Source organism: Eschscholzia californica, unplaced genomic scaffold (genome assembly GCF_041429995.1).
Source record: "Eschscholzia californica isolate CP2 unplaced genomic scaffold, dmEscCali1.0.p SCAF_3, whole genome shotgun sequence".
Lineage (NCBI taxonomy): Eukaryota > Viridiplantae > Streptophyta > Magnoliopsida > Ranunculales > Papaveraceae > Eschscholzia > Eschscholzia californica.
Genome location: NW_028238420.1, coordinates 27,876,646 through 27,947,839, shown reverse-complemented (window position 1 = coordinate 27,947,839; position 71,194 = coordinate 27,876,646). Strand labels below are relative to the sequence as shown.

At 37.4% G+C, this 71,194-nt stretch overlaps 5 protein-coding genes across 14 annotated transcripts; 3 read left to right on the top strand and 2 right to left on the bottom strand.

The window, feature by feature from the left end:
* Positions 1–6,599: 6,599 nt before the first annotated feature.
* On the top strand, positions 6,600–9,915 carry LOC147549327 (putative glycosyltransferase At5g03795). Of its 3 annotated transcripts, XM_086671328.1 has the most exons (5): positions 6,616–6,886; positions 8,122–8,327; positions 8,398–8,746; positions 9,051–9,180; positions 9,516–9,915. In XM_086671328.1, exons 1-5 carry the CDS (start codon positions 6,722–6,724, stop codon positions 9,536–9,538), a joined length of 873 nt encoding a protein of 290 aa, XP_086527454.1. In that variant the 5' UTR covers positions 6,616–6,721; the 3' UTR covers positions 9,539–9,915. The 3 variants fall into 3 exon arrangements, with proteins under 3 accessions (XP_086527451.1, XP_086527454.1, XP_086527452.1); XM_086671325.1 differs by having other exon boundaries at positions 6,600–6,886; positions 9,051–9,915; XM_086671326.1 differs by having other exon boundaries at positions 6,616–7,205; positions 7,488–8,327; positions 9,051–9,915.
* A 3,234-nt stretch (positions 9,916–13,149) lies between these two features.
* On the top strand, positions 13,150–16,192 carry LOC147549326 (uncharacterized protein At4g26485-like). Its single transcript, XM_086667744.1, has 4 exons — positions 13,150–13,320; positions 14,342–14,622; positions 14,721–14,919; positions 15,761–16,192. The coding sequence occupies exons 2-4, from the start codon at positions 14,391–14,393 to the stop codon at positions 16,053–16,055; spliced, it is 726 nt and encodes a 241-aa protein (XP_086523870.1). The 5' UTR covers positions 13,150–13,320; positions 14,342–14,390; the 3' UTR covers positions 16,056–16,192.
* Positions 16,193–22,393: 6,201 nt separating this feature from the next.
* On the top strand, positions 22,394–26,541 carry LOC147549325 (E3 ubiquitin-protein ligase RGLG1-like). Of its 7 annotated transcripts, none has more exons than XM_086667740.1 (11): positions 22,394–22,588; positions 23,751–24,016; positions 24,195–24,420; positions 24,518–24,631; positions 24,717–24,814; positions 24,976–25,055; positions 25,138–25,243; positions 25,327–25,454; positions 25,534–25,666; positions 26,143–26,199; positions 26,272–26,541. In XM_086667740.1, exons 2-11 carry the CDS (start codon positions 23,792–23,794, stop codon positions 26,350–26,352), a joined length of 1,248 nt encoding a protein of 415 aa, XP_086523866.1. In that variant the 5' UTR covers positions 22,394–22,588; positions 23,751–23,791; the 3' UTR covers positions 26,353–26,541. The 7 variants fall into 7 exon arrangements, with proteins under 7 accessions (XP_086523866.1, XP_086523868.1, XP_086523863.1 ...); XM_086667742.1 differs by having other exon boundaries at positions 22,481–22,588; positions 23,742–24,016; XM_086667741.1 differs by having other exon boundaries at positions 22,543–22,644.
* Positions 26,542–44,947: 18,406 nt separating this feature from the next.
* Positions 44,948–59,773, bottom strand: PFK2 (phosphofructokinase 2). The gene is made up of 2 exons (XM_086670403.1): positions 58,979–59,773; positions 44,948–46,143 (listed from the first exon to the last, which is right to left on the bottom strand). Exons 1-2 carry the CDS (start codon positions 59,591–59,593, stop codon positions 45,322–45,324), a joined length of 1,437 nt encoding a protein of 478 aa, XP_086526529.1. The 5' UTR covers positions 59,594–59,773; the 3' UTR covers positions 44,948–45,321.
* A 2,603-nt stretch (positions 59,774–62,376) lies between these two features.
* LOC147549323 (KH domain-containing protein At5g56140-like) lies at positions 62,377–67,368 on the bottom strand. Of its 2 annotated transcripts, none has more exons than XM_086665527.1 (7): positions 67,064–67,368; positions 66,333–66,418; positions 65,039–65,184; positions 64,135–64,254; positions 63,914–64,030; positions 63,044–63,187; positions 62,377–62,961 (listed from the first exon to the last, which is right to left on the bottom strand). In XM_086665527.1, the coding sequence occupies exons 1-7, from the start codon at positions 67,171–67,173 to the stop codon at positions 62,812–62,814; spliced, it is 873 nt and encodes a 290-aa protein (XP_086521653.1). In that variant the 5' UTR covers positions 67,174–67,368; the 3' UTR covers positions 62,377–62,811. The 2 variants fall into 2 exon arrangements, with proteins under 2 accessions (XP_086521653.1, XP_086521654.1); XM_086665528.1 differs by having other exon boundaries at positions 65,039–65,139; positions 67,064–67,328.
* Positions 67,369–71,194: the final 3,826 nt, after the last annotated feature.

Sequence of the window (71,194 nt, the reverse complement as noted above, 5' to 3'; positions counted from 1 at the left end):
TTTTATATAACTTATCGTATACGGATATTGGTGTATCTGATATCCGATAAGAAAATATCTGATAAGGAATATTCGAATTCGTATCCGATATCCGAAATTTCAGATATTTTCTTAAAATTCGGATACGGATCAGATGTCGAATATTCAGATATCCATTGACAGACTTACATAGGAATAGCAAATAATACGAGTCGGGTAAAATTACACAGAAGAAACATGTGAGTGAGAGATTTAGTTTTGTTTTTGCAGAGGGGACACGAAATGACGGAGACTTCAATAAATCGAGCATTAAGTCCATAAAAGGAAGTATGTTTAAACAAGCTTTCCAAAGGAGCAAACAAAATTTTGGGGGGTACACTTTAATTTCATGGTTTGTTTCCAAGAGTTCTGTAGGTGACTTTGTATTCAAGGTATTGTGTTAAGTGCTTATAAATGGAAGCTACATTTAGTGACCAATATTGTTGAGAGACCAATGTATATTGACCTCTTGGTATCGCAAAATTGGTTTTAATTTTTTGTACAATATATGCAGAAAACAAAAGTATTAAGGAATTGAAAGTTCCAAGTATTGCTAACATTGATGAGTTGAGACACCTTACTAAGGTCAGCGGATATCATGTTATCTGTTAAGGGAGGGGTTTAAGAGATCCGACTATTAGACCATATGTTAATGTTATTTCCATCCCCAACTATCATCACTACAAATTAAATTTCATACCTTTTTCATCTTCTTATATTTGTAGAAGTTTTAATACGGTAATGGATATCGTAGCAAAAGTGACTATATGGGAAGTCCTTATTGGCAACCATATCAATATATGGCCAGACTATGTGGATTCCTAATATCCCTCCCCCTCTTGATAACCAGCAAAACTCCACTCTTACTTGGGTTTTTAAGTTGATTCACAATTACAACTGGAACGAGTTAATTCTCAATGAGGCCTTTAACCAAAATATAAGTAACTTCATCAAAGCTATTGATATACCCTCAGAGGGTATATCAATAGCTTCTCCATTTGCTCGATGTATCACCACTTAACCAATGTTTCACTCTCTAACTATCCGCAAGAGGTAGAATGAAATTTTATATGGAAAATCAATACTATTCCCAAAATATCAATCAGTATTCATATGTAAGTGTTGTACAGGCACTCTGAGTTCGTCAAAGAATTGATAAATACATTTATAATCAGCTAGAACGTCCATATGTAACTTTAATGAAACCATTAAACATGCTCTTTGCACTGCACATTAGCTAAAAATATATGGTTTTACTTCAACATCATCTCGACAAATATAGTATCACTATCGTAATGGATAACGTCATGGAAAGAATCTATTTACGATAATAACAGTAATATAGTGACTAAATTGACTACCATTTTATGGTTCATTTGGAAATCTTGAGATGACAAGTGTTCCCACTGTACAATAACATCAACTGATTAGGTTATAGAACAAATATTTGCATTTCTGCCATTAATAGACAAAGTTCTCTGAGCCTGTACCAAAGACAACCAAAGTAAATTGTCACTTCCTTCTAGTTTGTATCTCAAATTGATACAGACGCCTCAATCACTTACAGTAATGAGAAACTAAGAATAAGTTTATTATCCATAATGATTACCATGTTTACTATTGCAGCGAGAACAGTTAACCTCAGGGCAAGAACCAACGAAGAAAGTGAAGCCAGAGAAACATTACGGGGAATCAGATGGGCAGCAAACAAAACATATAATTCATTAACATAAAGAGCGACAACCTGAATATCATCAATCATATGAAGGATCCCAAAAATGTCATTCAATGGCAACCTATATCGACAACCAAAAAGAAAAAAAAAAACTAAGTGAGCATTTCAGCGACATTCAGTTCTCCATATCAAAAAGACAAGCAACGTTCAAGCAGATAGATTAGCAAAATGAACAAGAATTCATCATGAAGACAAGATACAGAAGTCGGTTCCGATTGTTATTTCTAAGACGTATTGTAATAGTACTTTACGTTGTTAAAGTTAGGCTTCACTTTCACAAGAAAAAAACTTAATAGGGTAAAACTGTATAGTCAAAGTTAGGCTGCACTTTCAATAGTAATGACCACTTTAGTATTAATGCGCGACTTGAAGAACTGCACAGATAACAGGAGAGCTTGTGGAAAGAAAAGTCACGCAATAACTTCATCTTCTTGGGAGATAAGAATACTAAATACTTTCACTCCCAAGCGATTCATCATAACCGCAACAATCGCATCCTCGCCATCAAGGACAGCAATGGAGAGTGGCATGAAGATAGTAAAGACATTTTCAACATTTTCACCTCCCATCTTCAAAACATCAATACTACAACCAATAGTAATACCTCCCCTACCATCTCCAACCTCTTCAACCCTACCATCACTCTCTCTCAGAATTCTGATCTTACAGCCATCCTTGACAAAATAGAGATTGACCTCGCTATACATTGGCTGAAAAAGGACGCGGCCCCAAGGCCAGATGGTTACCCCCCCTTTTTTCTTTCAATCCAACTGGACAACGGTCAACCAAGACATCTACAACCTAGTCCAAAACTTCTTCCACACGGCTATCCTTCCCCCGACACTAATCACACTCACATCTGCCTAATCCCGAAAACAGCATTTTCGCAGACCCCTACTGACTAGCGTCCAATCAGTCTCCTTAATACGACCTACAAAATACTAACAAAAATTCTTGCTGAGAGACTAAAAATCTATCTACACTCAATCATTTCCCCCTTCCAAGCGACCTTCATTTCAGGTAGACGGATTTCTGACAACATCATAATCGGGCAGGAAATTATTCACTCCTTCAAGAAGATGAAAGGAGAGAAAGGTTACTCTGGCCTTAAACTTGATATGTCTAAAGCATATGGCAAGATCGAATGGCCCTTCCTGGTTGACATCATGAGGAAACTAGAGGAAACTAGGCTTCTCGGAACATTGGATTAACATGATAATTAACTGCATTCCTACTTCTTCCATGGTTGTCCTCATTAACGGTCGTCCATGTCCTAAGTTCTACCCACGAGAGGCATTAGGCAAGGTGACCCTCTATCGCCTTTCTTATTCACTATTGCTATGGAAGGACTTAGTAGACTTCTCGCCACTAACCCTGAAAATGGAAAATTCATTGGCTTCCCACCATCAATCCCAATCTCACCATCTCTCATCTCCTTTTCGCTGATGACTGCATCATTTTTGTAACAACTCACTCGAAAACATCCATAATCTTAAAACAATTTTAAATCTCTTCTGCTCCGCTTCTGGTCAAACTATCAACTACGCCAAATCCAATATTTTCTACTCCAAAACTTCTCATCCTAAGTTTAAACGGATTGTCGTGAGAACCCTCAAAGTCAAATATGCGTCCACTTGCGAGAAATACTTAGGGGCTCAACTTTTTATCAGCGTGCAGAAAACTAAGGTGTTTAATAATATTCTGGATCAAATTAAGTTTAAACTTTCCAAATGGAACCACTCATTCCTGTCCTAAGCTGGTCGTACAGTAGTGATCTTTGTTGTAGCCTCGACCGTTCCCCGCTATTAGATGCAATGCTTTCCCATTCCTATGGTATAAGCAAAAGCATTGTGACTTTACAAAAGTCATTCTGGTAACAAAAGTCCAAAGGTACATGCACTAAAGCATGGTCATATGTATGTCTTCCCAAAAAGTTAGGAGGGCTGGGTATTCATCACCCATATCTTGACAACACAACTCTCCTCAGCAAGCTAGCATGGAAACTCAAGTCAGATCCATCTGCTACCTTGGTCCAATTCCTCAAAGCTAAATATTTTCAGCATTCTAATACCCCGGACCCAACGAAATCTCACCACTCTTGAAATTGGAAAGTTATCAGAAAGCATTATGACCTTATTGAGAATCTGATTACTTGGGAAGTACATACAGGGCAAAACATCAATATCTGGAAGGATCATTGGATCCCCAGTATTAGTAGTCCAGTTCATAACATTCACCACTCGACGCTCGTCAAAGTTTCTCAGCTTATCACTAACATTAAATGGAATGACTCCATTCTAAGTGCAAACTTTGATGACCACACATGCAACCTCATTAAAGCGATTCCCCTCCAAAGTGAAGGCCCCGACCAAATGAAGTGGACTCTTTCTCAATCAGGTTATTTCTCGGTTCAATCCATGTACCAACACCTCAGCATGACCCATAATCAGCTGTGTATTTGGAAAATATGCACGAAAGCACTCCCGGTACGTGATCGTGTAGGTAAGTTTATAGGAAACATTTATACCTGCTCGAATTGTATGGAAATCGAAAGTATTGAGCATGCATTATTACATTGTCCCTTAGCGAAAAGTATATGGTTTCACTTTAATATTCTATCTACTAATATTCAACCGGTATCAGGATGGATTCTATCTTGGCAAGATCCTACTCAAACCAATTACACCGCAAATCACATACATTTTGCTACCATACCTTAGCACATATGAAAAGTCAGATGTGATCACTGCTTTCAGCATACGATAAATACTACGCAATCTATTATAAAAATCATTATGGCCTTTCCAAAGATTAAAGAAACCCCAAAAGAAGTTTAACAACCTCCCTGGCAAAATGGCAACCCCCTATATCACCTTTTATCAAAATTAATATTGATGCATCGCATTGGAACCAATCTAACAGTGCATGATTTTCAATCTAAATTTGTGAAAGCTAAAGTTAACACGGATCAAACTATAAACACCGAAGAAAGTGAGGCTATTGCAATATTTCAAGGTCTCTTATCGGCAGAAGAAAATCAATATAAAGAAGTCATAGTGGAAAGCGATAACATGAACCTAGTCCAACATCTGGAAAACCCAAGACACAAGATTTAATGGTAATCAATGATTCATATCAGGAAAATCAAGGTCAAGGAAATCAGACATAGACTTAACAGCGTCAAATTCAACCGCAATCTCAACACTCAGGCGGATAAGCTGGCCAAATGTTCACGAAAAAAGAATAGATCGAAAATGTGAAAAAATGTTCCTTATCTTTTGTCTCATATGTATTGTAATGCTCCTCTTGTGACGTAATTTTAATATGTCTTTCACAAAAAAAAAATGGTAAAACTGTACACGTTTATACAATAATAACTTTTAAAGTAACTTGGGGGAACTTGTCACTGGGTATGTGCCCTACCAACCCAACAACACACAACTCTCCCTCATGTGTCACAAATGAATTCAGACACTACAAAGTCGCCAATAATTAATTGGGAGAATTACTGAAACCCCCGACTTTTGATAATGCGTTTACTGAAACCCCCGACTTTTATTAGTAATTACTGAAACCCCCGACTTCCGTTAGATTTAACTTTCATATTTTCAATATTACTTCCTTACCCTCTTACTGAAATCCCCGACTTTTGATAATCTGATTACTGAAACCCCCGACTTTTCTAACAGACTTGCCCCCTTACTAAAACCTCCATCTTTACTAATTGAGATTACTGAAACCCCCCGACTTCTGATAATGAGTGGACAGTATCAAAATGGAGGGTCAAGATGGCATAAAAATGTAGTTGTTATGTTTTAGTATTTGTAATTTCATTTTATGTCTTTAGTAGTTGTAGTTCTTATGTGTACGTGTGTTCTAATTAAAAAAAAAAAAAAGATATTTCTTCACCAAACTCTACATACCATTCCGAACATTAAAGTAACATCCATTTCATTAAAAACTAACATCCGTTTCACAAAAACTAACATCCATCCGACAAAAAACTAACACCAAGTTCAACAAAAAACTACCATCAATTCCACAAAAAACTAAAAGTGAAGAGAACGAATAAAATATGATTTCTTGATGCAATTGTCATCTTAAAACATTGTCTTATTTGTTAATGGTACAAATACAATTGATTGAAAACCTTTTTCTTCTTTATTTTTATCAAGAAATAGAACAAACAGGAAGGATGGCTAATAGATTGAGTTTCCTTAGTGATCATGTTTATAAAGTTTGCAAACCTTTTTCTTCTTTATTTCTATCCAGGGTTTAATAGAAGAAACAGGAAGGATGGTTAATGGATTCTCAAACCTTTCTCTTCTTTATTTCTATCTAGGGTTTAATTTACTTAATCAGAAATATGACTCTAGGTATTCTATCTAGGGTTTAATAGAACAAACAAGAAGGAGGGTTAATGGATTCTCACACCTTTTTCTTCTTTATCTCTATCTAGGGTTTAATTTACTTAATTAAAAAGATGATTCTAGGTTTTTAAATATATCTAATTACTTGCAGAACAATCTGAGTTTCGTTAGTGATCATGTTTATAAAGTTTTAATAACGAGAGAGAGAGGGAGAATACCTGGTTTCGATGGCGACGCCGGCAAGAGAGAAGAAAGACTTTTGATATAAGCGCCCTGGTATTGTGTGTAAGGCGCCCGCGTTTTATGATCCCTCCACATGTCCGATTTTAGTAAATGGCCTTTTGGTCATTTCTCTCCCTCTAACAGCATCACACCGTTAAATCTAACGGAAGTCGGGGGTTTCAGTAATTACTAATAAAAGTCGGGGGTTTCAGTAAACACATTATCAAAAGTCGGGGGTTTCAGTAATTCTCCCTAATTAATTAGGTATATATCTCACTCCAACCTAGGATTGATCTAAACAGAGATAGAGAGAGAGAGAGAGAAATTGAGCACTCTTACTATCACAATTCCTCTTTGGAGGGAGAGAGAGAGAGAGATGGGTGTTTCTTTCCATCCTTCATATATAACTGCAAGAATGATTTTATTTGCTGTAATTCTTCCATTATTAGTGGGATCTGTGTTTATATATGTTGTTAGGAGAGAGAACTCTTCAAATTGGTTCTCTATTTCTTTATCCTCATCATCATTAATTCAAAAACCTGTAAGATTTCTACCATACCCTCTGTTTTATATGTTCCGATTTCTTCCATCTGTCTCAATTTGGTGTGTTATTATTGCTCTCTATTAACATTTTATACTGTTCACTTAAGATTTTGATTTGAGTTCTATCAGAATTTAATGAGCTTATACTAATTATACCCATTACCCTCTATCACTTAGAATTAGGTTAAGGTTTTTCTATTCAATTACTATAAATAAAATAATAGAAGTTATTTAATCTTGTCAATAGAAAAAAAGAAATTTTTGTTCACTGATAATTTTCAAGGCAATTGGACATGGTCCATTAGAATGCTTAGTTAGTGATCATTAGTCGTTAAGTTTAATTTTTATGATGATATCATATGAATTTAGAGTAGTGCTAGAAAAAATAGAGTTGGTAGTGATATACATTTAGGTGTTAGTTTCTAAAAACACTTTGAAGAATCGTAAACATCGGAAATTCTTTATCGTAGTTTCAGAGAGGTATAATCAACTCATGATTTTCGTTTAGTTAATGCTTGTCTCGAAGCTACATAAAAAATTTAAGAAGACAATCAAATTGAATAAAAAGAACACTCTCCAAATGAAATGAGTTTCTATAGTTATTAATGTCCGGACGAAAAAAGCTTTCAGTCGCCCATCGCTAACTCAAACTTAGGTCTCTTCGTTACTGCATTCATTTCTGGAGCTTTTGAAGACAATTAACAAGAAGATGTGAAGTAGGAAGAAGAAACATACATTGAAATGTGGTGTTGCAATGTGCAACCAGAGGTCAAAACGTATGCAACACCAATGTGCCAAATCTATTTAAAAATTTACAAACATATAAATGACATATGATTGAAAAGTATAAACATATATATTGTTCTGCGAACATTTACACTATATAAGAGATATACCAGTAGAAAGTACTGAAAGATTATTCAAATTTTGAAATGTCGTGAAAATTTTGTTAGGGATTTACTCATTGTTATGAAAGGTTTTTGTTATATCTAGAAGTATGAACCTTCTTCTTGTACTGGCTTGTTCATGTTTGGTGGTGATTGTGAACCACTTTAACCAATACTAGTTGAGTAATTTTCACACAAAAACTTAATTGAAGATGAATTCACTGGTTAGTTGGGATGGGCAGCGATAGTTGAATCCATTCTATAATAAATCAGCTTCTTTTTTTCCATTTTTCGTGCCGAACACCCAAAGCACGCTAGCAACTCATTTCTTTTATTTTGGGTGCAGGGCAAGTTAATAAGATCAGAAAAGACTTCCCGTTCAGTTTTGTTATCTAGACCAAAGAAACTCAGTAACTTAAAAAGGCTTGAAGCAGGTCTTGCACGTTCTCGAGCAAGAATAAGAAATGCAGCTCGAGACCAAAAATTCTACGAAGAAGATCTAGATTTGGATCCCCAAGCAACAATTTATAATAACGGTTACGAATTTTTTCAGTAAGTATTTCCAAGCTTCTTAAGGTACCTTGAAATGCACCTCATCCTAAATTTTGACTATAACATGTAGGAGTTACATAGAAATGGAGAAATTGTTTAAGATCTTTGTTTATGAAGAGGGAAACCCACCGTTATTTCATGATGGTCCTTACAAGGGTATCTACTCAACAGAAGGAATGTTCATCCAAGGGATAGAGTTCAGTAATCATTTCCGAACACTTGATCCTGATCAGGCCCATGTATACTTCCTCCCTTTTACTGTCACCAAGATGGTTCGTCTCCTTTATGTTCGTGATTCTCAAGATATTAGTCCCTTAAAGCATGTCTTGGTCGACTATCTCGATCTCATTTCAAGTAAATATCCCTTTTGGAACAAAACCCTTGGAGCCGATCATTGCATGCTTTCTTGCCATGACTGGGTAAGTTGCTTTAAGTCTTGATTTAAAGAGTTCGGGTGCTTGTATTTCTTTGTACCCTAGAGCAAATAGTGGCAGGATTGCTTGACTGCAAGCCCGTTAGGGCTTGTCCTGCACGCCCGTTAAGGAGTGAACACACCGAGGGTACATAATGAAACTCTATCAATATTACCACAACTATTTGCTCTAGTACACAAGTGAAAGAGGTTCATTCTCTAGCACGTAGAAACTATATTTCTAGTTTCATTTTTGGTTAAAGTTGTTGTATTTGTCTCTAAGCTTTTTCATTCATGGATTTGTATTACAGGGCCCAAGAATGTCATCGTACATTCCCAATTTATTCAAAAATTCAATACGGGTTTTATGCAATGCGAACATCTCCGAAGGATTTAAACCTTCAAAAGATGCATCACTTCCAGATGTCAATCTTCGAAAAGGTAATTTACCCATTTTAATAGATGGTATGCCGCTTTCTAGTCGTTCCATATTCGCATTTTTTGCTGGACAACTACACGGGGATGTCAGAATGAAACTATTAAACTATTGGAAAGAAAAAGATGATGAAATACTCGTCTATCAACGCCTTCCCGAAGGAAAATCATATAGTGGCATGATGAGGAGGAGCAAGTTTTGTCTTTGCCCAAGCGGGTATCAAGTAGCAAGTCCAAGAATCGTCGAATCAATCTACTATGAGTGTGTTCCAGTTCTTATTTCTGGTAATTACGTGCCTCCTTTCAGTGATGTTCTTAATTGGAACTCGTTTTCGGTTCAGGTTCCAGTGATAGATATCCCTAAACTTAAGATAATTTTGAAGGGTATATCTGAGACAAAGTATGTGGAGATGATGAAGAATTTGAAGTTGGTTCAAAGGCATTTTATGGTAAACGACCCTCCAGTCCGATTCGACTTCTTTCATATGACCCTTCATTCTATTTGGCTTAGAAGATTAAACTTTGGAGTATACGAATAAAAATTGTACTTGTATAAAATTTTGTTAACTTCATGCTACACAGCGGAAAAAAAAAAATCACACGCCTTCTTTAGACATTTTTTTTGTAACATCAACTGTACATCTAATTAGAAAAGAAATCTAGAGCATTGATCATAACCTTCAATGTATTCTTTATAATATAAGCTGTCATTTACAACCGGGAAAGAAATGCTATTTTTACGAGAGAAATACTTATTTAGAGTTTGAATATGCTTAATTGAATTTCGCTCTAGAGTTTTGAACTAGAGTTTGGAACTATAGAAAAGTGTTTGTAAAATAGCTTGCAAACCATTGCAAAGCATTTGAAAATGGTTGGCAAACCATTAGAAACTATTTGCAAACCTCTGCAAGTTGTTTGCAAACGATTGCATACCATTACAAACTGTCATGAAAAATCACAGCGAACCGAACTCATCGAGGCATTTTATCAAACACATCTTTACCAAAATGCCGAAAGAACGTTTGGAATTGAATTTGAACTTTTCATCCTCCCTTTCAATAAGAAAAAGAAAGATTTGAGAATGAAGGTGCAGGAAGAAGAGAAGCTTGAAGAACAAACATGGATAGGATTTTTTTATTCCCTAAATCAGAACAAGTAAAGAGATAAGGAGATATTTATCGAAGTGTCAATGATACAAGGAGTTTTGGACAAAGAAAATTTGATTGAGTCTTTTTTACCGAAGAAAACTTTGGAGAAAGAGTTTTTGTTGGGATATGGAGTCTCCTAATGTTCCAAGAGGAAGCTAAGACGTCTATACGTCTACACGTCTACACTAGGTTGCTTACGATCTCATGCATAAACTAATAATGAACTAGTTTGGATAGAAATATACCTGATATAGCTTTCCCACAGACTAAGTTGATCGTTTTTTCCGAAAATCAAGATCTCCTAATTGCAGTTCATCTAATTAAAACACCCGAGCAATTGACTTGATCTCCTGTCTTTTAGGTCAGCCAGGATCTTCATCAACAGTTAAGACAAAGAACCGCTTCTTTAAACTAAATAGATAGCTGGGAGCAATTCTCCATTTGTGTCTTCTGCTTAATGTAGCCAGAGACAGAAATCCTCTTGAGAATTTCCCACTCAATTTTGTTCTAATGAGGTCCTTATATAGAGACTCATAAAGTCAGAAACACAATCAAATTAAGATACAATAATGGCTACAGTAAAGAATAGACTCAATGTCCCACTTTGAGAAGATTTCCGAGATGGAATTTTGTCTTATTTGGGACTCCTGAAGTCTGTTCGGCAAGGGCACTTCACGGGTCGACCATGCTCTGGCCTAGGCCATTGTGAGCTCGGCCTTAGCATGACCAGGCCATGGCCCCGACCAACTTTTTCCTATCTTTTTCGATCTTTCTCCAGGCTTTTCCATAACCATTTTATGCACTTTTAGGCGGGTTTTATCAAAGCCCTTTTTCACTCCCATTCCCTCTAGTCATATCTTCCAACCGATGTGGCACTCTTTGGGGTAACCCGTTGTAGGATCTGATCGTAGTTACCAACGAATCATCCGACTAAGTAATCGATCATAGTTGGTTTCTAGCTAAATATCACGTCCTTAAAACGATTGGATTTGTTGATATTCTTCATCATTTGTCCTATCCAACAAATTGAGCGCTTTGTCATCTTTGTCGAAGGACATCTCCTTCAGTTTGGATCAAATTTTTCGTCTTGTTATACACACATGAAATCTTCTAGCGTTATAACTATTAAAGTTAGTCCCGTGTCATCCTATGTGTGGAGTCTCAATTGAGTTTCTCTTTCATAAATGACACTATTAAGATCGTATAATCAAAAGAAATCTCCACTGAAACACTTTATAAAATTAAAAATTACTTTGGTGATATTTACTAAAAGGTAGTTTTCATTTTAATATAGAAAATATTATTGTGGATAATTGAGGTCTTCAGAATGAATCTTTATATATTAAGTTTCTTTTTAAAAAATCTTATAATTAATGGAAAAATGGGTTGGAGGCCAAAGTTTGAGGGGTTAACGAGAACCCAACCCAGCAAATAACCATGAATACAAACCAGGTCCAAATGTCAGAGAAAGTACATTGTTTCCTCTTTTTTTTGTTCCTCAATAGCCCTTGGACGAGATTTATCTCCCTCAACTAAGGTGAAAACCATTAATCTTCACTTCTCTTTACTTCTCTTTTGTATCTTCTTTTACTTTCTCTCTCTAAGAATTTTTGAACAATAGATGAATCTTAGAAGAAGAGAAAAATAAATCTGGGGTTTTCTAATATAGTGAATATATTGAAGAATAAAGATTTAATAAAAAAAAATTTAATGGCGAAGAAATTAGATCCGGGATTATTGATTTTGGAAGAGTTTGATAAAGATTTAATGGTGAAGAAATATTTAGAAGAAATCTAATGGTAAAGAAATTTGGAGAAGTTAGATTCAGTGAAAAGTTAATGGTGAATTCTTTTTTTCTTAAACAGAGATTTACGAATTTTGGAGAAATTTCGGATTCATGGATCTTAAAACTCTAAAATCATGATCTAGGGTTTCTTAAAATTTAAATCGAATAACAAAATATCTGGTAACTTTAACCCAGATCGAATAACAACAAATGTCCAGTACATAAAAAAAACTTCTAGTACAAAATAAAATGTCCAATACGTAACAAGATGTCTTATAAATTTTCGGTGAAATAATTTACCTTTTTGAAGGAATGTATAGTAAACTTTATTATGTATTGTACATAACAAAATATCCTATGAATTTTCATTAAAATAATTTACGTTTTAGAAGGAATGTATAATTTTATTATGTACTTTAAATAGAGAAGTGTCCATGACATTACATGATCTTTGAAAAAAATTTGTTATTAAATAAGGAGAAAAAGTTTAAGAGATGGAGAGTAGTTAAGATTGGAGAGAGAAAACATGTTTAAAAGAAAAAAAATATGGAGAGAAAACAAGAGACTGAAATTCGAAATTGGTTAAAAATAGATAGAAAACAGGATTTGGAGGGAGAAAAAAACAGAAAAGTAATTTTAAAGAGAGATATTTCAATTTTAAGAAAGAAAAAAAAATGACATTATCTTAGTGGATGACACATATGTAATTTACCAGAAAAGATGTCATGTACGTCATTTCTTTGATCTGCACGAGATTTTATTAAATGGGTAAATATCATGTAAAGTACATCCAATTTTGTAATTTTCATTTTCTAGCTGACATGACACAGATGTTTTGGACCTGCAACGAATTTATGTAGTAGACCGAGCAGATTAGGTCCCCATCCCCCACATGATTTTGGGGCTTTTGCTCAACCCCTAGTAACTAATCGGTGTCACTATCATTTGTGTTCAACTAAAGAGAAATGGGCGTATGTTTAATAAGCATTAGAGTGGAGTGCTATATAGTGAAGGTCTGAAGGATCCATGGGACTCTTATTTGAATGGCAAGGGCTCTTAGGGTTGGAACTTGGAAGGTTGAACAACGCTTGAGCTACCAAAGGTTAATGTATATCCCCGATGCCATATCGTCGTATACGAAGTCAAAATAGAAGAGTAAAAAAGCTGAAATTTGTGTCATAATTAATGAAGTGTCAGTGGGTAATATCAGTAGTGATGCTTAAAAGGCCGGGTCGGCCCGGCCCGGCCCGGGCCTGTCCAGGCCGGGCCAGTAACCGGGTCGGGCCTAGCCAACCCGGATTGAAAATTTTCCGGGCCGGGCTCAACCCGGGTTGGTTATACAAGGGCCCAGCCCGGGACTGGGTATAGACCCAGGCCTGGCCGGGCCGGGCCAGCCCGGATTCTCTATAATATATTTTTTTTTAAAATATTTGAAAAATCAAAATTTAAATTAAAAAAAATACAAATCTATTGTTTATTTTGAATATAAAAAATTAAAACTTTAGAGACGATTTTCTATAAATAATGACATGATTTAGAAATGACTTTTGGAAAGATTTTAGGAATAGTTAATAGGATATAATTTTCATAAATAAGTATAGAAAAGATTTTTAGAAAGAGTTTTTTGAATTGATTTTAGAAATTACTTTGTGGAAATAATAAATAGAGGGTGACTTACATAAATAAATTAATAAGTTTAGGAAAGATTCTATGAAAAGATTTTTGGGAAATGATTTTAAAAATTATATTTTGAAACTAATTAGTAGAGGATGATTTATATAAATAGAAGATGATTTAAGGTTAACAAGTTTAAGAAAGATTTTTGAAAAGATTTCGTGAGAGTGATTTCAGAAGTTACGTTTTGGAAATAATATAGAGGATGATTTAAACAGATAAATTAACAAGTTAGGAAAGATTTTTCAAAAATATTTTATGGAAATGAATATTTTAGGAACGATTTTGTTGGATAGATCTTTTCGAAAATGAATGTTTTTAAATTATCTATGAAAATTTTAAAATAAGGAATGAAATAAAAAAAAGAAAAAAAAAGTTTTGACGGGCCGGGCCTGGCCCTTCGGGCCCAAACCATAGGCCCAGCCCGGGCCCGGAATAGAACCCGGGTTGGCCAGGCCCGTTTTCCGTACGGGCCAGGCCGGGCCGGGCCTGTACGGAACGGCCCGGTCCCGGGCCCAACCCGGGCCGGCCTGGCCTTTATAACAACACTAAATATCAGAGACCAATTTTGTCACATCAAATAAAACTTTCCTCTCTTCAAGTTGTTCATGGAAGAAACATACTTTTGGAAAACAATTCATCAATCTGGAGATGAGAAAATGGAAGATGAAGAAACAGAAGAAGAAGAAGAAGAAGAAAGAGAGATATGGATAAGCCATTATTCAACATCTCAGAGAATACTATTAGTGGGTGAAGGAGATTTTTCATTTTCCCTTTGTTTAGCTACAGCTTTTGGATCAGCAGCAACCAACATGGTCTCAACTACTATAGATACCCAAGGTATTTGGTACTCTCCCTCTCTCTCTCTAAACTTCTCTCTCTCTCTATATATATATCTAAACTTGTTATCTGTGTGCTGAATGTGGGTTGTTTTATAGAGGAGTTAGTAAAGAAGTACAGTTGTGGAATTGGGAATGTTAGGAAGCTGGAAGAGATGGGTTGTTTGGTGTTGCTTGGGGTGAATGCAAATCAAATGAGTCAACACTTTTTTCTCAAAACTCAGAGGTTTGATAGGATTGTTTATAATTTCCCTCATGTGGGTTTTCTTTATCCAGAAGGTAGCTACTGTCAAATCCAGTAAGTATCTCATATACTTCAAAATCACCACTCTCTTCTTTCTCTCTCAACACCCTTGATTCTAAGGAATATGATAATAGCAAGAATTGCAATCTTGTAACTTGATACTAAGTAGGAGTTGTAGAGATTGATTTTGTCCCTACATTATTGATTTGTGATATCAATGAAAAGGGAATCGCAAACCCCCCAAGCTCTTTTGGGTTTGGGATTCTCGCCATTCTACAGTTGGTCTGCTGGGTGTCAAGTTTGTGGTCATCTAACTTAAAATCAAATTATTTCAACAAAACAAAAACTTAAAATCAAATTGGCTATAAGTAGAAAGGACCTACACTTTTTTTTTTTTTGAAAATTGAATAGATCTACAATAGTCATTACAATGACGTTGATACATAGAGATGTGATAAGCAAGATAACCGCCCAATTCAAACTCTTACAAGAATGGACCTACAACACGATAACCTGAGACCTCTTATTGGTTACCAGATCACATTTTCCCTATGTTGTTAAATATGTGGTCATCTAATTCAAAACCAATTGGCAGTGAGTGGAGAAGACCTAGACAATACATTCTTGATTGCTAGATACCCTTTCTCCCATGTGGGCCAATTCTCACATACATATGACTGACTAATCTCACACTATGAGTCTCCTGTGAAGGTTTATGAGCTGAACTAGAGATTTATGTTAAAAGTTTCGTAATGTAAGAAGTACCTATCCGTCAAATAATATTTCCAACTTTGCATGTTTTTCGATCTAAATGAAAAATAACCCAAGTGGTAGGAATGTGAAGAAATATGCGAAAAAAGAGCTAAATGTCTTGTGGTAATTGATTATATTGCAGATTGAACAAATCATTAGTAAAGGGATTTCTGAAGAATGCGAAAGAGTTGATAAAACAGAATGGGGAGATACATATAACTCACAAGACTGGTGAACCATATAATAAGTGGAAGATAGAGAAGAAGGCAGAGAAGATAGGGTTGCTATTAATCGATTGTTTACCATTCCGGAAACAAGATTATCCTGGTTATGTTAACAAAAGGGCACACGGTAACAAATCTGACATATCGTTTTATTTGGGAGACTCTGTTACATTGAAGTTCAAGCTAACTACTAATCCAAGTTTTGTCTCTTAAGTTATGAATCAATAGTTAGTGGGCTTGGATCATAATCAGAAGCAAAGATATTAGAAATTTGATTAACTCAACAGTCTGACTTTATCGAACGATATATGTAACCGAACATATAGTAATGAAATTGAGAAATTTGCTTATTTCGTTTTATTTAGAATTGACAAAACCAAGTCTTGTATTGAAAAAGTTCACTCCTTATAAATGTGTCATCATGGTCATGCTTGGTCCTGCTCTAGGTTGGTGCTCAATTGACTCCTCTGAGACTCTAACTATAAGGTTACTGGATCAACATGGAGCAACCATTCACAACTATATTCTATTTCACCAACCAAAGAGCTAGACTCCCAATCTCCCAAGGGACTTTAAGAAAAGGTTAATTCTTGGTTGGTGTTACAAATGTGATCAATAATCAATTCATCTGTTTATCGAATAGAACGTTTCTCTTTTTCTAACAGTTTAGTGTTTGTGTCTGAGATAAGTGTTAGATTTGTGGTCATTCAACTCAAAACCAATTAGCAATGAGTGGGGGATGTAAAACTAGGGTTTCAGAGAGAAAAGGAACTAGGGTTTCAGAGAGAAAAGGAACTAGGGTTTCGAAGAGATGAAGAGAAAGTGAAGAATCTGATTTAGGGCAAAATGATCTCCTTTTATATACTCGGGTCAATCTTGACCAAAGTCTTCGGTCAAGTCTATGAAGTTGTCTTGACCAGGTCCATCTTGACTTCAGGTCCATCTCTGGTCAGTCAATACATATTGACTCCACTTTGACTATTAATCTGAAATCAAGAAACATAACAATAAAGTTAGTTACAACTAATCATGAATTAGTTGCCTAACTAACTATTTTCCTATTTTCTGTTTTAGTTCTCTTCTTCTTCTTTTATTCACAAATTGTATAAATACTAGCTTGTAAGAAGAAGATGATTGATTGAATAAAAAATAAACATTAGAGTTCTTAGAGATTTCTTACATGGTATCAGTCTAGGTCTTGTGATCCAAAAGCTAGGGTTTTCTCTTCGAACTCAGGAACATTCATTATCTCGCAATCAACAAAAGCATTTAACATTCAGAAAATCAAACATTTCTCATCAAAATTTAGAAGATTTCACAAAATTCAGAAGATTTCATCAAAATTCAGAAGATTTCACAAAATTCAGAATATTTCATCAAAATTCAGAAGCTAATTGACAAATTAGCAAAGGTTACAAGATTACTTACTGTTTTTTCAGGCAGTTCTTCAAAACTTTCTTCAAATGGCTTCAAATCCAGGTACTTTGCCTCCAATTTCGTCTGTTACTAGTTTCATAACTGAGAAACTAGATGATTCTAATTATCTCATGTGGAAAGATCAAATTGAAACACTTCTAAGCACATATGAGTTGTTAGGGTTTGTAACTGGTACTATTGAGGAACCTCCACCTCTTAAATTCATTCATGGAGTAGAACAAGTGAATCCAGACTATCAACAATGGAGGAGTAAAGAGAATTTTGTAAAATCATACCTCAAAAGTACTCTTTCTAAGTCTGTGTATTATGATACCTATGGTCTTCAAACAGCTAAAGAGATTTGGAACTATCTCTTTCTAACAAATAATGAAGGCTTAGAGTCTCAAAAAAGATCAATTGAGAAGAAAACTTCAAACAATTAAAAAAGGGAATTCTACTATTTCTACTTATCTTAGAGAATTAAAACAAATCTCTGACTCATTATTGTCTGTCAATGATAGAGTGTCTGAGTCTGAATTAGTTAGAATAGCCATTCATGGTTTAAGTGTTGACTATGATCAATTCACAATTGCTATAAGAGCTAATAATGAGCATCTTTCTCTTGCTCAACTCAAATCAAGACTCATTCAGCATGAACAGTGGTTACTTTCTAGAGAAGTTGACCAAGAGGCATACTATGTTAGAAGATATAATCAACAACAGCATTCAAAACAACAATCAAAACAGGGTTTCAAACCATCTCCATCCTACTATAAACATCAGCCCTTAATAAAAAAAATGAAAATGTTTCATCTTCTTTAGTGTCTGCAAATTCACAATCCAAAGGAAAGAGAGCTGATGATTTTGATTTTACAAAAGTTCCTTGTGGAATTTGTAAAAGATGGGGTCACTCAGCTGGTGTATGTTTTTTCAGATATCAACCAAATAAAACCCATATGGGTTATCACTCTGAGTCTCAAGATAACCAAGATTCATCATTAGTCAATACTGAAAATGCACCAGATTCACAATCATATCTATATGCAGATGAAGCACTATTGGAATGTAATACTGCTGAAACATATGATACAATTCAGGGTTATATTAGTGCAAATGATGATGATATCTTCCAAGAGTGTCTTACAGCAATTGTTTGTGACATAACAGATGATATATCAGATGATGTCTTTTATGACAGTGAGTCAAATTTTCATATAGATGAGGAATGTTATGTTGCTACTGAATCTAATTCTACTCAAAATACAGCCTGGTTGGCTGACACAGGGGCCAGTAGTCATATGACACATAGTTCTTCTATTCTAAACTCAAGTCAGACCTATAAAGGTTCAGAAGCTGTTATGGTAGGTAGTGGGAAATTTCTACCTATCACTGAAACAGGGTCCTCTATACTCTCTACTGCTACTCATAAATTTGAACTAAACAAGGTATTGTGTGTGCCAAATCTTAAAAGAAATCTTTTATCTATATTAAAGTTTACTAAAGAAAACTCTTGCTCAGTTGAGTTTCTGCCTTGGGGTTATAGCATCAAGGATCTATGGTCTAAAAAGGTTTTGGCAGAAGGTCCTATGAAGCAAAACCTATACCCTATTGAAGTTCACAATAGTATATTACAAGATAGAATGGTCTCAGCACACCTAGCTCTAACTGCAGTACATTATGATATATGGCATGCTAGGTTGGGACATTCAAACAGTGGTATTATTAAACAATTACATCATGAAAATAAGATTTCTCTATCATCTACAAGTGATAAAATATTCTGCAATTCTTGTGTCATGGGTAAGAGTAAATGTCTTCCTTTTGAGGATTCTACTACTACTACAAATACACCACTATACTTGGTACATTGTGATGTCTGGGGTCCAGCACCTATTGCTACTCCAAATGGTGCTAAGTACTACATTTTATTTCTTGATGACTTTAGCAGACATAGCTGGATATATGCTATGAAAGCTAGGTCTGACAGTACAAAGTGTTTCATTCACTTCAAAGCTACTGTTGAAAATCTATTGAAGGAAAAGATAGTATATTTTCAATCTGATGGAGCTCCAGAACTGAAACAGGGGGATTTCAGAAAGTATCTAGACACAAATGGGATCATTTTCAGGTGTTCTTGCCCATATACACCACAGCAAAATGGGAAAGCAGAAAGGAAACACAGACATATTACTGAATTAGGTAACGCTATGTCTTTCCATTGCAATTTACCAAAATTTCTATGGTATGATGCTTTTAATACTGCAGTATATAATCAATAGGATACCCACAAAACAACTTCAGGGAATCTCTCCACATGAGGTTCTCTTTCAAGTATCCCCTGATTATTCTCAATTCAAAGTCTTTGGCTGTGCTTGTTTTCCACACCTAGGAGTACTTAGGCATGATAAACTTAGCCCAAAGAGTATTTCATGTGTGTTCTTGGGATATAGCAGTGAGCACAAAGGATATAGATGTTATGAACCATCTAGTAAAAGACTCTACATATCTAGACATGTCATTTTTTATGAGGGCACTTTTCCTTTTGCCAACATCTCTAAGACACAATCTAGTGGTGATCAGCAAATACACCCACATATTTCATTGCCTCTTCCTCATTTGCTTCCTAACCAACCTACTCCTACTGAATTAGGGACACCTAGTCACTTTACTAGTTCACCAACTAATTCAGTCCCTAGAAACATTGATTCAAGTTCATTGGGCATTTCTAGTTCTAGAACTAGTACACCAGCAACTCATCTTGATTCAGTTCAAATTCAGCAGACTAGTCAGGTCACTACTAGAGGAAGAAATGGCATAATCAAGAGTAAACAACTACCCTCTGATTTTGTGGCTCATTTTACATCCCCTCACACTTTAAATGTTGCATACTTGTCCATTTTAAATCTACCCACTGAACCCACAACATACAAAGAAGCAGCCAAACACATAGAATGGACAAAGGCTATGCAGGAAGAATATCAAGCACTCTTAGACAATAAAACTTGGTCTTTAGTTCCATATAACAAGACCATGAATGTTTTAGGCTGCAAATGGGTCTTCAAACTTAAACAGAAAAGTGATGGCAGCATTGAAAGGTACAAGGCTAGACTTGTAACCAAAGGATTTCACCAACAGGAAGGTATTGACTATGCAGAGACTTTCAGTCCAGTTGTTAAGTCAAATACTATCAGAATAGTGCTTACTATAGCTGTTACCAAGTCATGGTTCATCAAACAGTTAGATGTGTCAAATGCTTTTCTGCATGGCACACTGGATGAACCTGTCTTTATGGTTCAATCCTCAGGATTTGTTCAACAAGGAAAAGAATCTTATGTCTGCCATCTTCATAAAGCTCTATATGGGCTCAAACAAGCACCCAGAGCATGGTTCACAAAGTTTGCCACATTTTTGTATTCATATGGTTTTCATAAAAGCAAGACAGACCATTCCATGTTTGTATTTCAGTCACACACAGGTACAATGGTGCTACTTTTGTATGTAGATGATATCATTCTTACAGGAAGCTCTGACAGCCAACTAAATGGGTTAATAGCTGATTTGAGTACTGTATTCAAGATGAAAGATTTGGCTAGTCTCTCATATTTTTTTGGGTATTGAAGTGGCTTATCATCATCAACAAAAATATATGATACTCACACAAAACAAGTATGCACTTCAATTACTAAAGAAAGCAGAACTATTGGATTCCAAACCCTCAAAGTTACCAGTATCAATTGGGCAAAGGGTCTCACTTACAGATGGAGCTGAGCTCTCAAATCCAACAGAATATAGGAGTCTGGTAGGAGCCTTGCAATACTTGACTTTAACTCGACCAGATCTCTCCTTTGCCGTCAATTATGCAGCTCAGTTCATGCACAAACCAACATCAAGTCATTTAGTATTAGTAAAAAAGATTCTAAGGTACATTAAAGGCTCAATGGAATCTGGAATCAAAATTTCTCATGGCGATTTATCATCGTTAACAGGCTATTCTGACTCGGATTGGGCTGGTTGCCCTGACTCTCGAAAGTCCACAGGAGGGTACTGTGTGTTTCTTGGTACTACACTTGTTTCATGGTGTTCTAAGAAGCAAGCTATTGTCGCTAAATCCTCGACAGAGGCTGAGTACAAGGCACTTTCAAATACAGCAACAGAAATGGTCTGGGTATCATACCTGATGGACGAGCTTGGCTGTTCTTTGAAGAAGCCGATGAATCTCTACTGTGATAACATCAGTGCGAAGTATTTGGCCTCGAATCCGGTATTTCATGCCAGGACGAAGCATATTGAAGTGGATTTCCATTACGTTCGAGATTTGGTTGCGAATGGGACACTGGTGGTTCATCATCTTCCCACGAAAGAACAGATCGCTGATATTTTCACTAAGGGTGTCTCTTATGATCTCTTCGATTCCTTTAGAAACAAACTCATGATTCATAAGACCTCGTGATCATTCGTTTGAGGGGGGCTGTAAAACTAGGGTTTCAGAGAGAAAATGAACTAGGGTTTCGAAGAGATGAAGAGAAAGTGAAGAATCTGATTTAGGGCAAAATGATCTCCTTTTATATACTCGGGTCAATCTTGACCAAAGTCTTCGGTCAAGTCTATGAAGTTGTCTTGACCAGGTCCATCTTGACTTCAGGTCCATCTCTGGTCAGTCAATACATATTGACTCCACTTTGACTATTAATCTGAAATCAAGAAACATAACAATAAAGTTAGTTACAACTAATCATGAATTAGTTGCCTAACTAACTATTTTCCTATTTTCTGTTTTAGTTCTCTTCTTCTTCTTTTATTCACAAATTGTATAAATACTAGCTTGTAAGAAGAAGATGATTGATTGAATAAAAAATAAACATTAGAGTTCTTAGAGATTTCTTACAGGGGACCTATACATTATATGTTTGGTTGCTGGATACCCCTTCTCCTATGTGAGACTGTTCTCACAATAAGTTCTCCTATCTTGTAGATCAAAGACGAAACAACTTTATCTTTTATATCAATATTTTTTTTATGCCAAAGTAAATTTATAGCTACAAATCCTAAATTTGTATGAACATATAAACTTATGTGGCTCATCTCTCATGTTCACAAAAATCTTCTTTAACTAAAAAGTCCAATCATTTGCAAATGAGCAATTTTTAGACACAAAATAACATGTGTTTCTTAGTTGATTTGGTCAAGTAGAAGGGAACAAACCCTTACTAGCATCCAAAAACAATGATAAGGCATTTGGCAGTTGAGACTTGTTCAAGTAGTACCCGCCAAAGAAGACAATCCCAATCCTCAATTCTGTAATGTTTCTTGAGAGAGAAACTAGAAAGAAGGTAATACAACTGCAAACAAAAGATCTCAACCCTATTTTGTCATCTCCATCAAAATTGTAAGAGATTGGCAAAATTTTCTTAACATTTCTCCAATGATTAATTTAATCCAATTCTTCTTGTCAAAAGATTATCAAGAATTCACATTACCCACTATGTCTCATTCACTTTTTTTCTTGTTGGTGTTTCTTAGTGGAATTATACAAACAAAAAATGTAGGTAAAGAGTAGTACCCCACAAACAATATACTAGAATTTCTAATTGACTTCATTCAAGACTTACAAAATGCAACTTAGTGATTCACTCATTCTTATTTTCCTAGGAAATTTCACATTTTGAAATCTAGGGTTTTATGGTTGATGGTTGTTTCTTTACATATTTTATTTTGATTCTTATCATCATGACATGATTATTTTAGTACATATGTTGCTATCAGATTATATTAATCTATTTAGGGTTTTTCATTTTGAACTTGTCTTCTTTTTGACCATCTTCAATCATAATCTTCTTATTTAGTTCCATAGCACAAAGACATATTTTTAGTAGTACTATCTTGTTTCTTCGTCTAAGATTTAATCTGGGTTTCTCCTTTTCTGATTCGGTGAGTTCATTTGAAGTTATCTGTGGATGTTATTATTGTTGAATTACAAAATATGAACTATAATTCGGTTTCGTTCCAATTAGATCTTTCCTTATTTTCATGAGTATTATTTCTTGTTTTACTTATCGTTTAATTTTATCAATTGATTTTACTTGAAGTTTTATCTTAATTTGATAACTATTGAGCAATTTCAAATTCATGGACTTGATAGTAAGGCAAGGTTTTGCTAATTGGACCACTCGAAAATCTATAAAACTTCATCACATCTAAGAATGACTTGTCGATTACTACTCTATTGAAACATATTCTCTTTGTTAGGATTTTAGGTTTTTCGTTTTGTAATCATCTCCTGCTATAAGCTTTAACTTCCCAAGTTATTTGCTTTCGAGGATTTACCAGTTATGAATTATATCATGTAGTTCTAGTTTTATATTCAGTTATGTTCCTAAGGATCCTTGTTTTTGTATCTATATATCAGTATCAGCCTAAAAACACCATCCCTGTCGACTCTCGAGAAAGTGTTTTGTTATGAAATCGATAGTGAATCTTTGTCAGGCCTTGCAGTGAAAAAGATTTTTTAAGTGTTTGGGAGACACGAACCAACTATGGGAGGGAAACAATCGAGAAGTGGACGCTACCACACGCAATCATCGTTTCAATCGAGGACACAGAGTTACCACCCTCAATCATCATTCAATGATAGACCAACATCTTCACACGGCTCCCCACATTACTCGTCTACCCCTTCCAATAATGTACGGTCAGATGGTCGAGGCAGACCAAATTCAAGATATGCTAGAATCGACGATAACTATCACTCGTTAGATCAGGTATCATATTACTTCTCTGTCCAAATGAAGAAATATTAATTGAAAGAGTTGATGAAATTAGGCTTGTTTCTTTACCGAGATAGTAAATCAAAGTATTTATCTCTCTCTGTTGCATTTCATGTTAGTTCATTTTACCAGTTGGTGGTAGGGTAATTGTTCTCACTTTTGTGCATCTTAGGTGACAAGAGCACTTGCTCAAGCTGGATTGGAGTCTTCGAATCTGATCGTTGGTATTGATTTTACGAAGAGTAACGAATGGACAGGAGCTAGATCATTCAACCATAAGTCTTTACATCATATTGGAACCACTCCTAATCCATATGAACAAGCAATATCTATTATTGGAAGAACACTATCAGCTTTCGACGAGGATAACCTTATACCTTGTTTTGGATTTGGGGATGGTTAGTCTAATGACTCTAATCAATTCGATAGAATCTTCTGCGGAAAACATTTTATATCTTATCAAATACTTTTTATTTTTATTCTTTTTTCGTGTAGCATCTACGCATGATAAAGATGTGTTTAGCTTTTATCCGGATCAAAGATCATGTGATGGTTTCGAAGAAGCATTGTCACGTTATAGGGAATTAGTTCCACAACTTCGCCTTGCAGGTACTTGTGTAGGTTTTGTTAAGTTCTTAACCTTAATTTCGTTCAAATTTTTATTTGAAAACACCAATTTTTTACCACATGACAGGCCCGACATCCTTTGCTCCAATCATTGAAATGGCTGTTGGAATTGTCGAGAATAGTGGCGGCCAATATCATGTCCTCCTCATAATTGCAGATGGTCAAGTTAGTCATAATTTTTTCTATGTATTTTTCTTATGATGTCTCTGATGGTTGTCGAGCCCACTAATTTTTCACTCCTCCGCCCCCACCCTGCCTTTCGCCACACCCTGACTTTCACCCCTGACAACATTATACATGATCTTTTTATTACGATGGTGCTAAAGGTGACTAGAAGCGTCGATACAGAACACGGACGATTAAGCCCTCAAGAACAAGACACAGTCGATGCTATTGTTAAAGCAAGGTAACCCCTAACTATCCCAAAAATACACGATATAATCATTATTTAGCATTTCGACTAATGATTTCAATCCTTGTTATTCTAGTGAGTATCCATTGTCAATTGTCTTGGTTGGTGTTGGTGATGGACCTTGGGACATGATGCACGAGTTTGATGATAACATTCCTTCTCGCTCCTTCGATAACTTTCAGGTTTTTAATTTGAACTAGTATAAGTTTATGAGCTGAAAAATAGACACTCAGAATTGATTCTGTGATGAATTTTTTCCTTGCAGTTTGTGAATTCGACGGAGATTATGAGCCGAAATGTTCCTACCGCCAAGAAGGAAACCGATTTTGCTCTAGCAGCGCTAATGGAAATACCTTCACAGTACAAAGCAACCTTGGAGCTTCAGCTCTTGGGGTATGTTAAAAAATCATTTTACTGTTTCGCCGTTTTCGCATTAACAAACAAGTTTCATATCTAGGTTAACTTCTTACAGGCGTAGAAGAGGGACTAGATGGAGGACTGCACTACCAACTCCCTCTAAGACTTACCGACAGTCGAACAGCTTCAATTGTGCCGATTTTCATTACAGTACACCAACACCCCCTGTAGAAGATGTACAAAAAGAGGTATTTTAAGTTAACTGTACGTATATATCCAGTTTCATCTGATAATATTAGTCTGTCCTAAATAGGCGGTGAATATTTCTTATCATGATCGGACCTAATATTTGAGAAAAATTGCTAGTGACGACTGTATTTTTGACGTGATGTCCTTATTCATGTTTAAATAACACTATTATGATGGAAATAACACTAGTTCTCCCATTTCTTTCATTATCTGAAAAACCCCGATATTTGCCACACCCAATATAACCGATATACGGTAGTTTGCTTTATAACCACCTTTGGATTTTACGGTTCTTCTATTTTTGTCTAATATTTGTTTAGTCAATGTCAGTTTATATGGTAATTTTTCCAATGAAAATGATAACAATCTGTAGCCGTAAGAGTCTCATTTGATGTAATTTAAATATTGGTTCATACTCCTGCTACTGCTAAACCTTTTTGCATCCGTAAATGATGTATTTTTGTTTGCGAAACAGCACTGTCCAGTTTGTTTCGTGAGCTCGAAGGATCTTGCATTTGGATGTGGGCATCAGGTATTTTTCAAAGCATTTCAGTTTTTGAACTTCAGTTTCAACTTTGATGGATATTTGTATGTTCTTACGCAGACGTGTTATGAATGTGGAAAGGACTTAACTGTCTGCCCGATCTGCCGAAGTTATATACAAACAAGGATAAGACTCTTCTAAGCAACTATTCAGATGGCTTAAATGGTTTTTGCTTTTACTTTCGAGACAATAGAGTTTCTTAGTTAATTTACAATTTCTCTGCGTTTTCAGATTTGATTTTTGTTTCTATTGATGTCTCTTGTAAATAAAAGAAATATATGTATTCGTCTAATAATTCACAAAGGCTCGTATGGGCAACTTAAATACTAACCTTATTAGTTTTTTTTTTGTTGAAAGGAGAGATAATATAAAGACACAAGAGTACCATAACAATTACACAACCAAATCCTTCTGAAGCTCGCCTACGGAGTTCCAAGTCCTATTTCTATTATTTTTCCTTCCCCACTTTGCCAGTTTGTCAGCCCATTTGTTGAGTTCTCTAGGTATGTGGGTGAATCTGATGGAGACGAATTGGTGTTTGAGCTCCCGAATGTTGTCCATGATTGTCTCTGTTTGCCAATCTATTGCCTTGCCACCATTGTTGAGGTACCGAATGATGTTTTGATTGTCACTTTCCATATGGAGATGAGTAATCTGAAGTTCCTTAGCCCATTTTATAGCTCTCAGTATGGCTTGACCTTCACATTCTTCCGCCGTTTGGCCTCTGATCGCACCTGCCTTAGCGATGATAAATTCCGCCTTTTCGTCATGTATGATTCCGCCATAACCGGCGGGGTCTAGAAGTGTCTTAAAAGAAGCATCCACGTTGCATTTCAGAAAAGGAGGTTCTGGAGGCACCCAATGGAGTGAAGTTTGTTGGAGCGTTTCTTTTTTATTTCTATTCTGGATAACAACTGAACCTTGTATATTGTTGATCACTTGTACCGGGGATTGGGTTCTCGAAGAAAAACATTGGTCACACCTAGCTTTCCAGATGAACCATAAGATTTTGGCGTAAAGAGACTGCTGCTCTGGTTCAAAGTTTTTCCACTCCATGATCCATTCCTGCACATTGTTTACGCTGTCTACCCTGATATTAAAGTGAAACCAAATAGTGCGGGTAAAACTGCAATGAAGCGTAATATGAGTCAAAGTTTCCACATTTTCACAAAAAACACAGTTAACTACATTTCCAATATATTGTCCGATTTGCCCACGTACAGGTAGGCAGTTTTGGGATTTACACCCTTCTACTAGTGTTTATAGCGGAAATATGACATCTAATGTCTACACTAGTATTCCCAGGATCACATGCAAAACTAGTAATTAATCTAATGGAGATAGTAGATTACCTTAATCGCTTTTCCCTCGAACTAGTTGAATTGATTGAAGAAGACCAAGAGCTTCAAGTGTAGCTCCTCTACTTGGGACACGAGCAATCAATTTGATCTCCCACCTTGTTGTATAGCTAGCACACCAATGGTGGTTGGATAATAAGAAGACCTTCTTCTTGCTTGACTAGAAGATAGTAATGGGAATTAGCTCACTTTCTCCTCTCTACTTGATGTGGTAGAGTAAGAAAGCTTAGAGAGAAATTCCACACCTTATTCTCTGCCCTAAGAGTGTTTATATAGAACCCTAATAAGAATCCACCTCCTTTTAGGTTTCCTAAAACACCCTTTAGAATAAGATTTAGGGAAATAGTCGAAAATAGCAACTATTGGTATTTTCTCAATTCCCTAAGGAGGAGGTGCCCAAACACTACGAAAATTGGCAGATATAATGTTTATTATATCAGCAACTAATCCTCCAAAATTCAGCCCAATCCGAGTCCTAGAAGTACCCGAACCGGTCTAGGCCCAAAAAACCCTGTTTTTGGCCTTTTTGTACTATCTTTGCCTAATTCCTTTTTAGGCCTATGAGATATGTTTATGGGACACTCCCATGATTATATCTCACTCCCACTAGTCATATCCTAGATCAATTTGTCACTCTTATGTGTAACCCGTTGTAGGATCCGATCGAAGTTAGCAGCGAATTACTTCGTAATTCGACGATCGTAGTTGGTCTCTAGCTACAACTCTACGATCCCTAAATCAATCGGACTTGATGATCTTCCACATCAATTGTCCTATCCGACAAATTGTTCGCATTGTCACCTTGGTCGAAGGTCATCTCCTTCAACTCCTTCAGACTCCCACTTGGACTTAGAACAAGTGCAATGCCTCGATTCCCGTGTCAATTTAGTATCCCATCTGATACGTCACATCATTCAGACTTTCTTGATATCCGAGTACAACTGTAAAAGACAAACGATTAACTTTAATCCGTTTGAGCGCGGCCACGCATTTTCAGTTGCTACTCATCAAGTGGCCTTGAGACACTTTGTACCTAATGTGATTAGGGTGACACAATCCATTCTTGCGCTCCCACTTAACTTCATGTCTATCCTGTCCTTCCCAGTATCCGTCTTTATAACCTCCTTTTACGGCGCGGCATTTAACGGAACCAAAGTCGGGCATTCCTTACATAAGATGAGTGGAGCACTCATGTTTTGAGGAATCTCTCCAATTGTCTTTATGAGAAGTATTGACGTTCATCACGAGTGATGTACTTCTCATTTGAGAGTTATCCAGTGTATAAACCTTTTACACACCCACGTAGTCGAATAGAATATACTATTCATATAGCCCATGAAAATGCGCTATCCCATCGACTCCCGTGCTAGTCTTCGTGAGTCATTGTTGTCCATGCAATGACCTGGACCAGGGATTTTTGATAATAAATATTCCAAGTTCACTTAATAGGGTTTCATTCATCAGATCACGTATCTGACAAACCTATTCGGAACGTTTTATTATCGATGGACTGTCGTTTAAACACTAAACCAAATTTAGACGACTGGTGAAATAATTCTTATTATTTCTGATAACGAGAGTTGTAAATCTGAGCCTCTTCCGTAAAACTCCTTTTACCCACTCAGTTTTACTTGTCGAGGTTTAAAATTATACCTCATGCCTTAGACTGTGTATGAATCTCATACTATGTCTTAGGTGACAGTTTAGTTTGACTACCGTGGTAGTCGGTTTTAAACTTTGCTTATTATCAATTAACTTGAAGATTACTATCTTCAACCTTGATAATATCTAGTAATCTTTACTAGAGTTAAGGCCTTTAATTCTTTGTGTAGTATTTGCAACAGTTCCCGGCTTAAAACACTTTTAGCCTACTTTCCTTCCATGTCTGGAAGTTTGCTACGATGACATGTTCAACTTTGTACTACTTCATCCTTTGGCCTTCTAGGATGTACTAAGTAGTGTTTCGGTTTTCCAATCCGAATTCGGATGTTTAAATGCTAATCATGTCCAACATGATTGACTTTATGTTTTCGAACATAAATGTCTCTCTCATGCGTGCTAGCTCATCGGTGTCTTTTAGACTCCGAGTTTTGCAACGCCCTCTGTCATGAGTTTTTGGGTCGAAATTCTTTTAGACTTTCCGAGTCTTAGATTTTCTGTTTCGGATCTCAAGCATCTCAGCGTACTGAGTCTCTCTAATCCTATCATCCTTTTGATCTATGCTTATAGATCTTCAGATGCCCAAAATGGCATTTTATCCTTTTGTGTGTGGTCCTTTATTGAGTCAGTTCGTTACTGTTATACAACACCTTATGTCGTACTCAATCTTTTGTATGTACTATGCATATGGACCCGGAAGGTTTGTTTACTCCCACTTACCTTCTTGAAACTCGTGATTCAAGATTTTCTTCATTCTCCAAGAATCAAATTTCTCTGATTGCCTTTTGAATCGAAGATTCTAACTCTTGCGTGCTTTTAATCCGTCGTTAGATTTCTGAAGCATGCTTGTGGACATAACTTGATTGAAAGAATCTTATTCTTCTTGTCTAGTTTCGGGAAACATGAATGTTTCCATCCTTCTCAGTTTTCTACTTTGGAAAACCAATTTAGGTCTTCTGTTGACTTAAATTATCAAGCTTCATGTCTTGACGAGATATGGATTCCACAATGATTTTGGCTTCTAGCCAAAATCTAGAGTCAGTTTCCGTTTCTGCGCAGGTCTTTTATCTCTTCAGAAAAAACCTTTATTTTCTGTGTCTTTGAGATTTGACCTTTTAGGGCTTTTGAACAACAATTTGGAATTTTCTCAACTACTTTGAGATATTCCTTTAGAGACACTTTCACTTGTTTTGAGAGTTCTCCGGCGAATGACATTCGCTTTTGTGCGGTGGGTTTATAAGATTATATCTTTAACCTTTCCTTTTCCAAGGAGTCGCAGTTTGTTGCTCTTGGTCGAATTTAATCGATTTGTAAAGTTTCATGATTGTTCTTCATGACCCTCCATGATTTTTCTAATGATCGAATTAAATCGACTTGTACTTTTCTCCCACTTATTCTTTTAATAATTAGTGTTTTCTCCCAGACTACTAGGTGTGCTAATTATTAGAAGAATACTATCATGAGCAACAAACACTTTGTTCTCTTGATTAGTTATGGAAGAAGCCCAAATTTCTTTTAAAAGAAATTGCGTCAGATATTAGCTAGTTTTGTAATGCTTTTACAAATTTAGCTTTAGACGGAATTTTGGTAAGTGTGAAAACAATCGTTTATAGAATATGTCCCAAAATATTCGGAAGACTGGCTTAAACCCATCTTTGATCGAATTATGCATAGCAATGTTCGATTGCTCCCACTGAATCCACCATCCGTCGGATGTGTTCCATGGAGCAGAGTTGGGAAACTGTTTCTCAACTCCTTTGATGGTTATCAAGTGTTTGACTCAAGTTTTCACTATCTTGTCAAAGTGATTCTTTACTTCGGTTTGTACTTTGTTTGAACCTTTCAAACATTCTGACTTATACTTTATGATTTGTACGTTTCCATACTTCATGAAGTTGTCAGAGTACGTATTTGAAGTTTCTCTCGTTAGCTTCTGCAAGTAAACTTATAGGTCTGCATAACACCGTATGAGTCCTAATAGATTACTAGTCTTTATGCCTTTTGAAAAGGGTGACTTTGTCAATTAGTCCTTAAGACCCAATTGACAATGCTGAAGTTTAATGAGTTTGAATCTCTTGATCTTAGCCATTATCAATGTTAACCTTCAGTTAATTTTATCACTGGTTTAAAACATCAGACGTTTCTAGAAGAACAAAATAATCACTATTAAGTTCTAAGCTAGATCAGTGTCTAAAAGAAGACTTTGATCCCTTTCAGCATCCCTAGCATTACTGCTTCTGCTCCCTCTTGGATCTTTACTTCTTTTAGTCAAGTATGTGATTTCCTTGAGCTCCCACTGAGCCGCTCATCTGGTCTTAAATACCTGATGAAGGAATTTTACGATACTTGTTTTTAACTTTGTTAACAAGGATACGGAATCTGGAGAGGTGTAGTCAAGATTTTTGGTTCTCAAATGATAGTACATGGATTTAATTGTGAAATTACCTGATTTGGTGAGGAGCCATTTCATTAAGTCATCCTTATCATTTTGTAGATTGATGCTGCAGATCGCCCTGCCTACCTCGTTATAAAAAAAACGATGAATCAAGTCCATGTTCCAATGGTTATTAGTGATCAGCTGATCCACCGTCTGTAAGCTGCAATTATAAACATTAGCAATCGGAGGTTTATGATTCGGAATCTAGAAATCCTCCCAAATGTTGTTCACATCCCAAGAGATCATGAACTTGTTTATAACGATGCATCAGAGATTTCCAAATCCAGGAGTGGTGTGTTTTAGCCGTCGTCGGCTTGGTTTCCTTTGGGTAGTATTTTGCTTTGAGAACCTTCGTCCAAGGAGCGTCGGGGTTTTTAAGAGCACGCCAAATGAGTTTACTGAGGAACGCTTCGTTATCCAGAGAGGGTAAATCTAATGCCAAGACCGCCCAGTTTGCGGGGCCTACAAATCTGGAGCCAGTTGATGTTGTGGATGGTTTTCGATTTTCCTCACCAGAAAGACCTCTGAATGGTCTCAATGCGGTTACTTATGCCTTTAGGAATGGCAAAGCATTGCATTTGGTATCGGGGAACGGCCGCTGCGATTGTGGAGATAACAACCGAGCGGCCAGCTTGGGAGAGGAGATTGATATGCCATTTTGAGAGTTTATTTTGAATTTGCTCCAGCAAGGAGAAGAAAGCTTGCTTTTTATTGGCTCCGATGAAGAGATGGGTACCCAGGTATTTATCGAGGGAGGAAGCTTGATGTACTTTCATATTACGGGTAATCATCCGCTTGAATTTCGGGTGAGTGTTTTTTGAAAAGAAAATGGTAGATTTGGAGTAGTTAATCATCTGACCCGAAGCCGCGCTGAAAGTCTCCAGAATGCCCTTGAGGTTGCTAATATTATCGTGAGAGTTAAGACCAAAGATAAGGCAGTCGTCAGCGAAGAGCAGGTGAGAGATAGTGAAATCCGTATTAGGAAATTTGAAGCCGATTAAATGGTTTTGGTTGCTCTTGGATTCAAGGAGACGGCTGAGACCTTCCATCGCTAGGGCGAAGAGGAAAGGGGGCAGGGGGTCACCCTGCCTAATTCCCCTGGAGACATTAAAATTATTCCCGGGGCGACCATTAATCAGAACAGCTATCGAAGAAGTAGAGATGCAGGTATGTATCATATTAATCCAGTGCTCCGCAAAGCCCATCTTAGCCATGATACTCTCTAAGATGGACCACTCTACTCGATCGAAGGCTTTCGACATATCTAGCTTCAAACCAAAATAGCTTTTAGCCCCTTTTTTTCCTCTTGAAGGAATGCGACAATTCCTGACTAATAATGATATTATCGGTAATCTGACGACCAGGAACAAAAGCAGCCTGGAAAGGAGAAATGATCTCAGGGAGAATGTGTTTAAGCCGGTTGGCCAGGATTTTAGTAATCATTTTGTAGGTGGTATTAAGAAGACTAATGGGTTTGTAGTCCGAAGTAGTCTGAGGAGATTTGGTTTTAGGGATCAAACAGATATGGGTGTGATTTGCAGCTGGCGGAAGGTAGGAGTGGGAGAAAAAGTTTGTAACCATGTTAATGACATCAGACTTGACTGTATCCCAGTTGGAGTGGTAGAAGAAAGACGGGTAACCATCCGGGCCAGGGGCGGCATCAGTTTTCAGAGAGAATACAGCCGCACGAATTTCTTCTTCCTTCGGGGGTTGATGAGGTTGTTGTTTTGGGTGCTCCCTATCTGAGAGGGGAAGAGATTGATTAACTCCTCTGAAATAGTGGAGCCCACCGTGGTGGAAATCGACTGAACATGAGTGGAAAAGATGTTAGCAACTTCCTCAAGGTCGTTCGTCCAGGAGTTGTCATTTCTCTTGATAGAGGTGATGTGGTTCTTACGATTACGCTGGATAGCTTTGGCGTGGAAGAATTTCGTATTACGATCGCCAAGAAGAATATGCGCTATTTTAGATTTCTCTTTCCAAAGGCTTTCCTGTTGGTTGTAGGCTTCCTCCAAATTCTGATTAAGATGATGAATATTTTCTAAGTTAGAAACCGATTGAAGAGCTTTAGTTAGGTGGTTGATTTTGGTTTCGAGATGACCGAAAACAGTTTTATTCCAGTGGGAAAGATTGATAGCCAGAGAGTTAAGTTTATTTTGGATTGAGTTGTAGGAAGAGGGCCAGTTATTGCTAATATAGCTGCTACAATCAGGGTGAGTCATCCAGGTACGAATAAATTTGAAAGGCTTCCGGCCAATAGGCCTTTGGATGGTGGTAGTGAGCAGGAAGGGGACGTGGTCCGAGCCAACCCCAGAAAGGTGATGGAGGATGGAGGCAGGATAATCCGTAAGCCATTGATGGTTGGAAAGAGCCCTATCCAGACGTTCTCTAATGAAATTACCCGAGAATTGTCTATTGGACCAAGTGTAAGGATCTCCATTGAAGCCCAGATCATGAAGGCCCAACATATTAACCTGATTGCGAATTTTTCGAGCATGAGAAGGGAACTCAGTTTTTCCCCCGATCTTATCCTCCGGGTGGAAAATAGAATTGAGGTCGCCTATAACCAGCCAGGGGGTAGTGGAGTCTGGAACAAGATCGGAAAGTTGAGCCCAAGGTCTCATCTGATTAGAACTATAAGGGCACCCATAAAAACAGGAGATATATAAATGATCCTTATTATTGACGTGGGTGCCTTTAAGATGGATAATGTTGTTATCCGCATAAAGAGGTTGAATATCCATGTTAAGCGTCCAGATAACCGCCAGACCACCCGCTCTGTTCACGGGCTCGACCGTGTAGTGATTGTAATTAGCATGCAAATTAAGCAGTTTACCAATATTTGCATTAAGGCATTTTGTTTCCGAAATGAAGATGATGTCAGGCTTATGGTTTCGGACGAGAGACCAGAGGTGTTTTCTGTTCAGAAAATTCCCACAGCCTCTCATATTCCAGGCCAGAACAGCTAAGTCCTTGTAGGGTTGGTCCATCTGGGCCCAGGTCACCGAGGCCCCAAAGTGCCGCTATACCACAGAAAACTAAAGGCCACCCGGGAGGTGAATACCTAAGGGGCGCCTCTAGCAGGGAGACCAAAAGGAGGGCAGAAGGTATAAAGGAACAAAAAAACAAACAGACAGTGGAACAAAAAACAAACAACCAAAATTCCAAACAACAAAATTAAAAGGCTAAGTATAATACAATTGAAATTAAAGATAATTAAACATATTGGAACTGCATACAAGATCAAACGACTAATAACCTAAAGGCTAATGAAAGTCCCACGGTGACAAAAGAAATATAAAACCACCCCCACGGGGTACAGTTTGCCAGGAAGAACAAAAAGGAGAGATAAACTCTCTACTCCCAGCCCTTGGAAGAGCTAGGACTGACACTCTCTTGCTACTGTACCTACAGGAAGGACTAACAAAGACCAAAACCACCAAGCCACCCAAAGGGAACTAAACAAACAACAAGAGACAGAAACAAAACACCCAAAAAACTAAAAAGGAAACTACGAGTAGATCATTCCGGTGGAGTTACGACACTCCCACTTCCTTGATTTGCAAGAGCCCTTATACTGTGATTGACCAATCTTGCTTCGGCTAACCTCCTCCTAGCCTCTTGATTATCCAACAGAATGGACTGAAACTCATTGGAATCGTTTGAATGCTCATCAGAGCTGATAGAATGGTGGGAAGGACTATCTCTAGTTCTCTTACCCGAAGGAGTAAAGAGCAGGTGGGGAGGGGTGTGCTGATAAACTGGGGATGGTGGGGGGCTATTAGTAATGGTTCTTCTGGGCTACGAATCTGGGTGGGTATCACATTGGTATCCATCGGGTCACTTTCATCTTCAGAGGGGTCCTCCAGCTCAGGGCAGTGACCTAGGGGATGATCGATGATCCTGGAAGTTTGACAGATTGCCCCTGGAAATTTTTGGTAGCTGAAGTTGATATCAACTTCTCTGTCCACAAAGACAGTGTTGATGGTGGCTAACAGAGGAGAGCGGACATCATAGAGAAAGTGAACTCGGATGACTTTGTTGTTCACGAAACTGAGATTTCGAGGCCTGATCTGGATGATCTTACCCATTTGCTCAAAAATAACATTGAGATCCTCCTTGTTTTGAATGGCCATAGGCAGGTTATAAATGTTGCACCACATGGGCTCGAAAAATAGGTCATCGACACTTTCTGATAGGGGGAAATCGACTTGTTTAAGAACAAGAAGCATGCCCCTCAAAATCCAGGGACGACCAAAATTGAGGGCATTCAAGATGAATAAGCTCTTGGGTTTAATGAGGAAGGTGTTTAGAGGACCTTCAACAGAGGAGTAATGGCAGTCACGGAAGAAAATGGATTGGGAAAACAGCATACGTTTAATATGAGCCAGGTTTGCCTCTTGAGGACAGCACCACCTAGCCACATAACTCTGATTGATAGTTTGAAGGTCTTGGTTAGTTGAGGGCTTTTGGTATTTCAAAGAGAGACGACCCCGAGGGGCGAGAGCAAAGTGGGTTGCCATGGGATTAGGGTAGAAGAAAGGAAGATGAAAGTCCAGTGCCAAAAGGAAACCGAAGAACTGGAAATATATAGAGGCTTGGCTAACCAGAGAGGAGAAGATAGAGCAAGAGCCATTGAGTGCCATGCATGCACAGGGATTGGTGAGAGTGTCACCCACCAGAAATGTCTACTCGCTGGAAATGACTAATGACATACTAGAGAGAGAGAAAAGACCAAAAGAAAAGAGAAAAAACAAAACAAGAAACCCAGGGCGAAAACCAAAGAAACCAATAAGACCTAGAGCGAGAAAGGAAGGGGAGAAGGTCGAGGCAAGAAAAAACAAAATAGAAAGAGAGAAGTAGAAGAGTCTTACCCACCGAGTCGCTGATGGCGTGTCTGTTGTTCTTCTCGAGACAAAGCACTCCACCAGTCGGATTAACGTTTGAGATGATTAGTGGCCAATGCTTAGAGTGGCTTCTGGAGTAATTTTGACTCGCATGCAGGAGGAGAAGGAAATTTAATGCTGGATCACGCTGGAAGCTGGTGATTACGAGATGGATTTGATGCGTGATGAAGGGAAAATTAAGTGGGAGGGTTGGTGTGACTCAGATTCTCAATTAATGCACTCTAAGGGTATTGATGATGGTGAAGGCGGTAGCTATTAGGGTTTCTCAAGGTAGAAAGGGGAGAGGTTGCTGATGTCACAGCAGAGCATCTCTCTCCTCAAAAAACCTCGATCAACCTTATTTGTTAAATTATAACTATTTATATACAAAAATTCCAACGTATGTTATATGTATCAATCAGTCGGGCTTTATCGGTCGGACTCGAATGGAATGCTAGTTAGAGCTTCTTATCTGTGTCATCCACTTAAAGTTGGCGGTCTGGACGGGTATTGCCCGTCTCGGACAGCGACTGCGAACATATCGGGCTCAGGCGATCCGCAGGTGGATCCGGGTCGTAGGTTTCTTTCCCACTCGCCCCTAGGCCCTATCTAAGGAATCAAATTATTTTGAGGATAAGAAAAATCAAATTTATTTTATTTTTGTCATCATATGACTTGAATCACAACTAGTGTTACATCAAGTGTCAGAAAATTTTGTCTTCAAAAATGGATTAAGAGGGATGGAGATTTAAAGACTTGAAATGTGTATCATATACATTTTCTTTAAAACATTATTTTTGTTAGTCAATTAGTGTTTCTCAATGAACGAGACCCAATTTAAAAGACGGGAGAAGAGGAATATTTCAATTAGGATCGAGAAAGAGAGAAAGAGAGAGAGAGAGAGAGAGAGAGAGAGAGAGTTGCAGTCTAAAGAAAAACCAGGGTTTAGAGTTTTAGAGGTCTGGACATTACGTGAGTTCTGAAGGGGTAAAGCATCTTTCCTTAATTGTCGTGAGATGAAGCAGAAATCATGAGAGATAGAGAGAAAAAGGTTCTTTGTTTCGCCTCCGTTAACATTAGAGAGAGAGCGGGTTTTAGTATACTGAGAAACATAGTTTGTCCATTGAAGAGCAGGGGCGGCCCTAGGTCGTGGTAGGCCTAAAGCGAACTCTGAAATTGGGGCCCTTTAAAGAATTTTAAAAAGAATTATATAATTTTGTTACCTTATTCCTATCATTAAGGTGTACTTACTTTTAGGTTATATTGTTTGGATGTATAAACAAAGTTTTTGTAGAAATTTTGAACAACTTAAAAACAATGTTTTGTTTAATAAAAATATAAATTTGGTGTCAAGTTTAATATGAAATCCATATTAATTTCAAATACTTGTAAAAATTATATATCTTACTTATCATCACTTTATTTCAAATTAAAAAAAGCGAGAGATCATTACATTACTTTAGTTTGATATCATGTTAATATCATGTGTACGATAAAATTAGGTTGAAAAGAACAAATATCCTTCGTAGAAAGTTAATTTTGTTAATATCATGTATACGATAAAATGTAATTGTCACCAAAAAAAGGTTCACATAAAATAACTACAAAATTTGTACAACTTTATTTGCAATTATGCAACGAATCACCATTGCAAATATTTTGATCACATAAAATGTTCAGAAATGATGCGCATGACAAAAACTTAAAATATGACTTGCCAACGTTGATATACATATAACAGATAAAGAAAATAGCATATATATACAACAAAAACTACTTACTAAAAGTAAAATTCAATTTGTATTGATGATCAAGATTTTAACTAAAAAACGTGATCAAGAAAATTTATTAAAATAAGCAATTTAATTAGAGATTTATGAAATAAATGAGTTGATATAGAAAATGAGCAAAATTATGTTAGCAATAGGGATTGAACTCATGACCTTTTGGGTTTTGAATGAAAGCTTTACCAACTGAGCGAAGCATGCACAAAGTAAATTTCACCTTCAATTACTATATAGTAAAATCTCTTGGGGCCTTCGTTTTTCCATCCCTTGTTGGGGGCCCAAAGCCACCGCTTTGGTGGCTTTGGGCCTAGGCCGCCCTTGTTGGAGAGAACAGTATTGAATCACAGCACTCTACGTTTTCCGACGAAGACTCCAGGGACTTCCATTGTTCATGTGGCTGATGTCCGATCAGGGTTTAGTTTCTTCCAGGAAAGTTATCTACCATGATCAAACGAGTTCGATAGCTACGGAACCAAAAATTTAGAGAGATGCTAGACAGAGAAGAAGAAAAAGGAGGAGAGGAAGAAGAAAAAGAAGAAAAATCTCATTAAGGTCGCCGGTCGGTCGACTGCTAGCGACCACTTGTTAAGGTATTTCACCAGGCCAAGCCCAACCGACATCACTAGGCTAAGCCCAACCGACCCCAACCGACATCATGCAAAGCATGCAAGGCCCAACCGACTCAAGCAAGCCACATCACCATCTTCTCCGATAGGTCGCTGACTGGGAAAAAATTCTGGCGACCGGCAGACGTCCTTCATACTTAAAAAGAAAAGATATCTCTCTCTCCACCTCACATCTCTCTTCTTCGACGAAGGTCGCTGGCCAGAAAATTTTTCGGCCGCCGATCTTCAAACATATAAAAAAAATAATGTCTCTCATCTCTCTCTCTCTCTCTCCAAAAAAAATAATGTCTATAAAAAAAATAATGTCTCTCATCTGTTCTTGAACAGACCTTGACAGATCTGTTCATAGACCTTCAAGGTCTGTTCGAACAGACCACCGGCGAAGGGTTTCCCTTCGTCGGATTGTTTAGAGAGAGAGAAGAGAATTTTTTTCTTTTTTTTAAAGTATGAAGGTCGCCGGAATTTTTGATCGGTCGGCGACCCTATCATAGTAGATAATGATGTGGCGAAGAGGTTGACGTGGCAAATATAGGTGATGAGATGGAGGAGAGAGAATAACGGACACTTAACGGTAACGGAAGAAAAGGGGTCTTCTCGGTATTATTAATAAAATAGGGGGCTACGCGAGAAGCTGACCACAAAGTAGGGGGGCTCTCGGGAAATAACCTATATTTGTATTTTGTTTAGTTCAGAGCGCAATATTTTTTACGAAGGTGTTGCAAAACATTGCAGAGGTGTTGCAGGGCATTACAAAGTTGTTGTGAGGTATTGCAAGGCGCTCCAAAGTTATTCCAAAATAGTTGTAAAATTGTCGGAAGGCGTTGCAAAACGCTGCAAACCTGTCGCAAGGCGTTGCAAAGCTATCGCAAAGTACTGCAAATTAAAAAAATACTCAACGAGCTGAAAGACAAAAAAAAAATTGACTAGTCTATTTTTAGCAAAGTCCAAATGTTTAGAGAGTTTTGGCTAAATTATATAGGAAAGGTCACGAATCAGAAGCGGGAGATTTTATAGGGACCCCCCTCCCCATTTTTGTTAAAGGGCCCCTCTTTTAAAAGCGTTCCCCAAAAATTTGACTAGTCCTTTTTAACCAAATGTCGCAAGGCGTTGCAAAGCTATCGCAAAATGTTGCAAATTAAAAAAAAATACTCAGAGAGCTGAAGACAAAAAAATTTTGACTAGTCCTTTTTAACCAAAGTCCAAATGTTTAGACAGTTTTGGCTAAATTATATAGGTAAGGTCACGAATCAGAAGCGGGAGACTTTATAGGGACTCCCCATTTTTGTTAAAGGGCCCCTTCTTTAAAAGAGTTCCCCAAATCTCTCATTTTCGTTAGAAGGGCCCCTATAGAAAAACGTACTCTCCCTTCTCTAGTTTGACCTAATGGTAAAGTTAATGTTGTTAGGACAAAATTATTCAAACCAAGAAAAAATCCCTTCACTGATCAAAAACCCACCCTCTTTCATCTTCCTCATAACCTCGGTTTCATCTTCTTCTTCTTCTTATTCAGTTTACCTTCTCTCTCTATAAAATCTATCACCTCTATCACTACCGCCATTTTCATCTTCATCTCTCCTTCACTCTCTCTCGGTTCCTCTCCCGTTCTCTCACTTGTTTTCTCTTTCTTTGACCTTCTTTTCATCTTCATCTCTTCCTTTTTCATCTTCCTCATAACCCTAGGTTTAATTTTTTTCGATTTTTTGAAACTATAATGTTGAATACTTGAATCTACTGGTTAGCAACACAAGGAAGAAGATTTGCGAAACTTATTTGGAAGCATTTCGTTTGGAAGCGAGTGAAATACAAGAGAGGAAGAACACCCCCAAGTGAGTTTTCCAGCCGCACCAGACCGAAAAGTTGCTGGTGGCAAATACAGTGGGATCAAGCCGTAAATGTTGCATAATTCGGCCCACCGAAAATTGGGTCAGTAACTTCAGCAACTACTAGACCAATTTTTGGTGGGTTCGACCAAATTATGTAACATTTTACGGTGGGCTCGAGCCGAATTATGCAACATTTTACGCTGGGCTCGATCCGTAAATATTGCACGATTTGGCCTTAGCCAACCGAAAATCAGGACAGTAGCTCTGTTTCATCTTCTTCTTCAGATTATCTTTCTCGCTCTCTGTAAAATCTATCACCTCTATCACTACCGCCATTTTCATCTTCACTCTCCCTCATTCTCTCTCGGTTTTTCTCTCTTTCTCTCCCCTCCCCCCCTTTTCATCTTCATCTCTTCCTCTTTCATCTTCCTCAAACCCTGGGTTTAATTTTTTGATAGTTTATTCATCACCAAAGTGAAATAAGATGAACGTTTAGGGATTTGAATTTTGGTGAGATTTAAGATCGAAATATATAAATTGCTAATGTGGGTGATATACATCCTTAAATTGCGTTTTTTTTAAACCATTGCATGGGGCTCTTTAACCAAACAAGGTCAATGACTATTTACGAAGTCAATAAATTCATGGGGAGACCTTTTGACAAAAATAACAGGGCCGTATAAAACTTCCCATACATGAAAAATTATAGATAATAGGTGGCAAATACACAAGTGATTAGAAGTTAGAGTTTAATTTAGAGTAGCATCTTGGTCATAAATGTTTTATTAAGTTAATCTCCTTAAATGGAACTTCTCTTTCTTCCTCTATATGCAAGATTGTCTAAGGTTGTGTTTGATACCATCTTGGGGAAAGGAAAAAAATAATAGAAAAAATTTTATTCCGAGGAAGTTTTTTACCAAGAAACACTTTCTTCATGATATTTTCCGCATTTTCTATTTTTTGGTTCGGTAAGAGAAAAAAAAAATTTCCACTATCTTCTATTTACTTCGTCTAAATAGGTAACCAAAGAAAAGATAAAGAGAGCTTATAGAGTGAAAGTACATAGACAATGAGATTACATCTATCAATTAATTAATTACTTATTGTTACTTAGCTCAAATCACTATTACTTCATCATCAATCACTATCTAGAGCTCACCATGGATCCATATCTAGGGCTTCTTCTCTTGTTGTACTTCTCAAGAGTAATGCAATCAATATTTTTTAGGTTCTGTGATCATTTTGTTCTTACAATTTGAGAATACAGTTTGTGTTTTTATTTCCGTTCATCCGGAAAGAGAATGAAATAATCCCAATAGGAACTCTAGTTTTATAGTTTAGTTTTTCTTTTAGAGGGAGAAAACCTTCAGTTACTCATAAAACTTCATTTCATTTCATTTCATATGTATATATATATATATAGACCAATGAAAAAAGAAAGAACAAATTCAGAGCCTGCTGCTTTTATCCAAGAGAGAGAGATCATACACAACTATTTTAGGAAAAGAAACATTAGTTCTCATAACTGTGGTCTTTGCTTTGGGAGGCATGAATGAAACAAATTAATGATTGTCATTGATTCAAACTCAATTTATCACCCATAAACATGATTTTCTTCCCTTTCCATTTCATAAAGAAATCTACCCATTAAACCTTCGAACTCAGATTTTAAGACACATAATCAACAATCACCCCATAATGTTAGAGAGAGAGTGAGATTGGGCTAACGTAAAGGTTTTAGAGAGAGAGGGAAAGTCAGTAAGTGAGATGATTGTTAAATTGTTAATGTCGTCCGGCACCACTTGTCGTGCAATTTTTTTATCTGTTAAAGGGGTTAAAGACAGTAGAAACTTTTTCTCTCATAAAACATGGGTAAGAAGATTCTCTACTTTTGAGGAATGTAGAGGAAAAGTGAGTCACGTGCCCTTTCATTTTCTTTCCCCAAAAAACCTACCAAACATAAGAAAAAATGACATTTTTGGGAAAAAATTTCCCTTTTCTAAGAAAAGTGTCTATCAAACACAACCTAAGTTCTAGTAAAAATTAGAGAAGGGTATTTAGCGATACCCCCTCATCCCTGATGTCCAATTAGGGATTCCCCCCTTTTTTAATTGGATATTAGGAATACCCATTTTTTTGTACTTAAAAGTACAAAAATACCCTTGTTCTTATTGTTTCTTTTTTTCTTCGATATCTTATATCTCTTCGATGTTACGTTTATCAACTTATTTTCGTTTCTCATAATTTTTTTTCTCGTATCTATATTTTTTAATTTACTAACAAAATTGATCAAAAATTTAAAAAATTGATAAATCACAACAATTCGAAATAAAAATCGTAAATTCTAAGAAAAAAATATAACTTTCCATTTGTTTTTTCTTTTACGGTAAAATTGATGTACGTTACCCATTTGAAGAAGACCTCTTGAAATTTATTGTTCCTTTTATTAATTATAACTCTTATTATCATTCAAAAAAATACAAATGAAATTTGAGATTGTGAATCGAACAAAAAATAAAAATAAAAATGAAATTACTCAATGAACTTGCAAATAAGATTTAAAAATTCTTAGAACGGGCAAAATTAGAGTGTTATGTTAGTCGTGAATTTACAAACTAGATAGAAAAATTCACGAGAAGACCAAAGTTAGAATGTTATGTCGTCGTAATGATAAAGGGAAGAAAATAAAATACAATATGACGGCCGGATCAATTTTAAATTTTCGATAAATGTTGTTGGTAAATTAAAAAAAGATGGATAAGAGAAAAAAAATATGAGAAACGAAAATAAGTTGATAAGCTTAACTTCGAAGAGGTATAAGATATCAAACAGAAAAAGAAACAATAAGAACAAGGGTAGTTTTGTACTTTTAAGTACAACAAGAGGGCATCCCTTATATCCAATTAAAAAACAGGACATCCCTAATTAGACATTAGAGATGACAGGGTATCGCTAAATACCCCAATTAGAGATATAAATTTGACAAAGTCCTATATTACAAACATTAATTTAAAGAACTAAATATATTATATTTGTTCAAGTAGTAATAATGTACATAAAACAAAAAAAAAAACATAGTCAAATAGAAAATAAAATTAAAAAGATATACACCTTCGTAAACGCTACATTCTTTGAAAAAAAATTCTGTTTTGTTCATCTTGCAAAATAAATTTGAACAGTTTATTTTATAGACTTCATATCTCCTTACGAAAGATATACACCTCGATCAAACCTTGAAAAACGGAAGAAGAAAAACGAGAAGGCTAGTTTTAAAGGGCCCCCTATAAGTGTTATAGGGGCCTTCCTCAAGGCAAATTTGAGGGGAGGGAGGAGGCGCCTATAACACTTACGGGAGGCCCCTATAAAACTTCCCAAACGAGAATTATGTTACCGACATAAATAGGACGTGCTCTTTGTTCCACAAAAATTTAGGTCGCTTTGCCCCACCAAAAACTCAGTATCAGTGCTTACGCAAGATGTAAACGAAGTCGAAACCACAATGGTCGAGAAGTACAACACCAAACCAAATTACTTCACAAAATCAATTGTGTTCTTTCACTCGTTCTCTCTTACAATTTTCTCTGATCTAAAAGTATAAATAATCATCTTTTTTTCCGATTCCCTTTTATCCAGAGCCATCCAAGAGTGGAAGGTGTCTGCTTATTGTCTAGGACTTGCAAATTACTACTGCAAATTCATCCAGAAGTGTTCAGTCTACATTATATTTTTGGGGAGAACAAGATGATAGGGAGTAATCGACCCTATAACGATAACTATGAAGATAAATTTACAGGAATAGGATATATCTTTTAATTTTGATATAAGAAATCCTATTCCACCCGAAAAATGAATCAGACAGAATCCTGCCTCAACTAGGAGTCTTTTACAGAAGGAAATACCTCAACACAACTTTCTTCATAAAAAATTTAAATTCCAGATTCTACACTGAATAACCCTTCTCTGATTTTTCATTACCAATGACAAACTCATTGATTTTTCATACTAAGATCCCACACCGAAGCGACCTACGCTCGCTCGGGCACTTCCAGTGAATGGATTTACTATGAAGGTACGACTAAATGTTACATTTGTCTCCAACTATACCATCCCTTAGTCCTCAAAACACATGTACCTTTTATTTTCAGAGAAATAACTAGAGATGGTAAATTAAATAACATAAACATGAGATAAATGTTTTTCAGCTTTAGAGTTTTCGAACGGAAAATTACAACTTCTAACTAAAATTACAGAGCTGAAGGATAATAACCACATACCTATTTTAATAACTAAGAGACCAAGTTTATTTCTTTTCAGTTTTCTTCTGCCTAAACTACATTCATCTTCCCATCCAAAAAAAAGCATAAAACCAAGAATTTTTACTCAGTACTGAAAGAAAAAGTAAAGGTGCCCATTCCTAGTCAAAAGATAGTATCCACCATGAAAATCACCTCCCACAAAGTCCAAGTAATATATAGGTATCCATGATCCTTACTCGGAGAAACGTAAAAGAGTTTTAGACACATACCTCGACCTATTAGCGCTTAACAAAATCAGGCTGGTTGGTAACTGATCTAACCCAAGCCCACTTATGATCGTCGGTATTCACCTTGTTTTTCGCCTGAGCGACCTCAGCCAATGGAATATAAGCATAGTTTCCATTGATAGGACCGGACACAAATCCAGTATAACCAGCCATAACACCATGAATAGCAGAGTGAGCTAAAAGTGTGCAATATGAGTTATCGGTTGCGTTAGCCGGGACTGCCCTTATCATATAAGTCGGGTCAATATACTTGACGGTAAATAACTCTCCTGGATGATCCCTTTCCCACCATTTCTTTAATTCAGATTTTAACCAAGTACCCACGTCTAAGAAAACCAGATTACCCGATTCATCTCTCTCTTCTTTTTGTTCTTCGGTTCTTGGTATCAGATCTTGTCCCGCTCCTTCGGCAACTACTATAACGGCGTGCCCATTCTGTTTCAGTCTTTGCTCGAGAAAATGAAATAAACCGCCTTTTCCTTCCAAGTAAAATTCGTTTTCGGGAATCAAACAACAATCAACGTCACGGCTACTTAGGGTGGCATGGAGAGCTATGTGACCTGTGCTTCTTCCCATCAACTTCACTAGGCCAACTCCATTTACTGCACTTTCAGCTTCAACATGACCTGCATTTATCGCCTGCTGTGAAACTTCTACTGCCGTTTGAAATCCGAATGATCTATCAATAATTCCTATGTCATTATCAACTGTTTTAGGGATTCCGGCTACTGATATATTTAGTTTTCGATGACAGATTTCGTCGAAGATTTTAACAGCTCCACGCATTGTTCCATCTCCACCAATGATATAGACCTGTTCATTGGAAGAAGAAAAACAGGTCATTTCAATCGCTCCAATATTGTCATCTTTTCATTACATAAATTCAAAATAGTACAAATATTAGAGAAATAGTTCACAGGTAAGCAACCGCAGTTCCAAAACCTAAACTTATAGACAGTCAACGGGAAAATGTTCTATTAAAAGTTACTGTGATCTAAGCCACGGAATCATGCTTTATGGGGCAGATGTTCTATTTACTGTCTTGAGGAGCGTTCGATCTCCGGCAGATCTGACGCTACCTCTCAAAGCAGTTCATTAACAATTCAAAGGATACCCAAACATTTGTAACTGTGAATTGGTAGACAAGTCAATTCTTAGTCTGTACTTTCTCTCTTACTATTTGACAGTTACTCCAAAGGGACCAAAAGAAGACTGAAGGATAACAAAAGACACAATTGTTTAGCTCCCAGAGTCTAATATTGAGGAGTAATTAACACATCCTGATCAAAATCTGCAATAGCAGTATCTAACACATGAAATGAGCCTCGGACGCTACCTCTCAAAGTAGTTCATTAACAATTCAAAGGATATCCAAACATATGAATGAACGTAATAATATTAAATGATCTGGATACTCCCAAAGCTACAACAGCAGAACCCTCCTCACAGATAACATCCACCAATGGTGAAAAGTACTCTTATGTCTTAAGGTAGGGTGAATCTGCTTAAAGCCAAGCTTTTACGAGTCTCCACTTCTGGGAATTAAGAATTTTGTCCTTCGGAAAACTCGAGTAAACACCATATTTCGTTCAGGTGAAAATATTGTAAATCTCAATCGCTTATCACAATAGAATTCAAACCACACCTACCAGTGAGCTAACAGAACAAATAAACAAACAAACATCACATTGTTCATTCGCCTATTAACTCCATTGGTCGGATTACCCCCAACTTCCATCTCTCTCGTATCCCATTCTGCTTAAACTAGAACGGTTGTTACCACTCAGCTGGACAGGCGCCGAACTGTACTTCTTGACGTGAACTCATGACTAGTCCATAACAGAAAAGATGAACAAAGAAACCAGCTAATGTCTAGTGCAACAATCATTCCAAGTAACATGGTCTAGATGATTTCCTCACCATGTTATCTCGCAGCTCAGGCGAATCTACCACCACGTGTTTAGAGTTCACCTAAAACTATCACACAGCTCGAGCGATTCCGCCACTAGATGATTATTATTTTCTGACAGTAAGTTTGTCTTGCAAAAATGAACATCCACAACTTACACACCACAACACCACATACATCCATAGTATATCATATCACAACTTGAATTTGAGAACAATAAAAACAAGATGACCAACCAATAACAATGCATGCATATATATATACTTCAGTGAAACGGAGAATACCCGTATCCGAAGTAAGATTCTTACTATCCTGCCTCTTAGTGTGGCTCGTGGTGTCTCCTAACTAAGCTTCACCTCCACTCAAACTCCCTACTACGGGATAATAGTTCTACTAGAATGTCAAAGGACAACACTATCATTTGACAATTACGTAACTGTCAAGTGTTCCCCTTCAAAGTAGGAATACATAAAAATGCATTAAACTAGACCAATAATGTCTTATCCGCACTATGAAGTTCACTATGGAACATGTGATATATGTATGAACGAACTAACTCTCCATAGAGACTCTATTTTACAGTTCACATTCTCCACTGATAGAGATGAATGGCAGCAACAACCACAAAAGGTGTATCGGAGGCGTCAAAAGAAAGATTCTAAGGCCCAAATTCTGATTTGGCATGTCTTAGATGAAGGGCCCACTTGGAATCTTGAATAATGTGGGCCTAATCCAAAACGGTTCCACCTTGTTCAATGTTTAATGCCTTTTAGTGTCTCTTTAATGTCTTTAATGTCTTATAGTGTCTCTTTAATGTCTTAAATGTCCTTTATAATGTCTTTTAGTGCTCTAGGAGTTTAGAAGTTCAATAGTCTACAAGTAAAGATGGCAAAGGTGGGTTTTAGGCCTATATAAGGCATGTAATTCTGCTGTTTGAGACAGACAGAGAGTATTCCAGCAGCTAGTTAAGCTTTATGTGTTTGTGTGATGCAAATACCCCAAAGGTGTGATGCCTAAGGGCTCTAGGAGTGATTCCTAGTTTGTACTGGTGTGATACTAGTGCGATATTTCTTATATCTATAATATAATCAAGTTAATTTCTTCCTTATTTCCAACTTCCCATTTCTGTCCTACATCATTTTGGTATCAGAGCGAGGTTACGTATGGCAAATAGATCTGGAAGAAATTTGCGAGGAAGAATAACTGATGACCAGCGTGACGAGATCCTTTTCAGAATTGTAGATACTCTCAATGATATTGAAATCAGACTAGGAGAGATGGAAATTCGAACACGCCATCCAGGTAATAATTCTGAAACTGCGGGACAAGATGACCAAGTTGGTAACGATGAGGAGGAAAATCAAGACGATCAGCCCCAAAACAGTCCCCCAAGACGTAGGACTCGTGTTTTTGAACCACTAAGAAACATGAGGGTACCAGAACATGATGCAGCTGGTGATATTACAAAGAAAGTAAGGATTGAAGTACCAGATTTTGAAGGTAAGGTTGATCCAACTCTATTTTCAGATTGGCTTACATCAATCGAAGAGTACTTTGATTGGTTTGATATGACTGACGAGCGACGAGTTAGATTTGCTAAGATGAAACTGGTGGGCTTAGCAAAAGTGTGGTGGAATGGTGTTGAAGGAGATATCAGACGAAAGGGACTGCCATCAATTGACACATGGCAAGAAATGAAGATTAAACTACGAGAGAAATACATGCCAGCAAACTATCATGACAAATTGTGTGATCAACTTATTAACTTAAAGCAAGGCAGCATGTCAGTGATACAATACATGCAGAAATTTGATGAGCTTAAAACTAGGAGTGAAGTGGTGGAAGATCCTCGACAAGCCCTTGCTCGATTTAAAGCAGGCCTAAGAGCTGATATAAGAAGGGAATTACTTCGACATCCAATCTACAATCTGGAACATGCTTTCCAACTTGCGTTGGACATGGATGAGTACCTAAGCTACCCTATAACAAAGAAGTTTGGGAGTCAAACCATGGAAACAGCAAATCGGAGGTCGAATGATGCTAATTATGGAGTTCGGACAGCAACAAATCAACAGGCCAACAAATCTCAAGTTTTTAGGGGTTCTTCTGCAAGAGATAACGCCAACGGCAAACCCTTTTCAGCAAATAAGTGCTTCAAATGTGGGGAGACTGGTCATTTTGCATACCAATGCCCTAAGAAGAACTTACATATTGGTATAGAAGACGAAACAGAGGCCGGTATACAAGGAGATGAGGAGAATCAAAATTTGTTTGATTACGGGACATATAACCCCGATGACTTAGAAGAAGATGAAGAAGATACGTCTCATTTATCTGTTGTTAGGCGCATCCTAGCATCTCCAAAAGTTGAGAAAGAAGATTGGCGACGTACTTCAATCTTCCAAATGTTGGTTCGTTGTGGTGACCAAGCTAAAAAGCTAATTATCGATAGTGGGAGCTGCATGAATGTTGTTTCAGCAACCACAGTTGAACACCTTAAGCTTGCTGCCCAACCGCACCCACATCCTTATAAAGTGGCATGGATAGACAATACCTCAATTCCGGTAAGTCATCGCTGCCTCTTTTCACTTTCTTGTGGTACTTATAGTGATTCGATTTGGTGTGATGTGATTCCTATGAAAGTTGCTCACATAATTCTTGGGCGCCCATGGCTTTATGATCGTGATGTGCACCATCACGGGAAGGAGAACACATACAGCTTCACATTCAACAACAAAAACGTTGTTTTGAAGCCTATGAGTACAACTGAAATTGAAAAATACAAGGAAAAGAAGCCCAAAACTGTTGTTGCAAGCAATAAAAAGTCCCTTCACATGATTACCAGGAAGGAATTTGAATTAGACAGCAAAGAATCGGGATTTGTGTATATTGTAGTGCAGAAAGAAGTTGATAAAACTGCTGTTGTCCATGCCCCTTCGATTCCCTCGGAAGTGTCGAAGTTATTGGCTGATTTTTCTGATGTGGCACCTGATGAACTGCCTCCTATGCGTACTATTCAACATGCAATAGACCTGGTTCCGGGATCACAACTACCTAATCTTCCAGCTTATCGCATGAATCCAAGTGAGCATACTGAGTTACAACGGCAGGTTAAAGAGTTGTTAACCAAGAGTTTTATTCGTGAAAGTTTAAGCCCTTGTGCTGTCCCCGCGTTGCTCACACCAAAGAAAGACGGTACTTGGCGTAAGTGTGTTGATAGTCGTGCTATCAATAAGATTACCATCAAGTATCGTTTCCCAATACCTAGACTTGATGATCTATTAGACATGATGGCTGGTTCTCTAATATTTTCCAAGATAGATTTCAAAAGTGGCTACCATCAAATACGCATCAGGCCCGGGGATGAATGGAAGACTGCATTTAAGACGAGGGATGGTCTATATGAATGGCTAGTCATGCCTTTTGGCTTGTCTAACGCCCCTAGCACATTCATGCGCTTCATGACTCAGGTATTACAACCCTTTATTGGTCAATTTTTGGTTGTTTACTTTGACGATATCCTTATATACAGCAAAACAAAAGAGGAGCACCTTGTCCATTTGCAACGAGTTATGAGGCTTTTACGCCAAGAGAAGCTCTATGTTAACCTGAAGAAGTGTTCCTTCATGAGCACACATGTTGTTTTCCTAGGCTTTGTTGTTTCAGCGAAAGGTGTACAGGTCGATCCGGATAAGGTAAAAGCTATCACAAATTGGCCAACTCCGAGTACGGTACATGATGTACGAAGCTTTCATGGTTTGGCAACATTCTATAGGCGTTTTATCAAGAATTTTAGTACTGTCATGGCACCTATAACTAATTGCTTGAAGAACGGGCAATTTGTATGGACGAAGGCAGCATCAATAGCTTTTGACGAGATAAAGAAAAGGATGACGGAAGCTCCTGTTTTGCACCTTCCTGACTTCTCAAAGGTGTTTGAAGTGACATGTGATGCATCACATGTGGGAATTGGAGGTGTTTTAAGTCAAGAAGGACATCCAGTCGCATTTTTCAGCGAAAAACTGAATGAGGCAAAGCAAAAGTATTCCACGTATGACAAGGAATTTTATGCTGTTGTTCAAGCCCTTCGTTATTGGCGGACTTATCTTATTTTTCAAGAGTTTGTGCTATTCTCTGACCATGAGGCTCTCAAATACATAAACTCTCAAAAGAACTTAAATCGTCGTCATGGTAAGTGGGTTTCTTTCTTACAAGAATATGCTTTTGTTATCAAGCACAAGGCAGGTACTGAAAACAAGGTTGCTGATGCTTTAAGTCGAGTAGTTCATATCCTCTCTTCCATGCAAGTCCAAGTTGTCGGTTTTGATTTACTAAAAAAGGACTACCCCTCTTGTAAAGATTTCAGCATCATCTATGCTGATTTGTTGGCTGGACAGCAAGGAGTACATACTGAATTTTCTATACACGATGGCTACCTGTTCAAGGGGACTCAACTTTGTTTACCCGACACGTCTCTTAGAGAGCAAGTAATATGGGAATTACATGCAGGAGGAGCAGCAGGTCACTTTGGAAGAGATAAGACTATTGTGATGGTTGAAGATCGATTTTATTGGCCAGGCTTGAAAAGAGATGTTGCCAAAGTCGTTTCTCGTTGTCGAACTTGTCAAACAGCAAAAGGAAGGCGGAAAAATACCGGCTTATATATGCCATTACCTGTCCCTCATGAACCATGGCAAGACCTAAGCATGGACTTTATCCTTGGGTTACCAAAAACCCTAAGAGGCCATGATTCCATATATGTGGTTGTGGACCGATTTTCGAAAATGGCACATTTTATTCCGTGTACAAAGACTGCTGATGCTGTCTCTGTTGCTAAGCTCTTCTTTAAAGAAGTGGTTCGACTTCACGGGTTGCCTACAACCATTGTCTCGGATCGTGATGTGAAGTTTATGAGTTATTTTTGGCGTACTCTATGGAAAATGCTGAATACAAAGCTGAAGTTTTCTTCTTCTTTTCACCCACAGACGGATGGTCAAACAGAAGTTGTTAATCGAAGTTTGGGTGAGTTACTTCGCTGCCTAGTCGGTGACCATGCTCCTAGCTGGGATCTGGTCATTCCTATGGCTGAATTTGCTTACAATAGTTCAGTGAACAGATCTACTAGTCGCAGCCCCTTTGAAATAGTAACTGGTATACTGCCAAAGAAGCCTATTGATTTGGTTCCTTTACCAATTGAAGCACACCCTAGTGCTGAAGCAGATGCTTTTAGTAAGCACATTCGGGACATACATGATGAGGTAAGGCGAAAGATTGTAATCAGCAATCAAAATTATAAAGCACATGCTGATTTGAGGAGGAAGTTTATCGAGTTTAACGAGGGAGACATGGTTATGGTACGAATCAGACCCGAAAGGTACCCAAAAGGTACTTTTAAGAAACTTCACTCTAGAAGTGCTGGTCCATATATGGTTCTTAAGAAGATCAGCTCTAATGCATATGTTCTCGACTTACCCAAAGATATGGGCATAAGTAATGTGTTCAACATTGAGGATCTTACTTTGTACCATGAACACGACAGCTATGTAGTTGACAAGGATCCTGTCATTCGCCTACCACCAGCCCCACATTCAAAAGAAGAAATTGAAGACGTTGTGGATCATCAAATTGTTTCTACTAGGGCAGGTGGTTATCAAAAGTATTTGATTAAATGGAGGGGACGCCCACTTTCAGATTGTACTTGGATTAGAGATGATGAGTTTCAAAGACTCGACCAAGACCTTTATGAGAAGTTTCATGCAATTAACTCGCCGGGGTCGAGTTTTCTCAAGCCAGGGAGAGTTGATAGAGATGAATGGCAGCAACAACCACAAAAGGTGTATCGGAGGCGTCAAAAGAAAGATTCTAAGGCCCAAATTCTGATTTGGCATGTCTTAGATGAAGGGCCCACTTGGAATCTTGAATAATGTGGGCCTAATCCAAAACGGTTCCACCTTGTTCAATGTTTAATGCCTTTTAGTGTCTCTTTAATGTCTTTAATGTCTTATAGTGTCTCTTTAATGTCTTAAATGTCCTTTATAATGTCTTTTAGTGCTCTAGGAGTTTAGAAGTTCAATAGTCTACAAGTAAAGATGGCAAAGGTGGGTTTTAGGCCTATATAAGGCATGTACTTCTGCTGTTTGAGACAGACAGAGAGTATTCCAGCAGCTAGTTAAGCTTTATGTGTTTGTGTGATGCAAATACCCCAAAGGTGTGATGCCTAAGGGCTCTAGGAGTGATTCCTAGTTTGTACTGGTGTGATACTAGTGTGATATTTCTTATATCTATAATATAATCAAGTTAATTTCTTCCTTATTTCCAACTTCCCATTTCTGTCCTACATCATCCACAGCCTGTCAACTCATAAAATAAACTTAATACTACGAATCCAGAACTCAAACTGTTCATTCATAAGAACTCTGACGAATGGAACCCTATATGATGGAAACCATCAAGACGGGCCTCACGGCCGAACTAGTTAGAGGGCCTCATGGCCGAGTCCATTAGGGTTAGAGTTTAGGAGTTTCCATGTTTTAGTATTTCCTACTAAGTCTAGGTTTAGAAGTTTCTATGTTTGAGTATCTTTGATATTTAGGAATCCTAGTTTGAGTCTATCTAGAAGTGTCTCAGTTCTTACAAAAGGAAGTCAGGTATGTCCTTGTTATTCAGATCAGAGAATATTATGAATCAAGTTTATTGTTAATCAAGTTCATCGTTTATTATTAATCAAGTTTATCGTTTTATCGTTATTTCATCAGTTTTATTTCATTAGTTTAGTTTAATAACAATGGTGGATTCCGTTACTTTTACGCTTCCGCAACAATCTACATCAGTTGGCATCAAGAGCGAGGTTTCTCTTGGCTTAATGGCAGAAGACGAAGCTAGAAACACAAACCTCGACGGTGAACGAGGTAAAAATTCAATGTGGGCAAAAGTTGACGGTTTGAGTCATCAACTAGTCCAAGTGGTGGAGATGATTAACAACCTGAATGTCAATACAAACCCTAGGCAACCTATTAACAAAGAACGTGTTGAGGGATTCGCCCACAACCAAGCTGTTAATGGAAATGAAGGCAGAACACAACCACTTCAACAATATGTTGTCAACCAAGAAAACTCAGGTAACTATTATCCTAGTCACATATACCGGCATAAAGATTATGATGAATGCAAAATCAAGACAGCGATACCACTCTTCAATGCTATTTGCTGATCGAAGAGTTCCTTGATTGGCTACAATATGTCTACTAAGATTCTCAATGAGAAGATAGTTACAATTATTGCTTGTAGACTTAAAGAGAGTGCTTCAGATTGGTGGGATCAATTACAACATCTTAGAATGAGACAAGGAAAGGCACCCATCCAGAGTTTGCCATGTATGAATGAGAACCTAAGAGAGAGGTCATTACCTCCTAATTATCAACAACACTTGTTCAAGATATACCAAAATTGTAGACAAGGGTTGCGTTCAATGAGTGAGTACTATGAAGAGTTTTCAAGATTGGTTCAAAGAAATAATATGGAAAACATTGCGGAATATGAAGATGTTGTAGCAAATCAGTTTCAAAGCGGATTAAAATTTAGTCTGCGAGAAAAGGTGGGGATAGTGACAGTATGGACTATTCAAGACGAGTACAACTTGGCCTAAAAATTGAAGCTCGGGAGCGGGAATATAGGAACTTTGAATTTCGAAGAGAAGAACAGCCTCGCGTAAATATAAAAAAGGTAAAAACAACTCCTTTAGATAATGTTGAACCACCACGAATTGTGGGCATGGACAATTCAAGTAATATCATTCACGAATTAAAATCTAACATTACTGTGTTCACAAATAAGTATCCTAATATCAATTTATACGATAAGGAATTTGTTGCTGAAGAAATTATTCAGGAAATTGAGTTAAGAGAAGTGGTTCGACCAGTTGAGCCAAAGGAAGTTGTTCGGCAAATTGAGACAAAAGACGTTGTTCAAGAAATTGAGACAAAGGACGTTCTTCAAGAAGCTGAATCAAAGGAAGGTGAAAACTTTGGAAGTCAGACGTTAGCCCAATTGATTTCCCTTCATACGAAGATCCGTTTCCAATGTTCTATGAATCTAAAATTGTTTCAAATGGGGTGGTTTATAATTTTAGCGGAAGCTCTTCATCAAAATTCGTAATTTTCAATCTCTGTATTCATGACCTACACAAGTTTATTTTTGGGATGAAAAGAGAGTTTGGATCGCATCACAATTACAGTGAGAAATTTTTTTTGGCCTAATAAAGTGTTTAGTTAAATCTGAAAGGTTGGTGATTCCTATGCATAATTCACGAAAAGGATATACGAAGGGAGTACCGATCAAGATAACATTCAGGTCACTTTGTAAACTCGAGGCAAGTTTCTTTAAAGTGGAGGAGACTGATGCAGGGAGATATTTCAGAAATCTTCCAAGAATCTTGAATTTCATAATATCGTTATTTTAGTAGTTTCCTATTTTTTTAGTAGAGAATTGTTTGTTTTGGCAATATGAAACCTTTTAGGTTTTAGATTCCAGTAATTTATTTATTTAAAATTGTTATTAGAATTTGATTAGGTTTATAAAACTAGTATTTTATTTATTAGAAATTGTTAATTAGAGACTGTTTAGGCTTAGGAAAACCTTAATGCCTATACAAAGGGGATTCAGTAGTTGTTTAATTCATTCAGTTCAAGTAGTTTAGTTAATTCTTCTTAGTTTCAGTTCTATAGTCTTTAGACGAAGATCTAAGGCTCTTTTCTAGGTTTTAAAAATTTAAGACGAAGATCTAATTCTTTTCGGAGTTTATCAGATAAGTGGTTGTTCTTGGAGTTATCTTTAGAGCATAGGTAGTTGGGCCGGTGGACTTTAAAGTTAATAAAATTATATTGTAAGCCAATACCCAATTTCAAACACATTACCTATTCTAAACTCTTAACCATTTTGAACCTGTTAATTTCGAACCCAAACCCGTCGCCTATTTCAAACCAATTATCCATTTAAATTTATTATCCATTTTCAAATCATTATCTATTTTAAACCCATTTTAATTAAAATTATCCCTTTTCGGAAGATGAAATAACTATTATAAGTCACTATTTTAGTATGTCCCCGACTTTGGGGAATAAAGACCTGGTCAATCAAGGTTGACTTAGGGGGAATATTTAGATTTTAGCCCAAAATCACAAGGGAATGAAATAACTATTATCCTCATCTCTTCATCTTTCTCTCACCTTCTTTGTTCCTCTCTCCCGCTCATCTCTCTCTAAACACAAACCCTAAATCAACAAATAAATCAAAGAAACCAGTATCAAAATGTCAAAGAAGACAATAGGTAAAAGATAGACCAAAAGTTTGGTGGGATCAACGTAATAACCCTAACTGTCCTGGATCAGAAATTTGGACGAATCCTTCCCGGTGATCTCCTCCTCCACCATCACCACATGACTACATGAGAAGGTATGAATAATCGAAGGAGATGAGATGGTTGATGGTTTATCAAGAGAGAACGAGAAGAAGAACAAGAGAGATCGAGAGACAGAGAGGTATGAGAGAGAGGAGGGAAACCAATTTAAATTGGATTCTATATTGCATGTATAAGTGGTTACATCTTGATATATATATATATATATATAGGTACAAAAGAGATAAAATACAATCTAAGTGAATCTAAGTTGTTATTGACCGAGTCCACGTGGGTTGTGTGTGTGTGTTTCGGCCGGGTGTGATGAAACCCGAGTGGGTCGAGTATAAACCTTAATAGAAGGGAAACAAGTTAGAGAGAGAAATCAAAGGAGAAACTGAATGGAATTGGAAGGTAGGGTTGCTTCATAATGAAGATTCGATCCGAGTTTCGGATGAAGATGAGAACCGAAAAAGCGAAAATTTTGAGGTTTTGATAGTGTCGGCTCTTCTCTTCTTTAAATCAGTGGAATTGCAGATAGATGGAAGACACATCCTACATTCAAACCATAATAAGAAAAGGATGTGACTTTGATCCAACAATTACAAATACTCATTGCTCAAACTCAATCCAATTCCAGCTTGTACATCAATTATCTCCAATTAGTCAAATCCAGGAAGATCAGATTCCATAGCATACATTTTTTCAATTAATTAGGGTTTTCAGCAACCATAGTTGGGAGTTTACATCAATAAGATCAACAAAATACATGGAAGCAAAAATAAATTAGGGTTTTCAACAACCATACATGGGAGGTGAAGAAGATGAGGATGTATGTTATGAAAGTGAATCAAGTGCTGAAGGGTGATGTACTAATGTTTCTTCTCTTTAGGTAAGAAGATGGTGGGGATTAGTTGTCTGTTGTTTTCACAAGTTCAGATAGATAAAGTAGAGAGAGATGTTGTGTAGATGATGAGTTGGTTTCACAGAATGTTGGAATCCAATCCAAATTCCATAGTGGGCAAGTATGAAGCAAGTGGGGTTGATGGGTGTTTTCTCTCAATGTAAAGTTAGCCGAGACAGTGAGACACAAGTTTGTTAATTTCATTAATTTTTGGGATGAGGTTTGAAGAAGATGGAAATTAGGGGGCAAGAGACAAGTTTGTTAGTTTTTGGGTCAAAATATAAATATGACCCTTAGTCAATTGTGGTTGACTAAGTCTTTATTCCCTAGAGAGTTTTCTTTATTCTCCAAAGCCCCGACCTTTAGTATATATAATTATTCTTAACTTGAGAAAATGTTGTAATTGAATCAGCGGCCAACACTGTTCGTTCACAATCATTTCTATCCGCCTTCGATTAAATTTGTCCGAATCATGCAAATGACCAGTCATAATTCAAAGTGTCTCGAGCTTTGGCCGATGCCTGGACCATTTCGAAACCACATCCCAAAAAAATCTCTAACTCTGTTCGGCGCTCTAACTCTAATTCTCAGGCTCGTAGATCTGCATGTTACAATATTAGTTCCCTTTAACAGGAATTTCGCCTTCAAAAATTGAAGCGACTATAAAATGAAACGAAGTGCATATCTCTCTACGACACACAGTTGAATCGTTACAAATACTTTCTACTCGATTCAACTTCGAGGACGAAATTCCAGTTAAGAGGGTAATATTGTATTACCTAGATTTTCGAGTTAACAAACCATGCTATTTTAAGAAGGTATCGTCAATTACCCAATTACACAGTTATATCAGGGGTATTACTAAGATAAAATCAATTTGTGCAGTTAAGTCATGGCGCAAAACTTTCAAATAGATTTAAAAAGCATTAAAAACATAGTATAAAAATCAAGAGAAATCCAAGAGAAATGAAGCTGAACAAGACGCAGGAAAGGATATGTTTCTAGTATTAGTTTCTCCAGGTTTTTTTGCTAGAGTTCTACTATGTCGGTCAAAATTTTCATCATGTCGATGGAAATTTCGATATTTCCAACCATTTCGGTGGAAATTTCGATCATGTCGGTGGAAACTATGCAAGAAATAGTTGTAAGTGTTACTTCGTGCACCTAATCCAATTTTAGGAAACGTTTCGCGAAATTTCGGGAATTTTCTTTCCTTGGTTAAAAATTTATATTGCACGCAAGAAGTCAAGGGTTCAAGTCCTCTCATAGACACTATTGGGAGTTTATTTTAATTTTTTTCTAACATACATTGCAGATGCCCTAATTTTGACTCCGCTTGGGGCCTGCCAGATACTTGAGTCGGCCCTGGTCGGATGGGAGATGCTATTGCTCTGCTTAGTATACTAAGATATATGTTTGAGAGAAAGTACAAGGCCTTTACCTGATTAAACCCACGAGCTTCAATGGCATCAACAATCTTCTTCAAATCAAACCCACCTCTTGAAGTCTCTAAAACGGTCCCACCTCTCTTATGCCAATCATGCACCAATTTTGGATCAAGACGTATTGGCTCCATCGTATAAAACCCTCGATACCCCGCCGAAACACCGAATATTTCTCTCACACCATACAACTCCCACAACCCAATTACCAACTCTCTAATCACAGTATTGGAACCTGGACATAATCCCCCGCACGTGACAATGGCAGCTCTCACGTGACTAGGATCAAAGTAAAGTTCCTTCCTTGGGCCAGCTCTGTGGTAAGCCAAGTGTGGGTCAGTCACCGGAAAAGAACCGGCGAGATCGTACACAATCTGCCGGAGAATGACGTCAGATGTAGAAAGGTAGAATCCATCTGATGGATGGTAAAAAGGGTTATTTTCTAAAGGGTTCGTGAAGGTTTGAAGGTGTGGTATATAATCTTTAAGATGTGGTAGAGTTTGGAGGTTTATGGGAGAGAAAGAGAGGTTTTGAAGGTGGTTTTCTTGTTTTAAGGTGGTATCAGATGTTGTTTCAGAATCGTCGTTGATGGTTTTGAGACCTAAATCAGCCATCGTTGATGTTTTCGTAGAGTGAGAAAGTAGAAAGAGAATGTGAATTTTGTCGTAAAATGGAGAGAGAAGATGAAACAAATGCGACTAAATTTAAGATGTATTTGTGTATGTGGTGTCGTCTTGGTGCACCACGTGGCTGGGTGACTGTTCTAAATTTTGAGACACGTGGACTTACTAGACGAGTGAAACCACTGTTGCTCTTGGGTGGAAGTCTGGAAGATTTGAGAAATGCAGTGTGGCCCCAGTGGCCGTTCGATTTGGGCTCCAGTCCTGATGCTGCCGGTCCTCTCAGACCAAAAATAATGTTTAGTGTTGAAAGAAATGCTATTCAAGTTTTATTCAACTTCAGTTCCTGATTTTTCAGCTTTATTTTGCTTGGACCCTCTTTTTTTTGGAAGTTTTTTTTTTTTTTTTTTTTTTTTTTTTGGAAGTGCTTGGACCCTCTTGGATTTGGCTTCCATGCTCTGAGTGTTCGAGGCCGTGTCGGAACTTCACTCTGACCTCGGATATGAGTTTTTGTGCTATCTGGTTTTCGACCATGAACCGAAATTAGACCAACCTTTTCTCCTTTGAATAACCCTTAAGATTTGGAATTGACTCTCCCCATGACCAAACTTCGGATGGTTGTTCCTAACCGTTGACCAAGAACTAAGCCTTTACAGAGCTCTGCTTAAACCGTAGAGCTTTGCATTGCCCGTTAGAAACTCGGCGTTCGGGCCTACCCACCTTTTCATTCATGGTGGCAAAGTTCGTCTTGTTCACCGTGATTGTATCTTTAGCGATTGAGGGTGGCTCTATGTCAGTTTTTTTTAGAAGACCTTGTGTCATTTGTACAAACGTATGCAGATCTCCTATGTCAAGCCTCAGGTTACATAGCCTGACTCGAATCCATCCTTTTGTTGGTCTTTAAGTTGTGACAAAGCTCAAGGTGCGTAGGAACCTCGTGTCGACCTCCCATGTCAGGACTCAAGTGGCAAAGTTCTTTTGGGTCTACCTCTTTGATGGTTTAGTTGAGGTCAGGTTCGTGCGCTTTCAAGAGTCTGGCATGTGCCACTTAGATCAATCAATTGACTTCTTTGACTGATAAGGTCAATCAATATTTGGACCTTGGTACAGCAGTCTCTTTTCCTTGGGCGAGACTAATGTGGGTTTCATGCTTACTTGTTTAAAGGACTTCTCTTACATTACCTATTTCATAGGTTAAGAGAGACGACCATCTCATATAATAGACATGGTTGGGTCTTCTGGTGCCAAGTCGAGGTCGGGTTTGGCAATCCCCACCCTCCACCCCACCTTCATGGATGGTAGACGCCGCCATAATTATGATAAGGCAGTCACACAACGTCCCTAATTCAATACAGATTCGCTTGGCCCATCCTGACGAGCTTGTAACCAATGACTTTACCCTGTGGGTAGCATTTTAGGAGTTCTTATTACGTCTCAAATTTTGTTTTTCTATTCACGATGTAGTGCATGGTTTTACATGAAAACACTTGACCAATTGATGCCCGACGGTTATATCATAGCACTTTAGGCTGTGTCCCTCAAAAAAATAAATGTGGCCTTGTAAGCCATTAGTGAGCATTATGTTTTGGAAGAACATGACCATGACGAGCCTCTCAACCTTGTGGTTATGGGTTCGAGCTCCACAGCGGGCGCCAAATTGTGAGGGGTTGAAAGTCGTAAAGTCGAAAAGTCAAATGAGTCAGACTATTGACTATAAATATGACCGTCAACTGTCCTTGCTTTGTGGGCACGGCCACCATGCATGACTGCATCCTACAAAAGTAACCACCACAATAGTGTCGCCCAAGGAGGCTCCGAGGGTCAGATTAGTTACTTAAGGTGATGATAAAATAACAACTAAATGTATTAGGGAAGTTTTATAAGGCCTCCTCAATTTTGTTAAAAGACCTCCCCATGAACCATTTTACTTAGTAAATTATCATTGAGGGGGGGCCTTTTAACAAAAATGAGGGGGCCCTATAAAATTAGCCAATGTATTATCCTTCAACGGGTCCGCATTTAAAAGACTAGCAAAGAAGTCTGTTGGCGCTCACATCACCCGATCTCAAAACAATCTAGCGGATGCACTAGCTAGGCCCAGGAAAAATCAAAGAACCGCGCTAGCTAAATGGCCAAGCAAAAATAGGAGAACGCAGAGCTGGTCTGATATTCTACATTTGATTGCTACTTATTACAAGGCACTTATACTTTGAAATATAATTTCCTTCCAACAATACAAAAAAAAAGATCAAGATGAAAACCCTAATGTGCACACAAGTCATTATTACCAACATCAAAGATCCCAAACTGGAAACTCTAGAAGTTAAACAACATTAACTAATGAAAACAAGCAAAGAAGAGGTAACAAACCTCAATGACTTAAACTGAAAACCTCGACCATCATTTAAAAGCAACGTCAAATTGCAGATAATGGAAATCATACAAATTACATCTCCATCCTCAGTAGAGCTTCATAGGGCAGCATACGTCATCAACATTTCTGCATTTCAACCGCTTAACCAACGCGAATCATGACAGCTTCAGTTTTATTCTCACACAATCAGAACATGATGGAGGGAAACTTCAGACATGAATGTTTTCCACAGCGATCACTAGCAAGTGAGACTTGACGAGGAAAATCAGATGGGTCTTTTCGATGAACCTTAACTTAGTTCACATGAAGATACGACCCACACATGATTAGAGCATCCCAACAGTTGAAAGCGAAGAAAAATCTTGACAGGTACAGATTGATCAAACAGAGTCAACAACATCGGTTTTGTTTGTAAGTTTTTTCACAATCCAATACTTATCTTTTCAACAGCCACACACATTTCTGGTCACTTAATTAACATTGTGACAGAAGCTAATAAGCATAACAGACCAACAACAGTACATGACAGTGAGTGACATCCTTCTTTCCAAAATCACTAAATCAACAGTGAACCGACACAATCCTCAACTACAAATACTACTATCATCAGCAAAACCAACAGCAGATAAGCAAGCACATACTTCGAAATAAGTTAGAACTGACACATATTACTCCTCGTCCCCAGATCTCTCGACAGAGGCAGAGGATTACTCATAGCCTAGGCTCACGCGCCCAGGTCGGTTCAGCAACCACCACACGGGAATTGGCAGGCACGGGTTAAAAAGCATCACAGCATCACATTATCCATCGCATAACCACTTAGATTAGGTTTCAGTTTTTACCCCCTTGTTTTTGCCCTCTTCATACCCAGGCTGTTGTGGAAGGGAGACACAGAACCGGCCATGTGTGAACTTTCTTCATGGAGTGTGCCGTTGAGCATTGCTAGCTCTCGGAGTTGCTGCTGCTTCAAAAAGTCCTGGGTTTCATCCTGGGTAGAAAAGGAGAACAGTCAGGTAACGGACTGAGAAGTTTAAATATGTAATAAGAAAATTTTGGAGGATATAAAATACCACAGGCTTGAGCAGATCCTCCAGTATATCACGAGCTTGCATCAGGCGAGAATCAATTATCTCAACTGGTAATTCTGCTTCCACAAGAATGTGGAGAGGCTCATTCAAATGTTCATATCCTAGTTTTCCCCTCATCATTTCTTCCTATTAAAGAACACAACTAAAGATTAAAAAAGTGGCAGAGAAGTAATGCAAAATAAACAACAACAGAGTACTAATATATTTGCAGATTTGAACATTCACTTATTGGTGAACAAATATATTTGATCAGATTCTACAGGATCAAGTACCGAACAGTATGTTTAGAGTTTGGACTGAGGCTGATTGGTAGGAAAGTTAAGATGTCAAATGTTGCTTAAGGGAAGTCGAAAAAGTGGAGTAAGGGAATGAACAAACTCTGAATGGGTATTTGTTCCGATTTAAAGCTGGGTTCAGACTCATAAGTGAAGATCTCTTTACATGTTCACTCTAATCTTAGTTCTAATAACCCTGGCTCTATGAAATCGAACAGTCGCAGAGGCTCCAGTTTGGATGTCAAATAGGTGTTAGGGTCATAGAGGCCAAAATATATCAAGGACCCGTGTCTTGACTCCAGAAAAACTGTCCAGAGAAACTATAAGCTTGAAATCTCCAAAAAGAAATGGCAAAGCCTTTTCTTCTGAATTGAAGGTGCCATTCTCCAATCTCCATTCAGTGGCTTGCCTTGTACTTTTCCTTCAACAGAAACTTCTATGCATTATCTAATTTATATAAGGTTTAATTTTGTACGTCAATAAGCCCAGAGTATATCGTAGACAGACCAAAATGTTGTCCTGGGATATTTTATCTACATCCTTACTCATGCATGCCAAAAGAAAAATAAGATGGTACCCGTGTAGGATCTTTGATGCTACCACGTCCTCTGATCAAGACTCGACACTCTGTATTTGCCTCCACCCGCTTAAGAGAGTTCCCTCTGGGCCCAAGGAGGCGACCGACAAAGTTATACTGCACCCATTTTAAAAAAAATGTGTTAATTCTGAGTAAGAGCATGTCTAGTTGGGTACTGACTGAAGATATAAATGCAAAGGTTAAGAGCCTGTTTCACGTACAGTAGGGTATTGGGCAACAGGAATGTCCACCCTGATCGTTTTCTTGACAATTAAGCCAACAGATGATCTAGCTTGTGAGCCAGCCCAACTTTGTGCCAAAGGAGGCTGTACTAAGCCCAACTGCACCAACAACTCCATATATTTTAAACATGATAAAATCAACTGAGCATTAATGATGCTTTAGAAGCAGTGTCTAAGGAACGTAGAGAAAATTGAATTCTTTTACAGAGATTGAAGTTGGTATGCAGACTCTAAACAATAAGCGCCAAATAAAAAGAATGTAAATTCAACAAATAAAATAACGATATAGCCAGCATGTAATTGCAATATACATCAAAGCTTCCTAGTACTCGATCTCCAAAATCTATTGGCTAATCAAGAACTTGGTTTGTGAACCTTTCTACAATTTCCAACTACAGACAGATCACAAAAGCATAAACCAGTAAAACTTCACAAAGTCAGACAATTTTGTCCACGGTAAAACGGGTTATAATTGACAAATCCAGAACTCAATTTTTAGTCACTTCCTCGCGGATGAAAAAAGCCTTCTAATTATTATCTTGGTTGATACCTTTTTTCTTTTAGGATCACAATTGTAGATCCAAGTAAGCATCAGAGTGCTGAAATTAGAGCATAAGGTAATTAATTTTATTACGATAACATGAAAAAATTTAAGACTCTAGCTTTATGATTATCTATAGAGCAAGATTCGAACTAGTTCTACTAGTCAGCGTCAGCAGTGTTGTCAGCAGTCACCCTAGGCACAAAAGCATATCTAATTACCAAAATACCAGATAAGAAAGCAAAGTTAGCAGTAGATGTAAGAAATTAGTAACCTATAACAGTAAGTAAAGAATTAGATGGAAAAGGAGTTATGTTAATGGTTAGAGATTAGTATCCATACTTCTGATTGAAATGCTGAAGCCCATCCATTCTTATCAGCTCCTCCATTTAAAAATAATCCTCCTGATGGCAAGGGGCTAGCGTGTTCAAGCCTATTCTGATCTAAAATTGATGTGTTCTCCATCAGTGTGGTTACACGCAATATTTCTGCTCCGAAAAGTCAATTTGAAGAATAAGATGTGCACCAGTTAGCAGTCATTTACATGATTAGTCAGCAGGAACCACAAAATGGACCGTTGACACAAGTTAATACTAGTTAGGTGTAAAAATGCTGCTAAGAATGTCAATTGAATAATAAGATGGGCATCAGTTAGTTGACAAAACTTTGTCACCAGACGCTATAGACAGTCAATATAAGCAATTAGAAGTGTTAATCAAGAAATGTTATAATTAGATGTTATATTTCTGCCCAGATATGTTAATTTCGTGAAAAAGAATGTTAGAAACCAGTCACCAGACACCATGAGATCAACAGGCTGCATAACTAATTACAACTGTTAATTCAAACTTTGTGCTCCCCAATTTAGTAAAGTCAATTACAAAAATGAAGTCTGACCTAGTGACAAAAATCATTGTTGTGGTATTGACCCTGAATCGAACACTTCAGAAAGGTTATTGCTGACATGTATCAAGAGTCTCCAGATAAACTCAGACAATAGATATCCGCGACCATGTCGACTTCAAAATCAATGAGTTCCAAATATCAGAACATTTCCAAACTAAGCAGATGGAAACAGGATCGGCTCGGGATTGGTCATGTTACATAGTTGTATACATTGCAATATACATATTTATATATACATTATACATAAAATAATGAACAATAGCTGAAAAACTAGTACAATTTTTTTTTACAACAAGCCTTCGCATGGGATCAACCTCTCTCTTCTCTATCTCGAGATCTTAAGTGGAAAATCCTTGACTTAGGGGATCCGCATGGGATCGACTCGGTCTACCCCTGATCCTGAACAGATCCACGAGTGACTCGGCAGATCGAGCGATCCCAACTGCATTGCTTCCAAATGAATGACTTATTCTAAAGTGATCCACTTACAGGTTATGAAAATACCAAGCCTATCACCTCTTAGAATCCTAAGAATTCATTGAAAACAAAACTACTTAAAAATATATAAGTTGAATAAAGAAAATATGGTAAACAAAAGGATCATTATAGAACGCGAAGAAAAGGATGTCAATGGACATATAAATTTGCCTATCATAACATGAAAAAGCAATCATGTTTACAGTCACAATCCTCCAGAATGCATTGGACTAAATTGAGGTATTGAACTCACCCTGGTTCAATAACCTATAGCTCTGCGGGAGAACTGGAATGAAAGGACCAAGTTTGTGACGTTCAGCCAATAACTCCGATAGATACCTGCAAATCAGAGAGGTGAATCTGTTAGATACACTCGAATAACATGATTCTCCTAACATGAAACTAGAGAATGAAAGGCTAAACCTTAAAAGAAAAACTTCAAGATCAAAAATGAGAACCCATTAAACCATGATGAAATTATTTAGCATTTCTGTTCTTTTTCTCAATAAACTCATAATTGTTTACAAATTTAACATTGGGATAGATGGACCAGTAATTGAAAAACAATCAAGGACCATCAAAACCAAGAAAAATTGAACTCCAACAACATCAGCAAGCACAAAGTAAATGAGAATCAACGCTCTAAGTTAAATTCATCAAGAGATTCAGAGGAAAAAAACAGAAATTTGATGGGGCAAGTTCAATTTTGTACAAATCTAAATAATTCAGATACAGTAGAAGCATCAAATCAGATCAGGCAGGTTCTCATACAGAAAAACGAAATCTCAAGAACCTAATCATCAAAGAATTCATCTAAAACAGAAAATTAGAATCATAAGATAACTAACAGTAAGAAAAATCAAAGTCAAAACTCAGATCTAACAATAAAATGAAGTTACAGTAAACTTAAAGAAGGAAAGAAATAGTTCATAACTTAAGATGGTATATATATAAGAGGATCTAGGGTTTTGAAGAGAAACTCACTTCTCTTGCTCAACGATAGCGCTTGTAGCAGAGCGTATACCGGAGATATGAGGAGAATGAGGGGCAGTAGATGGTGATGGTGAGTAAGCCATGTACCTGCCGGAAGACATGTTTTCTGGCAAGAATTCCGACCAGATTCAAAGGAAGCAGATATAGTCTATGCTGCTGCTGCTGGTGGTAATAGTGAGGGAAATGATCTAGTATAAAAAGGAAGAGGAGAGAGAGAGTGTGTGTGTGTGTATATGTTTTTAGGTTGCTTTTACTCACTGACTGGAAGGGAGGGCCAACTCTTTGCCACTAGCCATACAGCTGTGTAGTTGTTGGGGCGCCGAAAATAATTCACTTGGAAATACAAATAAAAACAAAATGAGTTCTTCAACTCAATCCACAAAACAATACACTGCTAATTTTTATTTATTTTTTCGAAACAGTAAGATTCAAACCTCGATTTGTATTTTTTTCATAGTTAAAAACGATGCTAGTTTTTTTATGAGTTAAAAACGATGCTAGTTGACGGTTAAATTTTGATTTTCAGTTATAACAAATATGGTATTATATTGTATCTGATCGATTATAAATTTATTTTTTACGTAACTAGTTTATTACTATTTTGGTTTGAAGTGCTCTGATAGTTATTGTTTTTCGTTTTATAGTATGATATCAAACTGCAAAATAGATTCTTGGAGTTAAAGAAACGTTATGTATTAACAATTGTAGAAGTTCATTATATTTTTCAAATAGTTGATGATACCACAAATATATTCATATTCGATTTAGTGGGATTATCTAGTGTTCAAACTTTGTATATGAGGAGTTATTTTTGTCTCGTTTAGTCATAAACATTTGAAACAAATGGAGTTCACAACAGAAATGACTAGTTGAAGAATGATTTGAAGAAGGGGGCGTCTAAAGGCGCCTCCCAAAAATGTTGTAGGCGCCTTTCGAAAGGATTTGATCACGGCCAATTTCGACAACTGTAGGCGCCTCCCGTTCGGAGTGACCAGTCTGAGGCCCAAAGAATGGTTTCAGACTGTCCAACCTGAGTGGATTCGCATAGTTCAGTCCGAGTCTAGAACCAAGTCCTCTTTCTCTAGAGTTTTGATTTTTTGGGTTTCAAGGGGATTTTAGATCTTTGAAGAGGTTTTCAAGATGAATTTAGGGTGTTCAACAAAAAAAAAAGATGAATTTAGGGTGTTCAACAAAAAAAAAAAGATGAATTTAGGGTTCTTCATGCTTTCAAAGTTTTGAAGATGATTCTAGGGTTTTTTATGGTTTCAAAGTTTTGAAGAATATTACTAAATTCTTTTTAATTGTTTTGAAGCTTTGAAGTAGATTTCTATGGTAGATTTTTAGGGTGGGTTTCACATTTCATGTTCATTTTCATTCCTTTAGTTTAATCGTGGGTTAATTCTGTTTTGACTCGCAATTTGTGATCAACTCACTGTATTGGCCTCATAATTGTCCGGTAGTTCGATTTGGCCAAAATGGAATTATTTCTCAAAAAAAGGTAAGGCATAAAAGCCACATCACCTCTTTCTCCTCCCCTTCACCTTATCTCTCCTCAACACACCACCTCATCTCCACCTCACATTTCTTCTCCGGCGAATGATCGTCGGCCAGAATAAAAAAATTTGGCTGGCCACCTTTAACCTAAAAAAAAATCTTCTTCATTTGATAAATAATGTGGCATTGATTTTGGTGTCTTTCGTCATATTCGATGGGTATTCAAATATATGGGCCATATAAATTGTAATTTTCAAATGGAATTAGTCAACACTTAGTTGCCCGAGCTGTTAAAGTGTTGACATATACTCCAAAAGTCCTTGGAGGTCCCGGGTTCGATATGTTGAGAAGGTGGAATTTTTACATTTTTGAACTTGGGGCTATTAAGGCATAAATATGTAGATGGGCTTTAGACCATTGTTAGTTGGGTTTCAGGCCATAGTTTAGATGGGCTTTAGGCAAGTTCTTGTTTGATTTGGCAGCTATCGTGCTTATCACATCCTTGATGTATCAACGCCTTGTAATGACTATCGTAGAAGTCAGAAAAAAAAATGGAAGTATCAAAATTTTAAATTATCAAAATTCAGTCATTCAAATTGAATTTCCCTCTTCACACAATTTTGTTCATTCTTTCAATCTTTCTTCTTATCTTCCCTATTGCATCTTATATTATCTTCTCCATTTCTCCATCATCTTATAAACCACATCTTCCATCTCTTTTCCAGTCATCCAAGTATGTTTCTCATACGTCTCCTTTCAACTCTAATCCTCTCCCATTCATCCATCTTGTTGCGTTTCATGGGTTTTTTGCGCGAAGTTGAATCTTCCCATTTGCCTTCTTTACCAAGCAAACGGAAAATTTACTTAATCAAGATGATAATGAGCCAATAGTTCTGTTGCCAATGAAAATTACTCAACCTCAAGAGGTGAACCAAGATAGATAAGAAGCTGCTTTTCAGGCTGTGTTGTCCTTGCTATGTTCTGTTAATAAAATAGTATTAAAAACCGCATTGTAAAAGGAAAATTTCAATGAGCAATAAACAGTAAATTAAATAAGTGACTTATCTTTTTGCAGAGCTGAAATCAAGTATTAATCGAACCAACCAGAAAGAATGAACCTGCAATAAATCGTAGTAAAATAAAGGTGGAACAGAGGCACAAGTTGAACTCGCTTTCCTGAAGACTTTAAACGCCCCTGCTACCGTAGAATTAGGTATTGCTTTGCAGTATGTGAACGTAGTCCCCTAGGATTCAACTATTCCTTATCAAAATTGAAGAAGCAAACTTCAATTTTGATCTCCTGATCTTGACAGAATTTCGAAACAGAGAGAAGTAAACAGAGAACTAAGAGAGAGAGATAGAAGACGAAATATTTTCTGTGTGTTTTCCTTCTGCGAGTTTATCCCTATTTATAGAGTACGAACCCAGATCATAATACCTTGGGTTGTTTTGATCCAACGGTGGAGAAAAAGTAGCCAGTAGAGGAAGAAGAGGTCTGAGAAAATTAAGGAAGTGGACTCTTTCCACTAGCCAGTAGTGGAAGAAAAAGTCTTAGAAACTTAAGGCAGTGGACTCTTTCCACTAGCCAGTAGGGGAGGAAAAGGTCAGAGAAAAATTAGGGCATTTCTCTGGTAGACCAAGACCAAGACCGAGACCGAGACCGAGACTGAGACCTAGACCTAGTCTGAGTCCGAGTCCAAGTCCGGGTCCGGGTTCCGGGTCGGTGACCCGACCCGCGAGGGTGTGAAAGGTATAAATCTAAGTGTGCCTAAGGTAAGGGTACGGTGCCTCTAAAAAGTGATGGGTCTCTCCTCCGGAGAGCACTATTGTAACCCCAAGGGCCACACCCCTTTACACCCAACTTTATCCTTATAAACACAAGCTTGTTTTTCTCTTTGAGAGATGTGGGACTAAAGCAATTTGTGTTGTGAAAGTCCCTTTAGCTCAATAGAAGTAGTTATTAGATTTTATTTAAATCCTACTACTAACAATCCCCCACATGAATAAAATTAGAAGAGCTGATCAGAAGAGAAGAGTGCGAGGCTTTGTGTATCAGCGAAGGTGCCGTTATGACTTGAACCTTTGCTTTGTGATGGTTCGTTGGGACTACCAGTCGATCAGTGAACATAATGTTCTTGAACTGAACTTCTGTTTTGTAGACTCGGTCAAAAAACCTCACACACAAGTCCTCTGATTTCTGTCAAGATCATTCGGTTGTGCTCGTTATCGGCCATGAGCATATCCTAGTATTCATGAGCGCTCTAGAGAATAGCCCAATTATCATAGGAAGCGGCCCCACTTCCACACTCATATAGGTGAGTCCATCAAGGTCCTGTTCCACCCCACTTGGTATACCCAAGCTATAGATCTCATCCCCCACATTGAACAGGTACACTCGCTTTGTCATAGGGATGGGTAGGAGATTTCTCCCTTGAGTGTTTACAAGCTCTCATCTACAACTTAGTTGTCCCATTGAACCAAGGTCATGGGATCTCCAATTCCAAGGGTGGGTATCCGTCATAGATGATTTACTCTGATATGGGCTTTAGCCCCATCCCCCTCGACGTTAAATTTACAACATCTCTTGATAATCCTTTCGTCAAAGGATCTGCCAAGTTTTCCTTAGAT

Coding starts and splice junctions, on each gene's coding strand:
- LOC147549327 (XM_086671325.1), top strand. CDS start 6,722: ATGGGTGTTTCTTTCCATCCTTCATATATAACTGCAAGAATGATTTTA. Junction 6,887..8,121: donor CATCATTAATTCAAAAACCT/GTAAGATTTCTA, acceptor TTTTGGGTGCAG/GGCAAGTTAATAAGATCAGA. Junction 8,328..8,397: donor AACGGTTACGAATTTTTTCA/GTAAGTATTTCC, acceptor TATAACATGTAG/GAGTTACATAGAAATGGAGA.
- LOC147549326 (XM_086667744.1), top strand. CDS start 14,391: ATGGAAGAAACATACTTTTGGAAAACAATTCATCAATCTGGAGATGAG. Junction 14,623..14,720: donor AACTACTATAGATACCCAAG/GTATTTGGTACT, acceptor GTTGTTTTATAG/AGGAGTTAGTAAAGAAGTAC. Junction 14,920..15,760: donor GGTAGCTACTGTCAAATCCA/GTAAGTATCTCA, acceptor ATTATATTGCAG/ATTGAACAAATCATTAGTAA.
- LOC147549325 (XM_086667740.1), top strand. CDS start 23,792: ATGGGAGGGAAACAATCGAGAAGTGGACGCTACCACACGCAATCATCG. Junction 24,017..24,194: donor ACTATCACTCGTTAGATCAG/GTATCATATTAC, acceptor TGTGCATCTTAG/GTGACAAGAGCACTTGCTCA. Junction 25,667..26,142: donor TAGAAGATGTACAAAAAGAG/GTATTTTAAGTT, acceptor TTTGCGAAACAG/CACTGTCCAGTTTGTTTCGT.
- PFK2 (XM_086670403.1), bottom strand. CDS start 59,593: ATGGCTGATTTAGGTCTCAAAACCATCAACGACGATTCTGAAACAACA. Junction 46,144..58,978: donor AAGCTCGTGGGTTTAATCAG/GTAAAGGCCTTG, acceptor TCCAATGAACAG/GTCTATATCATTGGTGGAGA.
- LOC147549323 (XM_086665527.1), bottom strand. CDS start 67,173: ATGTCTTCCGGCAGGTACATGGCTTACTCACCATCACCATCTACTGCC. Junction 66,419..67,063: donor GCTATCGTTGAGCAAGAGAA/GTGAGTTTCTCT, acceptor TCTGATTTGCAG/GTATCTATCGGAGTTATTGG. Junction 65,185..66,332: donor CTATAGGTTATTGAACCAGG/GTGAGTTCAATA, acceptor TTTTCGGAGCAG/AAATATTGCGTGTAACCACA.